The sequence below is a fragment of the Eleginops maclovinus genome, chromosome 4 (genome assembly GCF_036324505.1).
Source record: "Eleginops maclovinus isolate JMC-PN-2008 ecotype Puerto Natales chromosome 4, JC_Emac_rtc_rv5, whole genome shotgun sequence".
NCBI classification, from domain to species: Eukaryota; Metazoa; Chordata; class Actinopteri; order Perciformes; family Eleginopidae; genus Eleginops; species Eleginops maclovinus.
The window spans coordinates 11195276-11267364 of NC_086352.1; the positions used below are offsets into that span (position 1 = coordinate 11195276).

General features: G+C 40.6%; 1 protein-coding gene and 1 long non-coding RNA gene across 3 annotated transcripts in view; both read right to left on the reverse strand.

The window, feature by feature from the left end:
• Positions 1-4834: 4834 nt before the first annotated feature.
• Positions 4835-56822, reverse strand: sema4bb (sema domain, immunoglobulin domain (Ig), transmembrane domain (TM) and short cytoplasmic domain, (semaphorin) 4Bb). Of its 2 annotated transcripts, none has more exons than XM_063881968.1 (15): positions 56629-56822; positions 35505-35943; positions 23163-23323; positions 22384-22446; positions 21660-21758; positions 19193-19304; positions 18631-18747; positions 18189-18346; positions 13545-13726; positions 12986-13136; positions 12223-12433; positions 11901-12016; positions 10901-11058; positions 10115-10206; positions 4835-9559 (listed from the first exon to the last, which is right to left on the reverse strand). In XM_063881968.1, exons 2-15 carry the CDS (start codon positions 35623-35625, stop codon positions 8784-8786), a joined length of 2517 nt encoding a protein of 838 aa, XP_063738038.1. In that variant the 5' UTR covers positions 35626-35943; positions 56629-56822; the 3' UTR covers positions 4835-8783. The 2 variants fall into 2 exon arrangements, with proteins under 2 accessions (XP_063738038.1, XP_063738037.1); XM_063881967.1 differs by lacking the exon at positions 56629-56822 and adding an exon at positions 48489-48643.
• An 11499-nt stretch (positions 56823-68321) lies between these two features.
• The window catches only part of LOC134863711 (uncharacterized), an 11966-nt gene continuing 8198 nt past the window's right edge, over positions 68322-72089 (reverse strand). The window contains exons 2-3 of the long non-coding RNA XR_010165711.1: positions 69994-70050; positions 68322-68739 (exon numbers count right to left, since the gene is read on the reverse strand). This is a non-coding gene — a long non-coding RNA (uncharacterized LOC134863711). The remainder of the gene's footprint in view (positions 68740-69993; positions 70051-72089) is intronic.

Sequence of the window (72089 nt, forward strand, 5' to 3'; positions counted from 1 at the left end):
TCAAATCAAGATTTAAAGGCCTTTGAAGTGAAAAAGCTTTCATACTATTGAAACGAAGCACACATTTTTATCATGTTCTAAGCACAATGTCTATATTGCAAATGTTTTAGAACATTTTTAAGCTACAGCTCAGCCTATTTTTAGTCAATAAGCTGTGTGTCTACTTACTAAATCCAGTGAGTTTGTCCTCAGTTCTCAGATTACAGGGCGTATAATTAAGTCACCAGTTGAGCCTTTTTCCATCTCAGATACCAGGGGAAGAAGCTGAAAAGCTGAATAGTAATGAAGAACAAATGCAGAATCAGCAAGATACTTGAATTGGAGAAAGTTCATACCTTATCCGCTGTCATCCATGATACTCTGCTCACAGCTTTGACTAGATCTCCCTTAAATTCCAGCATAAGGCCCAACAGACTGACTGTGGGTTCTGGCAAGTTTTTTATTACATCGGACCAAGAGAGGAGCTCAGTGGTAATGAGAGACGCAGAATGCAAAGAAAAGACGAGTCAGCTCGTCTAATTAAATTCATACAAGAGGCCTCGTCTCTTTATGCCTTCACTGCTGGATCTGTTGAGATAGGGGAGCAGCGCTGCATGAAAATGCATTGTTGTAGCAGAGCTGATGCTACGCTATTTATGATGTTGAATAGTCAAGTGTTAAAGTGCAAATTGAGGAGAAGATGGACAACAATGCACTGTAGCTGCTTGGCTTTACATATGTTAAATATGGCTTAAAATGACTCCACACAGCAACCAGAAGTGTGGTTATTTAATACAAGAAAAGTCAAATCCATTTGCACACATTATAAATCCAGTCAGCTTCTGCTGTGTGTGGTACAGACATATAGGTCAAATAGAAGCTGTCACGGTATCTTCAAAATGATCTCGAAGTAAAAACTCAAGTCAAAGAACACAAAACGATCGGGTCAAATATGGTACATCCTGAATGCCAAAGAGTTGCTGATTTAATCCATTCCCATTGTTAAAAGGATGGATAGCATAACTTGTTTGAGGGTCAACATCCACAGGTTAGATGTCCCGCCAGCAGGCTTTCAATACTCACGCAGCTCTGACTGAAACACATAGGACTCACAGCTCAGTACGACAGACTTGGGTTAGGATTTTTTTTTTTTTGACCTTGGTGGTCTCTTTAAGATCCACCACATCCCCACACAAACCACCCAACGTTGCTACCCCCTTATTACGAGGTCAGTCCCCAACAGTGTAACTCTATGGTTGTACACTGCAGCTCAGGTGTGAGTCTGCATGTCCACTGCTTTAAAACAAGGTTAGAAAAACTACATTTTGACCCCAGGGTGATGATAAAATAGTCTCTGAGAATGTCAAGAAACCTATTTCCCCAGATTGTACCACCTCCAGACTCCTGCTGTGATAAGGATTTAGTTCCTTTGGGAATCATAAATCCACATACAATAACACTATCGTCCTGCATTTGGGCCTTTTCTCACTTCATCCTCACAGTTCCCCATCAGAATCACACTTTGAAAATGTAATACAGCCAGGCTTGCCAATCGTATTCATCATGTGGTCGATGAACACAACTATAGGCAGGTACTCTTCTTATTTTCATCACGCTGAAGGTGAAGACAGTACAGTGTTTTAGTTATGACTGTTTCTGAAAAGCATAAATCTTTGACACTGCTCTGATGCGACCACTTAGATAATAGAGCAGACTGCTGGATGTTATAAAGCATGAAACCAGCTCCCAGCGTGTACACAATGTTTATCACAGAGCCGTCTCTTCATACTTAAACCTTGATGGAGCAGGAGGTACATACATCAACTATAACAAATGAGATTGCTGTAATTCCCCTAAGGTATGTCGCACTCTGCTGCATTTTAAATCAGCTTTACCAAATGCTAATTAAATTTCATGTATTCGTAAATATTTAGTAGCACAATCGTAATTCTAATACCATATGTCCATATAATCCTATATTGACACTAAAATGTTAATAGAACAGAAGAGAACATCATTAAATGCTCTCAAGAGGTACAGTACAGTATGCTTCTTCATCATTTTTCTTTTCCTGCCCTGCTTCATTTCTGTATGACTGCTTCTTGTGTACAAGTTCACATGTATGCATATGAGTCTACATGAAAAGAGTAATAGATTACTGATCTTTTCAGCTAAATAATTAGCCTCTGATTGGCTGAGATATGAGGGTAAATAATTACCCCAAAACACATTTTACAAAGAATGCTAGGCAGCACGATTGCTTCATGCAATATTTTGTAACCTTCCTCCAAAACAAGAGCATGCAAAAGCTGCTGAATTAGCGCTCCATTATAAGTATATATTATAGAATAGTTACATTTCAAGAGCAAGAAAGATTAAAAAGGTAGGAATAGTTTGACATTAAGGGACTTTTTTTTGCCTTCTGCAGGTTCTGTTGAATGTCTGGAGCTCCCATGAAGTTACCAAGAAATAGTACCACACTTTAAATGGATAATTGCAGTTTTCTACACTTTTTTTCGATGCAACATGTTAATCAAGAGCACTCATATTGGAATTGTTACCTTTGGACAGAGCCAGGTTTGCCGTTTCCCTCATTTCCAATCGTATGCTAAGCTAAGCTAAGCTAAGCTACTAGCTAAATGCCTGCTGGCTGTAATTTAATTCATATCATATAGATATGAGAGAATATGAATTAGCATATTTCCCAAGGTATTAAACAATTTCCCAAGTTTGGCAAATATCAAAATGAGCTTAAAAGAAGTTTGCCTTTTAATTATAGTACGCCCTCTCATTCTTACATAACAGAAATACTTGTCATTTCTATTTCTAGATGAAGATTTTCCTTAATTAGGAGATGTTTTGGGTTATTACCAGATGAGGGAAGCATAATCATCCGTTCAACAAGATTAACTATCACATGAATAGACAATTCTGAAGAGATGAGATGGTGAGTGACCCGGGAAGTTGGGTTTGGCCTGATTTAGAAGATCTTCCAGCTCCTTTCACTGACTGTGAAAGCTAAATCTGCTTTTCAATTTCACTATCAACGAAGCGTCGCCATGAAATATGCAATGAAATGCAGGCTGACTGTAATTGTTTTCAAGGCTGATGCAAACAAAGGGCACTTTTCACAGCGCAGTGATTTGTTCATAATGAATAGCAAATTACCATCTTTGCTCTTCATTAAATGCTCGGTGACAGTAGATGAGCGGCTGGTGTCGAAAGTAAATGGGATCTGTCACAGAGCGTTAAAAGAGAGAGGATACTGCAAGATTTAGCCAGATCCAGAAGAACAGAAAGACATAGAATGAGTTTGTGAAAAAAGAGAAAGCTTTTGTTTTAATTAAAATCTGTCTCTGGGTCTCCACTGTATGCTAAGACTATGAGGGATTTCACACAAGAGCAGTGCGTGAGGGAAGAGGCCTGTTGTTCCTGCTGGCAGCTGATCTCTGTCTCAGCAGGGTTCTTAGGACATCAATAAGGTCAGATTTATTCACAGTGCACTGTCCTGTCTCAGCAGAGTTCCCTGCAGAACATGTTGTCCATGTTTAGGCTGGTTAAGGGTCTGAGACTCAACAGATTACTGTGGGTTCATGCTGTCGTTAAGGTAGGTTGTAATTACATGTCCTGGTGCAAGCACATACAGTTGAGACAGAGGGCTCAGTGGAAATGTTTGTGTTGTCGTTATATAATTTTCCGAGCTTGTTTTGCTACTATTTCAGTAGATTATTGTGAATTCGTCATCAAAAACCACATGGAAATTGATCTTGATGTACAATTTGACAGTGCTGAGAAATATGCATATAAGGGTAAGGTTTCAAGGTTACAATTAATTGATGGCGAAAGTGGTTTCTACAAAATAGTTTAATACTTGGAGAATTTAGACTGATGTCAGGCTGAAAGTCAAACATCTCTGAACGGATCTTTATTAGACATAATTAGACCCCATATATGTTGTAAGGGCTTACTTTTTATGCAACAGCTTGATTTGGTTTCATAAAGTTGGACTAATGTGTATACATCTAAATCTGTGTGTATTAGTGTAACTTCTGACTGAAAGTAGTTCATGTTAACAAATTCAAAGGGCCACTCACCTCTGGAAAGACACCCAGTCTTTGCCTGTGCCGTACGGTGATCAAACAGAGGAGCCGCTCTGTCCCTACTGTGTAAACATCACCCACCACGGGATGCAGCTACACACGCCGTCTATAAATGGCTGTATGTATTGATTCACACAGCTCACGTTTATGACAGAGCTGCCCTCTGGATCAGCCTGCACCCAGTTACAAGGGAAGGCATCGTAACTGGGGTGTGAAGAGCTCAAGCCATCACTGTCCAATGTTATGTTGTGTGTCAAATAAATACATTGCCCTACTGTACACCTGCATGGATATGGTGGGACGTTTCAAGTCAGCTGGCAGCCAGGCAGCTTATAGATGAGCCACAGTTGGCAAAACAAAAATGAAGCAGCTGTAGCCGATTAGCCAATGTAAGCTCTACTTCACTATGGACATTTTTAGTTTTAAGAATCATTTAGATGTAGCTTACACACATACTTTACAAATAAAATATTAAGAGCAGAAAATGTATATGGCTAAATAGCGGATGACTATTCAGGCATGATTACATTTGATTAAAAAAAGAACTGCACAAAGGCAATTGAGGAAATGCTAATGCATAAGAAATTAGATATTCAAATAAATAAACCAATAGTGTATTTATTCATGTATAATGAATGTACGTTTTGATGCACTGTAAAGCTTGGGTTGTATACAATTGTTCAGATATATCTATATACTTGTTTCACTTATAAACACGCCTTATATAAAATGCAAGGATTAAAATATACTCACACTTTTTTCAAAACATGTATTTTATTCATTTATCTTAAAAAATTAAAATAAAGTGCTTTTTATGTACAATATAATAAAAACAACAGTCACAATCTCAATGATACAAAAAATACAGTTCACAATGTTATTTGTACACAACAAATAAAAAAGGAAATCATGCAGGCAAGACCACATTTGTCTAATAGTTATTCAGTCGACTAAGCTTATGTTGTTCAGTACGCTGAGGCAAAGCAGTCGCTGTGTCTCATGGCTGAGCCGATATGAAGGATTTGGAGCTGTGCTTGCATCTTAGAGCAGTACGACATCGAGCAGCACAAATGATTAATTACTTCTATTGTGCTGTTTCATTGTAGTATGACTGTTTGAACAAAATCCTAATATGATGTTGCAATGGATTGCCTACTTAAGCGGTCTTTCTAGGAAAATAGACCGCTGTAGATGCTCTACAAAACATGGTATAGTTGGCTACATTCATGTCCTGTACAGTATGTTGCATTACTGAGGAGCCACTCAAAATAAAGCATCATTCACCAGGTTATTATTCACTTTTTTGTGAAAAGCTAGTCGTTAATAAATATGCATTCCTGAAATATACTTTTATTGGCATTAGGTCAAATAGTATATTTCTTAAATATTGACCTCTACAGAAAGATGTTTCTATGTGCACAGTATTTCTGACACAATGCGCAGAATAGTACAAGATTTTGAGCAGCTCCAGGTCCTATTGTCTGCAGGTAATGGTGGCTTGTAAAATCTACTGTTGACCCGTGTAGTGTTGTTGAGTTAAGTGTGCCCACGGAGGGCTACAATCACGCCCTTCACCACATCTCCGGTGGTGAGGTCACTGCTGGGTAGAGCACGGTGTGGCACGTGGCTAAAGGCAGAACAACTTCATCTAAAGGCATTTTGAAAATATGCAGTGAGGTTATCACCAAGCATCTGAAAGCAGGGTTTTCTGTCTCCAGAGAGACGTTATATAGTTCAGAAAATCTGATTTAGCTGTGATGTCAAACAATGCTCGGGGCCAAGGCTTTTAGAGGCTGATATTTTTGTTACGCATCTGCTGGAAAAGGCTTGACTCTTGTTTATTTGGTTAGCCTCAGCAAAAAAGATTAAAGGAGAAGGTAGACTGTTTGAGAAATGTGCGCATTTGTTTTCCATGCAAAGAGTAAGATGAGAAGATAACTGATGTCTTCATGGTGAACACAAGCCAACAACCACTTCGCTTAGCACAAACAATAGAAAATTGAGGAGACAGTCTAGCCTTATGTGATCCAAAACGTGTCAAAATATTCCTACCAGCCCCTGTAATGTTCACAAAAGAACATACTATTTGGTTTTCTGGCAACCTAAACACAACGTCAGGGTGTTACTGCACGAGCCATGGTAGCCCTTGTCCTCATTTTAGGTCTAAGCTAAGCTAAGCAACCATCTTCTCATCTGACTCAGCAAGAAAGTTAATGCTTATAATTCCTACTCTATCACACTACACCTCTAATTGAGTTTGACAAATATAAACAGAAACTCCTCCTGCTTTGACATGCTTGATGAAAACCAGCCCGTGTGCTGATCTAACAGCATGGTAAGAAATGTACTGTCTTCTGTGCAAGATTGGAAATGTTTGCTGAAGTCGGCAGCAAAGCACTATGAAAACAAAATATCAGCAGTGTTCACTCTCTAGTTTAAAGACTATCTCTACAACACATCTTGCACAAGGTCCCTTGAAAAACACACAATATTAAGCACAGATACTGTATATACACAACAAAAACTAACGTAAAGGAAACACTGACCACTGTTGCGCAGTATGCTGTGCAATTACTTTGTCAACTTGGAGCAGTTACATAACACTTCGTCATCTGCTCAGTGTTGTTCATAGCAAAAATGTTTATTCTGTTTGATACTGGAATATATACTGTAGGCTTATTTGTTCAATACAGTGAGATGGTGATGTATTCTAAGACATGTGTTGCCATATTGTCTCTGTGGCTGTGTAAATGCTTCTCTTTCAGATTTACACAACACAGTCAGCATCCTACATCTTTGGGAAATTCTGCTTGTTAAGTCTCAAAAGTCCAAGCTTTGTGGGTGCAATGTGTTCGTCATGGCTGCACTGGTCCCTGTAATTTCTACAAATCGTTTTCCTCAGCAGCTACACCTCATGTCTCTCAGTAGTTGCATTTCTTAAGAGTACGCTCTGATTTTTACTGACGTGCAAACCTGTAGGTATTCAAGACCCTGATTACTTGTGCTTTCACATTACCGTCGCAATGACATCTGACTGAGTGGAGGGAACGCCACGTATGTTAGAAATGTATCCTGCTGGGGAGGCGGGGGAGTTATATTGAGCTTGTACAGCGCTCTATGCAACTACATCACTACATAGTGCAGCTGCATTGTGGGAAAGATAAGATATTATCCATTCACTACAGTGACAGTTATTAATGGTTGTTCTGTTGGAGTTATTGGTGCTTAGATGAACAGTTTGTGTTTGTAGCGCTCGTCAAGCTTGTTGTACCTGTATGTTTCAGTGTATAGTAAGAAGGCAAATATCTCCCTTAAGGGTAGCTAAAGGAAAAACTGGAATATTTTCTCAACTGACTAACGCGAGTCAAGCGTTCACATGAAGAAACCTTCATCCTTTGGCCCAATTTTCCATGAACGTAAATTATTTTTGCTCAACACAGTCTGAAAAGTTCGTTGTGAGCTAACAGTCTTAGAGAAATGTCCAACTGTGCACTTCACATTTGTTTATTATTAGTGCCACTTTTGTGAAACCCACGTCTGGTTCCTCCACCATGTGCTCTTCGACAGTGATCAATGCAAACACAAAGCATGGGAGTGGTCATAACAGAATGGCACTATTGCATTTAAGATGAGACAATCAAGTTGTTTTTTTGGCACAGTGCACATGATGATTTTGGTGCTGCCCTGACGATGGTGGGGATGCGGACGTCTCCTTATTTTTTTTCTTGGCTCTGTGCTTGTAATGTCCGCCTTGACTGACGTAACAATGTCAGGTCTCTTTTCCATACTTAATTTCTGAGCCCATCGTGGTACCTGCAGGTTAATACTGAAGAAAAGGGCTGACTCTGAGATGAAGAGCAACGGGGTCCCTATTGTCCATGGTGCGGTGATGTGTGAATGATCCTTTGAACAACAACATACATTCAGGAGGTAAATGTCAGTATTTAGGCCCTGGAGCATATCTTTCTTTTAGTGATAGTCCTTTTAAATGTTTTTTTCCAAGAGCATGTGGCCTCTTCCCCTGATCAGCCTCATCTCTCGTCATCCTTATCCTCATACACTCGTGGCATTTATTCAGCAAAAAGGGAACAAATGTGCTCTTGACTTCCATAACGATGCAAAAAATGTAGTATATTCTCCCAAATCTGAACTCTTGGTCACCGTGTAGCTGTCGCTTGGTTTTAGTGTGCATAATAATAGAAGCTCTTCTGCAGAGCATGTGTTAGGTTACATGTACTTAAATAAGGCCGGGAAACCTATCAATATTCATAAGTTATTTTATAATATCATTTAATGGACATTAACTAGACAATTTAATGTTGGATCTTGCATACCTTAAGTAATAGGGTGATGGATATTGATATCAGAAGAAGATCTTCTAGTTACTGTGGTGTTTTTTCTTCCTCATATTGCCCAGCCTCACACACATCAGTGGCCGTGAGAATGACAAAGAGTTATATTCTGAGCAGCTGCCAGGACTGTTGATCCTGGTCCTGCACTATGCATCGCACCAGACCAACCTCTGGCTTCGGAGTGGAAATGGTTAAAGAAATGACCTCTGCATTGATCACAGAACAAAAGATGACTAAAATAAAGGATGTGCTGTGATGTAGAGGGATGTCAGGGTCTCCTCTCCTTTGCTCGGTGGCCTGTATCCCTCATGGAGATACGGGGTGGCAGCTTTTGAGCGAACACTGTGCGCTCTCATACGATGGAGTCTTTGATCTCTGAGCCTAGCCTCACTCTGGGTCGGGGGCAGGTCGGGGAATATTCCACGTGGCTCTCCTTCACATTAAGCGGCCGCCTGTCTGAGGCCTCGGAGAAGCTCTTGCTGTTGTCTGGCGAGGACTCGTGTGTGGGCGTGCTGCAGATGTAGTTGTCGTTTAACGTCTGGTAGCCCTTGTGATCAGAAGTGGAAACGGGGATGGTGTTACCGTTTAAGGGTAAGCTCTCAGCAGGCTTTCCCACAATCCTCGGCTTCTTCTGCTGCATGTTAGGGCACTCCCCTTGCTTCAGCATGGACTTCATGTGATCTCGGTTCCTGTAGATGACGAACAAGGAGAACACCACGAGGGAAAAGGCCAGCAGGGCGCAAACCACGATCAGCTCATTCCAGTACGTCTTGGTGTGGAGGACCTGCTCCGAGCGAGACTCGCCCGGCAGGATGATGGTCTCCTCTCTCTTAATGTGTGGTGTGCGCGAGTGACCAATCAGAGTGGTGCTCTCCTGACGAGGCTCCGCCTTCACACAGTAGTTGGCCAGCAGCTGGCGGAAACCCTCCTCTTCCGACCAGCACTCGTAGGTCTCCATCTTGTCTGCATGAGCCACCACCACCAGGTTTCCCTCTGGAGTAGCGTAGAGGAACTGGCTGGCCGTGTCACTGTAACGCCACCTCCTCTGGGCCAGGTTGGATCGCCGCTTACAGGGCAGGACTTTGAAGGTGTTGATTGGGAGTGTGATGAGCTTGCATTGGGAGCCACCTATAAATATGTATAAAAAAGGAGAACAATGTAGCTTTAAAAGACCTAAAGATTCAGTTCAAAATTGACCATTTTAACATTTGCCTGTTAAAAAGCAAGAGGCAAAGCAACTTTACAAGTCTTGCTCTGTCCAGAGTTAACACAATCTGCCTACCAGCACCTCTAAAGCTCACAAATAAACATGTTGTACTTTATTTGTTTAACCTCAAATCGTACCACCTGGAGTACTGGAAGTTTTAAAAGATGGAACTATGTATTGAGTTTATATTTCCCATAGGTGCTAATTAAAAATATCACACTATCAGGGGAGGTAGAGCTCTCTGTCAGTCATTTTAAAGGATGCCAAATACACAGATTTCCTCACGTGCCTGGCCTTTTTTTGCTTTACAGAAAGCAAATTAAACAACTCTCCCAATCTATGTGTTTTTGTTTAGACGAGAGAGAAAGAGATTTCTGTGGATGAGTAATGTTTTACTGTATAAACTGGATATATATATAGATATAGAAGTAAACACACTTTAATTACGCAGCACTACACAAAGAGCGCACACTCACGAGAAGCTGCTGGTCTGACAGCTCTGGTGCTGGGGATCGTCCTGTTACAGATCGCTGATGTGTCGGCCTCCTCCACATCCTGCTGCCAGTGACTGAAACAACACATACCACACAAAACAACAGTGTGAGGGATCGCAGCTGTAATGAGAGGAACCTGCAGTCATTTAACCCTCTGTCAGTCTGTCATTGTTTCACCTGAAGTACAGCTCCATCAGTATGACTAAGAGTACAATTTTCTTTAAAAGCTTGTTAGTCAACAAAATGAAAAGGAACTTGGCGTGCATATTTTACGACTTTGTTTTGGTGCAAAAACACATTTTTTAAAAGTCTCTAAAGAAGCCTTAAAAATATTTTGTAATACTCGTACTTAAAGTTGTGTCAATGTGAACGTTGACAGGTGAAAAGCAAGAAAGTTTAATTTAAAACTGGCAACTACATTTCCTGAAGAAGCTCAGAGCTAGAATACCTTTCTAGAAAAGCTGGAAGTTGAATTGAATTGTCTGCAGAGCAGTGATGAGTACTAACAATCTTTACTTTAAGTAAAATGCTCCCAGAAAAAGTTCAAATTCAAAGACAAAGCACCTGGTAAAGATACTTTGGGTTTTAATACTGAGGACCAGACACATTTAGAAGACCTTTCAGGCAAGCTAAAGTCAAGTCTGGAGAATTTGGTCAAGGTTTGAGTCTAAATCCAAGCTATTACAGTGGCCTCATGGAGAGAAATACAGACCATGAGCAAAGGAAGATGATTTTTTTTATTTTGGGCATCTGTGTGTGACCTCTTACCTGTCAGGTGGAGCCATCCTGACGTCCCGGCACAGCTGCCCGGTCCAGGCGCAGTACGGGTCTCGGGACAGCACACACTCCCCACAGCTCAGGTAGTTGGAGCAGTTTGCCACGGGAACCTCCACCAGCCCAGAGTTGGACGACACAAACAACAGACCCTGCAGATGAGACAAACACATGTGATATTAATTCCTCATCAAAAAGGTTAAAGGGCTGAACAGAACGTCTGCTTTTGGTTACTTATCCTGATTTCTAAAAGGAGAAACCATGCCAAAATAATTACTCAAGACAAACAGAAGAATAAAACCTAAACAAAGTACTAACTCTGGCCAGCTGTTCTCTTAGTCGATGCCAGCCAAGTCATTTGATTGTGATCAGCAACACATGGCAGCGCTGCTCAAGTGGTCTCCACAGAGCATTGTCATTTATGTCTTTATATTAACCTCACTTTCACGCAGTTTGTATCATTGTGCTGAAATGCTTTTATCTGGAAATGCATTTGCACCATGAACGTAATGCTGATGTACAGCAGGCCACCGCGTTCCCAAAACTGCAGTCTATATTTGGGCCATGTTATCTGCCAGTATATTAGATATACATCATGTGGATTACATCTGTCCCTCATATCCCTATTTGGAACTAAGAATCTACTCACATAAGAGTCTTGGACTATATTAGAATTACATAAGCTTAGATAACATTGCTGTTTGGCTGCCCCGGGAGAGGCCATTATGTAATAAAAAGGTAATGAAATTTAGCTCCGGGGAAAATGCCAAGGAGGATCAGAAACTCAGATCTAGACTGCGCTATAACTTCCAGGAAAACTCAATGGATCGTCAGCTGTGGAAAAGAAATTCATGTAGCCAGCGCCGGTAAATCCAGCTCCTCCACATTTTTATTACTTGAGAGTTTACATGTAGAAAAGGTAAACATAACATTAACTGACACAAACAAGGATGACAAGGGTGATTATAGATGAGTATTAGGCGGTGAGATTTACCCTCTGAGGATCGAGTTCGATGTGTTGCACCGGCTGAGGCTCGGGAAACAGAATCATCTCCTCTATGATGTGCATTTTATCATTGGCATTGATGGCTTTATGGAGCTTTCCATCATCTGGGAGACACAGGGGACAAGTAGAAGTGACTTATACAGTAGGCAGGGGAAAGCTTGTAGGGGATAGAAGCCATTTCTACTGTTGTAAAAGATTAAAAGCACAGTTTAAGTTTGAGAATACTGGGAGAATACCATGTAATCTTATTTAGCTTTAAAGGAAAGACCCGCACATAACAAATAAGTAACTGTTGTGTAATGAGCCTTACCTGTTCCGATGAAGAGCACGTCGTAGGCCCTCTCCATGCCTTGGATCTTGTGCACGGCGATCTGTGTGTAGCGGACGCTGCGTTTCAGCAGCAGGGGAGCGCTGCGGATCACACTGTCCATCAGGAAATGGTCCTTGACGAAGTTTAATACTTTGTCGGGCATGTGCAAGGACGATTGGATACCCATTTGCCTGGCGTGGTTGGTCACGCACTGTGAGGGAGTAAATTAGAAATGAAATATGACTTATGAATTCCGGTTTTACTGCTTATCCCAGTAGACCTAAACGTATAAATCATGAGACAAGATATTGTTGACCTGTATTCAGCTGGCTTTACTTGCGAGTGGGGTATCATTGGAAACAAATAATAAATACATAGTTTTGTACGATAGTAGACCTTCACACGGATCGACTGACTGATATAGAAATTTGTAAATATGCTTTTTAATTGACTAGTTTTAAGCTTTTAAGGCATTTGTTTTGCCCCAGAGACTTATGAAGAGTTAATTGTCAGCAGAAAGCACATTGGGAAAATAAAAAGAGAACATCTGCTTTAAATCAACTTGTTGAACAGCCAAAAAACAGTCCTCAGTTACAGCCAGGAATGTTTTGTTGGAGGCTGTCACATACATAGTTTGTAAATGTGATACAAAATAGATATTTGAGATGGTAAACATGTGACTCTGATGTTTGTTGAAAGATCAAATGCACAGACTGAACCAAAAGAGGCTGAATTATCACGGGATATTTCCTGCAGCACTCACCGCCCCGGGCCGTGGTTCTGGCACTGGATGGTTGTAGGTGTACCACTGCTGTGTCTCCCGGTTGACCTCTCGGTAGCGCCCGCTGAAGGCTCTTTCCACCTGTGCCATGGTGAAAGCACACACTGCCGAGCTGCCAGATGCTCCTTTATACCTGTGACCACATGAGACATTTATTTTACCCCTGTTTCAATCTTTTTATTTACCAAATCCATCCTTTCTGCAGTTGTCATTTTATTCAGAAACTGGCAGCTTCTGTGTGGAGAACAGTTGTAGAATGGGTCCTTGAATGATTCCCGAATTACAACCTTTATTTTGTTGATACATTAATTAGACATGGGGTTGCATGAGCTTGTGTTTGAGCTTATTACAGCTGCTCGAAATTCAGAAGAGCCAAGTCGTTAAAGGCAACTAGCCAAGTTTCTGTGCAGATATTAAATAAACATTGGCTCAAGATGGTGTGTGTGAGCTGAATCTATGTGTTTGTGTATAAACATCAAATGTGACAGCTCCATAAATCACATTTATGTCAACGTTAAGGGATGCTCCTCTCGTTCCTTACCACTGGGAGGTGAAGACGCCGTAGAAGACGGTGCTCTCCCAGCTGTCTCCCATGGGCTTCAGGACAAACATATCCTGGATGATGTTGAAGGGGAAGCCGTCGTCCGGGAGGGAGCAGAGGAGCTGGGCCTTCAGGAAGGTCGTCCATTTCTTCTGCAGCACGCGCTCGCCGCCTCGATCACCCTGAAAACAGACCCAGTGATTTATAGTATGTAATAGAAGACTCAATGTCTCAGAAAACAAGGCCAAGGACACAAAACTTCTTAGTTTTAAGGGTGAGCACAGAAACACTTTCACCATTCAGCAGATGATTATGAAACATGTATAGTGTCAAACTCTTCTCATGCGTACTTATGCCAGACATAAACATCCCCAAAAAATCTAATCAGGATTGGATATGGTGTCCTTTTTTTGCAGATAGAAGGGTTAGAAAAGACTTGCATCTGCAATCCCTCATCTGTGCTTTAGATGGTAGTGTTGTGATCAAACATTGAAATCAGAACGTGATACTGGGACACTAATGACCTTTTTTTGAGGAAATAAACTGGACAAATAAAAACAGCCAACCCGGACTTTTACTGTTTTAGCACAACTTTAAGTATTTAAATCCTTTCCTGTGGTGTGGTGCATTTATACCAAACTACAAAAGGATATTTCCCCTTTAAAATGTGGGGAAAAAAGAGCTTAAATAAAAAAAGATGCTTCAGCACACCACATCGGTTGCTCTTTGAAGTAGAGGAGACGGTGAAATGGAAAACAAACAATGGTTAGTTATTAATTACAGCTTTGAAATCAGCATCAGTGGTTCTCTCCTCTCTTCTCCTCTGAGATACAGAGGAGGCATTCACTCCTTTTAAGCTGTCACTAAAGATAAAGATAAACAGTTATCAGACTGCTCTGCTAGGACTGGCAATTATCAAAGTTCCTGTAAACACACACCAAAAAAAACTCCTCCCCAGTACAGCTTGCAAGCTGAAAAACACGGGAGGAGCACGAGGAGGAAGAGGAGGAGGAGGAAGAGCATGACCAAAACAAGTGGTCTCACCCAATCTCAAGACAGTCTCCTGCCTCAGATCCAAAATATAATCAGAAGGAGATTCAAAAACAACTCCTTCATAACAGCACAGTATCATAACAGTGAATGACCCGAGAGGATAAAAACATCAGTGGTATAATGTAGTGAAGTACATTTACTCAAGTACTTATTTTCTATTTGATTATACTTTAAACTTCTACTCGACTACAATTTGGGAGCCAATATTGTACATTTTACTATTTACTTTACAGATTCAGCTTATTGGCTCAAACAAACTATAAGACAAACTAGTAGATAACCTATGATATACAGATTAATTATAGGTTAAGATATCGAGCAGCAGTATATAAAGTAGTTCAATTAGCTCCACCTTTACAAGCTGTGACAAACTCATAAAAGGCATCGAAAAAAGTAATCACATTTTTTGTATAAATTATTCTAAAAATGGGACATCTCGTAAAATCACGTTGAGTATATTTCCATGCAAATACTTTCGTACTTTTACCCAAGTAAGATTTGAAATGCAGGACTTTTAACAGAGTATTTTACACTATAGTATTACTAGTTTTACTATACATAACAAAGTACTTCTTACACCATTAAAAACTAAAACTACGAGAGCCATTTTCCTGCCTAAGATCCAAAATATCATGAGCACTCCTTCCTAACAGCACAGGAGTGAATGACAAAATGATAAAATGCAAAAACTATAACTGTCCCTGTTTTCTCTTCTGTTGTTACACATAAACAATCATGTTGCTCCACGTTGAGGTGAAAGCTTGTGGGGCAGATGCACGGTCTGAGAGTCAATTACTCGTCTGTGGTAGTAGCCTGTCCACATAATGAGGAGACCACATTCCTGCTCTCTCAGCTGTCCACTGCCGCTGTTGCTGTGCTCCACTGCGCAGCTACTCTCAATCACATCGACCACACCCCCCGATAGCTTCCCTACAAAAACAAACCCGCTATTTTGTTCTGGACTACACCTCTCTCTTACATTTTATCTGCATTTTAGCAGATTCCTTATAGATGAAAAGGAAGTAAAGAAAGTAGTGCCACACTGCGTTCATAATGTGCCTGCTTTCCACAGTCAGTGTGCACACCTGAATAAACAAAAGAAAGAGGGAGCAGAAGAAGGGAGGGGGACAGATAGGAAAGAGGGGGGAAAAAAACAACTTTGGAAGCAGAATTACTTGGAAAACCTAAGTTAAACAGTAGTTAGGCCAGCAGGAGAAAACTGAAGTTCCTTTAATATCTGAAGAGAAACGCAGCTTCTTTAAAATGTCTGGCAAGATGAACAAATTCAAAATATTACAGACGTCAAAATAAAAGCACATTAACATTTTCGGCCTTGGGCATGAACTCAGAGGGAAAACAGAGAGCATGCTTCCTGTCAGTCTGCAGGAATGTGTTATACTAAACAGGGAGGGGCCTTCATAACTCACTTATCTACACAGGGTGTGTGTTCAGATATGAGACACTATTCTGAGAAAAATAATAAGATGAATATGATAATAGGTTGGGATGTGAGCCTGCAGCAATAAGGGTGGTTTCTCAAAAACATTTTTGGCTCTAATGTCTGATGGGAGGAAAAGACAGTGTGAGATGTGGCAGGTGCATGCTGCTGTTCTGAAAACAACAGGAAGGGAGTTACTGTAGCTGGTCGCTAATTCGGCTCGCTCACCAATAAGATCAGCAGCAGAAACTCTTAGAGGCAATTACGGTGCTTTAAAACCCTTGGAGCCTGATTGGAGCAATTTGCATCTCCTTCTCCGAGTCATATATCTCAGTGAAATCTAAACACACAGACATGATATGCATATTTTTGGATTCAGTGTGACTTACGTATTCAGAGGAAGTCATTATCGCTGATGGCCATTATACATAAACATCTATAAATCTGCCTATGAATCATTAGGAGATGCCTACCCCAGAAAGTTTTCTAGAATATCAAATCAATCCAGTTAGTTTTTTCTGCTGATGCTTTACTTTCAGCATATATTAAATGACACCAAAATGGTAACGAATTCTACACATGGAGCTAAGTTGTAGCCCATAGCATAAAATCTGTTAACATCCCGAAAAGCATTATGGGAAATGTAGTTCCAGGTTGATCGTGAGTTATAGTGACTTTTGGCTGAGGGGGGTGGCACAGTGTCAGACCTTAAAAATATCTAGTTTGATGCGAGTTTCACAAAAATATAGACTGACTTATTATAAGCCTAAGAAGTTATCCAACCCTCCAAGGCTATATTTAAATTAAAAGCAATGTTTCCATGGTGACAATTTGTGACACTTAGTCTTAATTTACCCCAAATCCCTGGAAAATGAATCCTTCTTCGGTCTATCTTTATAAAAACCAGCTGCAGTTCTATGATATTGGTTGAATGGAAAAGGGTGTTGGAGAACAACATTCGCAGGGTGTTAATTTGCACAAAATGTAAAACCTACAAGAGCTTTTAATTAGTAGAAACTGGACAGTGGTAGGAAGTCCTAAGCCTCATCGTTGTACATAGCTTTGTTCATGTTCTTAAGAATCAACCCAGTAAATTGGCGAACAAACCACCTGCATCCTCTACTGTACTGCCACAGAACAGCGTCTGAAAAGATTCTGTCAGGGGAACGAGTGCTGCTGCATTCCAGAGAAATAAAGGCGCTTTATATCGCAGAGAAAGCCATTCTTCTGTCTCCATTGCACAGTTCATCTGAAGCAAGTTGCCACAGTTCTGGGGGCTTTTTCCTGTCAATGATTTCCATATATAGAACCCAGGAGGTGCTCTGCCGGTTGAGAGAGGTGTTGCAGCACCGAGTGCCAGAGTCTTGCAGGACTAAGTCATTAAGCTGTCACTTAAGATTACATGCTGCCCCCGTGATTACTCACATTACTGCTTCCATGAACAAGAGGCATCAGTCAGGGAGGGATGCTGAGTGCATTTATAGCGGGCAGCCGTTTAATTGATCTGATCTCAGGTGAAAAAGGATAAAGTATGCCGTTGATTATTCAGGATGATCTACCAAGCTAAACTCTTGTAGAGGAGGAGGAGGAAGGGGATAACGTCAGCAGTTTAAATGATGTGAGTTAATTCTGCAGGTACAGTTTGCATGCCTTTCCTGCAACAAAAACAGGCCATATAGTAGAGAGGTAAAAGCATTTCATATTGCTGCGAAGCACCCTTGAATACTAATAATGCCTGCAAAGCTCAAAGCGCTGGTGGAGAAAGGCAAAGAGCTGGAGGAGTGGACGAATGCAGCTGACATTGTGAGGGAGATGGAAGGAGAGGGGGGGATGACATTGCAGAGGAAAAGGGAGGGAGGGTGGCGTGTTGAGGAGGAGAGGATGATTCAGGCAAGGGGAAATCTGTTGAAAACATGTTTGCACAGTCAAATAGAAAAGGATTTAGCGCACCCGTGACATATTTTCCATTGCATCTATACAGGCATGACGTACGGTGAAATGTGACCAAACATGCTTCAACATGGGAGCGTCCCTTCTTGTTTTGAGGTAATTGTACCAGGATTACAGAGAGGAAGCAGGAGGCCCATACGGGGCCTGTTATTTTTGCGTGAACCTCTTGTTTAATAGCCTTAACCCATCCCCGGGTGTCTTACCTTACACACGCGAGCAATCCGCGACACAATGGTGTTGTCAAAGAAGTCAAATTCTTTCCCCGCCTCGCTGAAGAAGAAGTAAATCTTGTCGTCGTCTCCTACGGGGTTGCCTACCGGCTGACTCTCCTCGATGTAAGCTGACCCGACAAAGACGGGATCTGTTCAAAATAGATAAACAAAGAAGAAAACTTGTTATCATCACGCTAGGAAAACAATCCTTCTACGCTTTAGTATCGCTGAACATTTGATTCAGAGAGCTGAGAACACTATGGCTGTTTTGAAGTACATGTGCTGAGACTGATAGGACCGGGCTCTCAGTCTGCACGCATTAGCGACTGTGCCTCGCTAATGATCTCTACTTTTTGGAGCTTATCTGCTCTGTTGGGTACATAATGAAAGATGAGCACAGGGGGAAGCAGTCTGCCATCTGATGGGTGCTTACCTTGCAGCCATTTTAAAGAGTTCTCCGTCTTCAGAGCGGTTCCCTGACCCAAACTCTTGTAAATTACTGGCTCGTTCCCTTGGAAGTTGCTGACAGTACCGGTGTACAGTTCACCATCTGGAAAAGAAAAAAGGAAACGATCCCAAGATCTTAAATTAAGAACTTGATGTTGGTTTTAATTAAACATAATGAATTACAAAGAATTGGTGCGCTGGGGGCTTTCTCAACGGTAACAGATGAAGTCAGTTATAGCTTGGAGCAAAGTGAGAGCGGTCTAAGGGAGGAATTAGAGAAATAATTTCTTCCACTCATATGCAGCTCAATTATTCACTAATTGCTTGTCAAAGAACTTGAACACCATAGCCTGATGGTGTCCGGCTATTTATCTGAAGGACCAGCGCAGAAAAACAACATTAGCCGGCACTGAATGACTCATTACTGCTTCACAGTGGTAGTTAACATCAAAGTAGCTTAGCAAACAGCTGGTAATAATACCTTGTTCCTCGCACGATGATAGTTTGAAGTGACATGAATGTAGAGAAATGAGTGTGTGACGACATACCAACGATGATGGCAGTGGATTTGTACTCTGGATTAAAGGGGCAGCGGCTACGCCCGTCTTCCATCACGACCTCGCCCACTTCGTCTCTCTCCAGCGTGAACGTTGACGTGTTCTGGAGACAAGACACAAACAGCAAATGTCCCTCAGGCACAGTCCAATTAAATTCTACTTACAGTAAAAAGCTAGCTCCAGCTCTTTCTCTCCACTGCTTCATTACAATATACACAGCACACTGACTTTTAGGGACTTTACGTCACAAATATGTTATTTATATAGTAACAAGAGGGTATGGCCTATTCATCAAAGCTTTAGAGCTGATGTAATAAAAAAAAACATCATTAAGCTTCACCGTTTACTACGACTTTGAACACAGCTACTGTCATTTTTTGTGAACCAACAACACACAATCCATCCTGGTTCAATAAATGCTAACTCATGTGTGCTCAAATAAACTCCAAAAACTCCTCCTGCATAAAATCTGTAATGCTTCCAACCAGCTGTTGCAGGAATTTTACTAAGCCTTTTATTCTAAGCCTAAAAAACAGTTATTATATAATTTGTGACCCGTTTTTAAATATTTATGACATAAAATAGGACAAATAGAGTTTGGGCTGAGTGGAAAAGCAGATCATCATTAAAGGGAGGGATTTAAATTCAGTTAGCTTTAGTATTTTAATTTGTTGAGATTAAACAAATATATAATTACACTAACGTTATCCTAGGAAATAGGAAATAAAAGATATTGTTATTTACAACACAGAACATTATTTGAGGGGCCTGTGATTGGTTAATATAGATCACATAGTGTTTGTTCATGTGTATATGGCATTATATAGGTCATTTTTCAGCCTCTGAGGACAGCTGTATAATGTCTTCTTTGGCTCTGGGGAGCTTTAAGAAAGTCTGAATGTAACTTGCGTAATGTCAGGGTTTGGTTTTTTAACGGAGTGTGAGTAACAAACAGTGGGCAGGGAGTTTGAACTTGTTGCTTTTACCGGGTAGGGCAGGGAGAGTCGATTAAAACATGTCATCATGTTGCTTTATGTGTGGGTGACGTCTTAGTAATACTCTATTTGTCCGACCAACAGTCCCAAACCCAAAGACAACTTCGATGACATAAATAAAGAATAGCAGCACATTGAGAATCATGACATTTTACTATAAAAATGAATCTATTATCAAAATTGTTACTAATATTTCCCTTTGTTCGACTAATCAGCCAACAGGTTTAACACTGTTTTAGAGTTTAAAATCTAATACTATGTGTCATGTCTTCAATCGATGTTTAATCGATCTTTAAAACAAACCTGATGTGTCGATATGTACAAAAAAAGAGTGGGGATTTGGTATTCAACAGACCATCATTTATAAGACTTGTCTGTAAGATATTATCTTCAGCTAGGTTAAATGCATTTTTGCACACAATTAGGACAGTAGATATTGTTCCCCATCACTTAAATTGAAATTGCTTACAGAAGGTGTCTACTTACAGCCAGAATAGAGAGTAGGAACAATTACAGTGAGCAATAAAGCATTCAACGTCCATATGAGAAGGTGACTATTGCATTTACATAGAAAAGAGTATGTGTGCAATTTGCAGTAATAGCAATACCTTGTTCCATTAAATCAAATCAAATAGGACAATGTGGAGGGCCTCTGTTTCCTGGAAAATCTTCCCATGCTTAATCATTATGGAGTTGTTTTTATAGCCAGCGTTTGTTTTAAGACATGTCTGTCATCCGATTGTTTAATGTATCTTCTTGGCTTCAGTTCAGTGTCTTGTTACTCGGCCCGTAAAACCCTCCCGAGACTGTTTTGAGAAAAGCTATCAAAATAAAACATTTATTAATGTTAATATTATGAATCTGAGAGATTGCTGGCTGTGTCGGTTGATGTTGATACACACACACACACACACACACACACACACACACACGCGGTCTCCGTCAACATGACGCGTGTTCAACCAGACTAGCCGGGCTCAGATTGGCTTGGAATCTGAGTTCGGGGCATGAAGTCCAGCCAAGTGATCTCCAGTCTGAGACGTCCGGTGTTTGTCTTTCCCTCTGACGTCAAAGCGGAGAGTTTAAACCCCATTTTAAGAGCCGGGTTGTCACCAAGCTGGCTATCACTGAAATCAATGTCATCCTCCTGCTGCTCACCATCACTCCAGATGTACTCCTCTGCTAGATAAACATATCTTCTGCTTCCCTCTTGCTGGAAACCACACAGCCCGTGTACCCCCTGTTGACTTGTCTGGCTAAAGTGCCTCAGTAGCATTTGGTTACGCTCGGATAACCGCAAATCCAATACTGACACGGTGGATGAAAAGAGCTTGATTCAACCAGAACCCACAAACAATAAATCTAAATTCAGAAATGAGAGGAGAGAAATTGAAGGACTGATAACAGGGGGGAAATTAAATCCTGTAAATGAACAAAAGGTAGATTGAGAGGTTGTTACTTACAATGTAGGCGCAGATAGGGCTGAAGGCGTAAGTGCCACACACATAGAGATGAGTGCTGTTCAGCCGCAGGAGGATTTTGATGTAATTGAAGCAATCAGTCTGGATGGGGAACAAATGGACAGAGTGTGAGGTCCATGAGTCCACAAGATATTCTAAACATTTAATGTGTTTTTATTAGAGCCCCTTCAAACCTGAGCCTGAGATACTAAGTAAATCTATCAGAGCAAAAAGAAAACAACACAAATGCTTCAAAAACTGGAGAGAAATAGTTAGAAACATATTCTCTTTTCCTCACACGCTGTAGGGAAGACTTCACATGCAGTAGCCTGGTGGGCTTTTTCTCTGTTATACACAGACTAGAGTTGTATACTGCAGTATAAAGATTTCCAAGGTTTGTCGCCTAGGGATACAGCAGCTGGCATGACAACAAGGTAACAGGCAGACAGAGGGAAAGTAGCAGTGCACTGAAAAAGAGCAATTCCCCGGCGAGCATGCACACTTGATGAATCTATTTGTAACTGGTGGAAAGGTTTGTCGACACATAACTCAATGCTCATTTTATCTTCTCACGACTTCAGTGAAAGGATTCACACACAACTGCAAGAGGAGAACAAACACTCTGCATAAGGAGACCCGTGCTCTAGTTATTGTCATTATACAGCTATCTTCCCGAGGTGTTTCCATTATTGAGCATTTTTCTGGAGTAGTAAGAGATGCCTCTCACCTCCAGGTCCTTCCCTTTGAAGCTGCACTCCTCTCTTTTTCCAGCAGGAGTGCCCCACGTCAGCTGAAGATGAAAAAGTAGAAAACACTGAATAAGTAATGATAAAACACAAGGAGCCATGCTGTTTCTACCAAGGAGGATTGTTTCTCTAATATTAAATGTATACAGAGAACTTTTGTGAAGTAGAGAAATAAACAAAAATCACTTCTTATAATGCAAAAAATGACATATGAAGTCAAGGAAGCTGCTATTTAACTTAAATATTTACATGGCTAAGTTGAACATTCGTGACAATTTCTTCTTAGCGGAGTCAATCCAATAATTCTCGAGTCAATTAAATAACTTTCAATTCATATTGGGAGATAAGTCCTTTGTGTATTGAGTATGTGGTTGTGTAATAAGCAGGATTATGTCAAACGTTACACATTATCCCTTACGGCAGCGGTTTTCAAACTGTGGTGAGCTGAGGTACTGCAGGGGGGGGCGCTTGAAGCTTGGGAGGAAGTTGAAAACAAACATTGGTTGCTCTTTGTTATTTGCCAAGACAAGCACTTTTGTTCATGTTCTATCCATAAGAATAATAGCCTTCACAAAATAAATAGGTTCATAAAGTGGGAGATAGAGGTGATGACATATGTAGAGGGACTACAAACCAGATTTGAAAGACTAGCTCTCACCTCTGAGCTGTGCAGTAGCACATGAAATGCCATTTTAACCATGAGAGTAAATGATCTACCAGCCCACTTCATCATTGAAACTTTCCCTCACGATGTACTCACGTTCTTCTGCAGCTTGGCTTTACTGATGTCCGACAGGCTGAGGGCGAACAGCGCCTCCCTGGCTCCGACGTAGAGCATGTCGTCCTCCTGGCTGAGCAGCAGGGAGGTGTAATTGAAAACGCCGTCCACGGAGAATCTCTTGGCCGACCTCTCCTTTGCATCTGTAAACAGCAGGAAGAAACACACAGCGGAGATTATCATCACAAATCAGGACAGAACGGAGAGGAACAGACTGGTACAGAACATCTTCCGCTGCTTAAGAACAAGAACACACTAAAACAGGTCCCCCGTTACAACACTCACAAATCTGCTCACAATGTTAAGTTGTTTTTGCTTTCTGCACGGAGATAAGCAATTATTTCCATATCACAGTGCCAGAGATTTCAAATGCATGTTGGGGGGAAAACATTTTATTGCTGTTATGAAAAACAAAATACCTGACACATATCGTATAACCAGAGAAAATGCAATTCAAAAATAATTGAATCAGCTTAGTCTGGCCTATATTCATTTTAAAGCTAGAAGAAGAGCACCTTATTTAAATAAAGTACACATAATTAAAAACATCTACAGAAAAGTATACCATTTTGTCCATTGCCGTGATTTAAACACCAAAAGGAGACCATTGTATATTAATATGTTCGTCTATGGATCTGATGATGGATTAGCCATTTAATCATTGAAAACCCATTAGTCTCTTTGTAATAAGGCCACAAATGGATTAAAATGAATATATCAATGTAGAAAATAACAAGATATGCGCTAAAGTTGTGGCCTGTGTTGAATTTAGATTAAAAAAGGACTTACAAATAGTACTATAATACAAGTTTTACTACTATCAGTGCTCCAAGAAAATCATCTTCGAAGCCTCACAGAGCCACAGATCTCGCAAAAACAAGTGGACAAGACATCCCATTAAGTCCAACTGCAGCACAACACAAAGTGGTGAGCCTCAGTCAAACCCATTTGAATACAAAGGGGGAAACTCACTAAGCATGTTGTCATTTCCGCACCCCTCACTCCTGTCCTCTCCGTTTATCGCACAGCGGCAGCTACAGTAGCCCCATGAGAACCTGTCACACCAGTGAGCCACATTTACACTTTCCTGTGCAGGCCGGCTCGCTCTTTAAAGCGCTCAGACCTGGCAGCAGAGTAAAAAGCATCTTCCACTTAACACCAATCTAAATCTCCTTCATTCTGCTGCTCGCCAACCCTCTTCAAATGGATCCATTTAGCAGCGGGCCACGAGTCAAATCAGTAACCTTTTTCCCACGTCGCTCCCTTACCTTTAGCTTTAAATAGACATTCAATGTACACTTTTTATAGAGCATTTCTCTTGGATTCACTGCCATGTCAGGATCCTCTACAGTGGCTTCAGCAGCATGTTTTTTGTTTACAGCTCTTCACTGTAAAAGTGGAGTTTGGATTGATTTTGTAACAGGCAATAGCTCTGACAATTGGCCACTTTTCAGTTCAACTTAATGTGCTGAAATGAAACCAAAATAAAAGCAACAAAGTGTCCAGGAAGTAGCAGATTGTATTTTTGAAGACCTTGAAGCATTGAGATCCTGTTAGTGACCATGTGGATCAGGATGTTATCACTTGATATCCATCAACAAGACAACAATCTTTCAGAGGTCATCAAAGGCATCGGACATGTGCAATCAGATATTGGAGAGTCCGTTGCTTACAAACTTCTTATCCTTTGCAGTTTCTTTGACCATCTTTGTAAATGTTTATCTATTGCCTCTCATTCCTAGAAAATTAAACAGACTGGATGTACTCCCCAAGCCAAAACGTTGAGGGTCACAGACTCCATTTGCTTGTCCAAATAAGATTACTGGCTCGTATCTGGAGTCGTCAACACTAATATTTGCTGCTGTTAAACCATTTACAGCATTTTCCTCGTGTCAAACGAGCGCACTGCATTCAAATTGAGACACTTTTGAGTGTAAGAAAAAGTCACCAGTGGTACGTTTATCTCCAACACTCCAGGTGGTGCATAATGCAAATGGAGGCAGTACACTGCAATAAACATTTACAACCCACGACTTAAACTTTACAATATGCTCGCAAACAAATGGTTCTTATAGCGCTGCAGGCACTTTGGCACATGATTGTTTTCCCCTTATGGGAGTGAAAGCCAGCTGCATAGCCCCCTTCCTGTCCAAAATCAAATCTAAGGCCCTTTCCAGATCAACAGCCCTCATTCTGTTTAAAACGTTGTGACATCTGGAGTCAATGAAGAGAGGACATTAAAATCCAGGGAGTGGATACACAATTTAAAAAGACTTTCTATTGTCATGCAGGACAGGAAAACATACACACTTTCTTATGGGGGGAAGCTGGTTTTATTTCAAGGTAAATTAAGTCTGTTACAAATGCCCTAAATGCTCATAAAGAGAACTCTTCTCAGTCCCAGAGGACCCCGCCGATGGCAGACAAAGGAGAGCCATCCCTCCTCTCAACAGGGGGACATATCATAGCTCGACTGTCACGGCTCCCCTGAGTTTTAGCCATTCATCGGGACCAAAAACAGCCTTCCCTCCGCATATTAAAACTCTCTGACATAAATCACAGTGACATCCTCTTAGACAGACAATAGAATAACGAGCAGAGGAGAGCAAACTTATGAAACTTTTAGTCAGAGAGCCGTCTGGGGCTACTTAGCGGGAGGGTGTATGTGTGTGTGTGAGGGGATGGGAATTAAGGTTGGGGTATGGAGGGGGAGTTGTTGTATCCAGGAAGATTGGATTGAGATGTTGACCTATGAAAAAACATGCAGACAAGGGAAGAACATTTTATTTTTCAAAGAACTCTTTGACGGATTTCTCAATAAGAAGCAGAAGGTCAAGCCAGTAACACACTTGGGTTGTGTAAAGCTGCACGATTTTGAACAGAAACTCTTTATCTCTTTTCCGTCTTCCATGTTTTTTTGTGGAGAGTTTTAGCACTTCCAATGTAGTAGATCCGTTGTGTGTGTTTTGACATGCTTGCAGCAGAATGCCGGGCATCTGCAGGCCATTTCACAGCCAGGCACCAGGGCCATTCATCACTCACATGTTTAATCAGTTGGCTGTCACCAAAGCAGGGCCCTTAACCTCTGCTAACGCTCATCACATGAGACGTCAAAATGACTGCTTTATTGCCAGTGTTAACATGTTGAATTAGTTAGTCCAGCAGGTTCTTTTAAGTCCAACTGTGTATTTATCCCTCTTTGTGGCTTTAAAATTGTTAAAGCTGCAAAGAAATTGGTCCAAAGTGGAGCGCAGTGGCACAGATGAGAAGACTCGTTGTTGGAGGACAAATTTCCAGCTGGAGGAGAAACGCATGCATGCAACACTAACAGAACATTTAGAAAGGGGAATATCTTTTCTCTACTAGCTCATAAAATCCTCTCAGGATTTAATTAGGTGAAAATCATTTGTGGCAGTGCGTTCATTCATTCAGAAGTTCTTAACACAATTCAATTTGAGGTAAGACTGGCAGGATCAAATAGTATCACGGAGGATTTCAGTGAGCAAATGCTCTGTGATCAGACGAATGTTTGTAAGAGAATCAAATCAAATCTCTGCACACACAAGAAACAGATACACACTTGTTGAATTAAAATGGAGATACATCAAGACAAATCCATGCTTTTTCTTCCATATGTACAGTATATTATATTCACCACCTAAAGATGTTAATGCAACTCAAACAGGTGCATGGAGAGAAATTAGAATGAAATAGATTAGCATATAGCTGCCAAAAATCTACAAAGTTACACCTAAATTGGATATCTTGATTGGGGAGCTTTAGGGATTTAGTATCCAAACTTTGTTACATTTTGGACGGAGCAAGGCTAGTATTTATCCCCAACCTCCACCTGTTTCCAGTCTTAACGCTAAGCTAAGCTAACTGGTTGCAGCTCATGAGTTGTATACATTTTTCTCATCTAGATTTCCACAGAAAAAAGGATAAGCAAAAGCTCAGAATGTTGTACTATACCTTTAACAGAAGCTTAAAGACTTTGACACAAATATACGTCAATTGTAATGATATGAAACGAGAGCTCTTCAGGGAAAACACTCATGAATCATTAAAATAATTCATGACACATTAATAAAACTCTCTCCAAATAGCACCATTTTTTGACTTAAAGATTAAAATAGCTAACTCCTTCAGTGACCGGACCTCCAAAATAGCACAGAGACATCAATTAAGATTTCCTGTGAATCGCTTCATTCACATCACAGTGTTCAGTGTGTGCTTGCTCCCCATTGAGGTAACTAAGATATCATCACAGGGTGCCAGCCTGCAGACGTGAAGTGTCTCTGAGAAATAAAATACATGCCCGCACTTTGGCAGGCGTCATATTTCAGAGGAAACTGAGCAGCATCATCCTATTTTTCTAAAGTTGAGTAGTACTCCAACGGCGGGGCGATTGATTGGCTGCCTGGTAGGTATACAGTTCGCCTGCCAAGACACTCCTGAAAGCCCCGACTGTAAACATGCCCCAGATTTACTCAAGCAGCATGAGCCAAGTCACAAGGCAAGGGAGCAACAGGGACAAAGGGGTTTGCTTGCAGTCAAGCAGAGAAAACCCAAAGGAGAAGAGAGTCGAGCTGATATTCATCGCACACCAAGCTCTGCTTATCTTACATTCACGACACACATTTATCCAAATAGGAAAAAAACAAAACACTATCCACCTCTGCCCTCTGCAAGCCGAAGCGACACAACAGCGCACAGCTTCAAGGCTCTCTGTTTGACGTGATTTGACAATAGAGCTGATAGCGGCGCAGGAGCTCCTGACAGGAGTCGCCTCAAGGTCATCGCAGTACTGATCCTCGTGATATTTGGGCAGACTGATGGTTTTTCAATCGCCGGTGACTACTGGCAAAAGGAGCTGCTATAGTATGCAAGCCAAGTCAGCAGAGAAACACTGTTTGTCTGCAGTTAGAGGACACACCCCTGATGAGCAGACAAACTGGGTTAGAGGAGTTGGGGTTAACTTTGAATAGTTCCTTTCCTTCCTAAAAAAGGACACTAAACCCTCAATGTATCACAGGTTAGTGAGTTGTTGTAGTTTGGTAGAAAATGTCCTACCTACAACAAGGAGTATTTTAAAGGACAGGTTCATGATGTCTGGAAAGAGACACGGCTGTTAAGATAGTGAATCTGCTGCCAATATTTCTTTCTGTGCCGTTTTAATCACCAAAAGCAAGTAACATCTACTTCCATTATATTTAAGCAAAGGCAGACATCTCTACAGCCAATATCTCCAACACACGGCTATTCAAGCCAAAACAAATCAGATTTTTTTCAAATGTTCTAGAAAAACAAGAGGAAAAATATGTATTTTTGATTTAGGGGTGAACCGTTACTTTAACTTCTGTTATTCAAGCCTCTTATTGAACTTTCAAAAAAGCTATAATTTTGGCTACATGAGTAGATTATTGTACATTTGAAAGAGTAAACATGCAAAGAATATTACAGAGTGTACACATCTATGAAACTTCAAAGATGTGGAGAAAGCAGAGCAGAGAACATCGCACTTTACTGGACTGTAAATAAAAGCTGACAGCCCAGAATCAGTCTGAGAGAGAGTGTGCTGTATCTGTAGAGCCAGGCAATAAGGCTCACAGATGTGTTGTTTGTCATCACCGGGAATGATGATGCGGCTGTGCTGCGATTTTGTGTGTACTCTATATGCTGTGTACTAGGTTTGTACTTGGGTGTGAGTGTGTTCCCATCGTGCTGAGAGGCAGCTGCACCTTGCAGATAATAACCAGACCCTGACAGTGTGTAAGTCCAGTGTTTGCTGTGTGGAGAGGATTATGCAGCAAAAAGGTGTAAATGGTGCCACATGTGCAGGCTCAAAATCAGGGCCATGAAATGACCGAATATTTCATGGTAATGTGTGCTGTACAACCCTGGAAAAACCTGGGAAAAAAAACCCTACCCTCTGAAGAAAGGGTGTACAGAGGATGATGTTGGTCTATTAAATGCTGCATACCTCTAAAAGCAAAGAACAATGAGCGCTGACATAATGCCCTGCTCTACAATTATTGGCTCTTAAGTGTCATCCTGATGCACTCTGGATTGGCAGGCACCCACCCAACGCTCAGAACAGCGGAGCGATGGCGCACAGTGGTATATCACGGCTGAGAGCTCAGAAAATCCTGGCTATTAGCTTGGTGAGACAGCGAGAGACACTCACTATGTGGTTATTCAAACACAAGCTGAAACACAGAGAGGGAGACTGAGTTGTTATAATTTTCTCACACCAAATAGACATGCCTGTGCTTGTCATGTGTGGGATGCTTCTTCAACCTCTCGTTCTCTCCATCCTCCCACTACCCTCTCCCTAAAGACAGTGGATGTCACAGGATTATGATAGAGAGAGATTTTGAAAATGCATTTTCTGACTCTTAGAAAGTATAAAAAAAACATGAATTTAACATTTCTTAACACTATAAATATCAATAGAGGTAAAGTGTTAATAGGGTTTAGGTTAGAAATCCATCCCATGAACGTAAACCCTTTTTTCTAAGTCATTCAATACCTCTATATTGTTTTCATTGTTGGTGGCAGGGCCAGCCTTTCCCACATTGGATTCAAATTGCAATCACACGGATGAGGGATTCATAGGAAATGCATGTGCGTAATCCAGGATTGGTATTTGCATCACTGACATGACAAAGCTGTATTAAGTTACTGCTAAACTCAACATATCCTACACAGTGTTTTTATTGTGAAGCAACTGCAGGAGAGCCACGCATTTCCCTGACTACGATGATTTGTCGGAAACTGTATAAGGGGGTTGTGTTTCTGTCAGTAGCTGCAGAGTGTTTGCTCCTGCATTAACCAAATCTAACACATTGTCTCATTTAAGGAGCGTTTGGGAAGCTTATGATATTTTTAACATCCTAATCGGCCTCTTACTACTTCAAGGGTTTTCTTTATCTTGTTGCTTACATGCTTACACACACAAACACAGACAAAAAAACTCAAGACAGCTTTGCTTGATGAACAACATGATATGACTCAGCCAAGAAGAATTTAAGAAAAAGTAAAATTCTGTTGGTGCTGCAAACACTCCCATCCAGCTGGCCTGCACATGCCTGCGAACCACTCTGCTGTTTTCTAGTTTGCACAAATGTCAATTTTTAAGGCACCGCTTGAGCTGTGAGCAGTTTACCAAGTGCACTCACTCTGGACCTGCATGTGTTGGAGGCCTTTAAGTGCTACCAGAGCATGCAGACACATCCCACTATCCTGTGTGTGTGTGTGTGTGTGTGTGTGTGTGTGTGTGTGTGTGTGTGTGTGTGTGTGGAGAGACCGTTGATGAGAAGAGCAGGCAGGAGTCTCCTGCTCTCCACTCCTCTACCTTGAAGTTAAGTAATAAAGTGTAGAAATGGTCAAGCATATTTGTTACACACACGCACACGCACACACACACACACACACACACACACACACACACACACACACACACACACACACACACACACACACACACACACACACACACACACACACACACACACACACACACACACACACACACACACACACACACACACACACACACACACACACACACACACATTCTGTTGTATCTGTTTCCTGTAGTCGTGCCGATATCAGAAGCCTGGTGGGATCCGGACCTTCACACCTGCACAGATTTTGTCTCTCAGGGGTCATTCTGCTCTCACACAGTTTGAAAACAATTCAACTGTATCCCTGCAACAGGTGTCTTTCATATCGATAAGGGCAACGCTCCCTGTCAGGAATATATTATTGCTACACCTGCATGCATTGTGAACTGTACAGTTATAACTGAACAAGTCAAATAAAAAAGGAAGTCATTTAAATGAAGAAAATCTGACGGGTAGGATTTCAATAAACTGGGACAGTGTAACAGGATCCTTCAGCTGGGTCTATATAACCTACAGTATATTCAGCCGGGCCTCACAGGGACACGTACCTCTCTCTCTCTCTTTTTACATACAGCCACAAGTAGGAATAAGAGGCATGTGGAGTGCATTAACATACTGGAACTGAATCAGGAAAGTTCTGACTTTTAATGAAAGATACACGAGACGACTGCTTTTAACCATTTAGGTTCTGCCTCAACTCAAACCTGAAGTGTTTCCTGAGCACAGGATTATTTTTAAAGGGTATTGGCGTGTCTAAGGGTGTCATATATTGGCAATAGCAATACAATATTTTGTTCTCTTTTGATCCAAATTCGTTTTATAAACAATTGTCATATAGTAACATTTTACGTTGTGTGACTTGTCGAGAAAGCTTTACAGCCAGCAGCACAGAATCCCTATATAAATCATACAGTATGCTTTATCTCACCATGAAAAGTTAAATGGTAAAAAGGGGAGTTTTTGTGTGTAAAATGACAATCAGTGATGCAGAGGTGAGTGATAAAGCAAACCAGTCTTGCAAAAAATCTATACTGCACCAGAGCAATCCAAAAAACACCTAATGACTCTTTTAACCTCACATTCCTCTCTGTCTATCCTAATTAACGGTACACTGTTACTCCTCGCTGCTCGCCATTGTCTTCAAATGAAATGCTTCTGATGGAAATCTGCGAAGACTGAACTTTTCTGTACATTCCCTGGAGCGTGCAAGTGATGAAGCCATTAAAGCTTCTGAAACAGATGGAATTGATGTGTTGTAATTATGCTCCATTGTTGCGCCTGTTATGGCATTACATGCGGGCACTTGTGAGTGCCACCTCTGCTGGAAGCCACAGGCCGCCTTTCTTTCAGGATCAGTGGGCGTGTCCTCTGCAGGGTTTTAGGTGGGCATCGGAGCATGTCACGAGCATTTTGACTGAACCCCCCCTCTCGCTACCCCTCCTCTGTTTCTGTAAACCCACACACTGCCAAGGTCACCGGATTAGCATGCATGAGAGAAGGCGCACAATATTCTCCAAACATGAACCAAACGTAAACGAGAAAGGACACAGGGTCCACGGAGCATACTCAGCATGCTGGGTAGCTATGCCTAAAACAGGGGCAGGTGGGGTTTTTCTTTACTAGCATCCCGTAATAAAGTACTGAGACTTCTTCTCTGGATATTTCCTTTGTTATACATTCAGTACATAACATACCATGTTTATAGAAAAGTGACTGACGGGACGGCTATTGTAATCCTGTAGGTTTGAAATCATGCTGATGTGAGCTTTTCTCTTCCAGTTAACCATATAAATTATTATACAACTGTTCATTAAATATGATTGAAATCAGAGCAAATAAGGAACCTCAGGGATTATCAATTGTTCCAAATCCCCCCGTTTTGAGGGAAGAAAAAAGGGCATGCAGCGAATAAAGGATATTCAAAAGGTTATCTATAACCCGCATTACACAAAGACACCTGATCAGAGGAATACATAAAATAGGATTTACTGATTACTAATTTAATTGGAATCCCCCAGTCAGAGCTGGTTGATGTGGCCAGGGAAAGGAAAGTTTGGGGCTCTCTGCTGGTGCTGTTACCTCCGCGACCCTGACAGAAAAGCGGGAGAAGATGGATGGATGGATGGATGGATTACTAATTTATCAGAGGAAATCTAAACAACACTGGGGTATGTTGATTATTAAGGGAATACTTAAAGGAAAACGCTCTCATGTCTGTATGGGAAATCTAAATCTTAGTCTTAATGCAAAGCTAAGCTGCTGTCTGTGGTCTCATATTTAACAAACAGACTTCAGAGCGGTATCCATCATCTCTTCTTAATTTTGGCAAAAAAGCAAATAATCATATTTCCCAAAATGTCAAACCGTTGATTTAAGAGGAAGCAGAAACAGAGAGACACACAATACACTTCATGTGTTAAAGAAAAAAAAAGAAATCAAGGAGGCTGCCGAACGCCCAACCAGCTCATTAATGTAAACTGTTCTTATTAAGTGCAGAGCTTGAATTTCTCCCTCTTGTTCCAAGGGAAAGAAAAAGAAAAGAGGACAAATAAATCATATCTAGAGTAAGACAGTAAAATCCTGCCTGAAAAGTTTTTGATAACCAACAGCGATACATGCCGCATGCCTAACCGATGCTTGCTGCTTTAAGTCCCATGATCCTTTGTGCCGTCTCTGCACAAGAGCCATAATGAAAAACAGACAAGGCTCTCCCACTGCAGCAACCACAAAAACCTCCACTCACTACACATGAGGGATTAGCCTGCTCATTAGGAGAGAAGGAAGGAGCAGGAGGAGAGGGAAGGAGGACAAAAGAATAAGGACGCCTTTCCAGGAAAAGGGCCATGTTGAGGCAAGGGTCCTCTCGAGAGAAAACAGCCAGGTCGTCCTTTTCTTACAGACTATACAAACCAGGCTGGATGTTTAAAACAGTGACCTGCTTTACATTGAATTGAGGCTGGTTTTATATTCGAAACGTTAAGCATGTCAGTGATTCTGCAGACCCGGTTTATGCAAAGCTGTACCCTTACTGAATAGGTGACAATCAGCGTCAGTGGCGTTTAAATACGATTTTTTTTACCTTGTTTTCAGCTGAGAAAGCAAGTCTCTCACTACCACTTATCCTCTCCAGTTGAGAGAATCTCGATCACCAACTGATGCCGTCAAAATATATGAAATTTAGATTATGACTGCTGAGTGGAGCAAAGCAAAGCATTGGAAAAAAGAAACATCAGTGGTTTGCAAAACACTCAGTTGCAAGGAACCAGCCTTGGGCCAATTTAATCCATTTAGCTCTTTGAGAGACAAGTTAAAAGGCTCAAGTATTTGAAAGGTTGTTTTTGGGTATGAGTGATGCCAATTTAAGATGTGTATTACTGCATGATGTCTCACTGAGTTAGCTGAGGAGGGGAAAAAAACATGCATCAGATTGTTGTTTTCAGTGGGAGGAACTTCAAATTCAGACAGGTAGTGTTTACAGGAGCTGACGCACGCCTTCATCCATATAAACCTGTACTTTGGTTGCTGCTGGATTGGCACATTCGCTTGTATGAGCTGTGTAGCAAACACAAAGTCGAGACAGGATAAAAATACATTGTAGGAGCAACGGAACTCATTTAAAAATCAATTTGTGAACTGTCCTTTTCTAAAAGCTGCAATGAAGGATGGTAAAAAAATAGGTGTTAAGCGGTCCCAGTCAATTTTCCACTGTGAGCCGCATCCAAACCTTTTTCTTTTCCCCCTCATTTGTCATAAGCTCTCCTAATGCATCAATCAATTATGAAAAAAGCTGTTAGCTGAGCAAACAGAGAAAACAGCACAATGTTTTATCTTATAAAAGCCTAATCCACAGTCATAATAAAAGGAGTGCTGCAGTGAGTAATTACATCCAATGATGAAATCAGGTGCAAAAACAGGTCTTCCAGTCAATCAGTGGAGGTGCCAGGAGAGACATTAGGTTTGTATTTGTGGGATAAGTTGTTGCATATAGTTGTCCAATACCAAATAGTTCAATTGCAAACATTTTGGAAAAATAAATGCTTTTGAAAGCATGAAGGCATTTCAATAATACCTATAGGGCCCCAAATTGTTTCCTTCACCCAGGCCATGCATATTTCACCCCAATAAAGTGTCACGGCTCGGGGTAAAAAAACAAACACACAGTGAATTCCATGCAAAGTGACAGCTACTGTAATATTTAAAGACACCTTCAGGGTAAGAACTTATAATTGCGTTGTAAGTTTGTTGCTTCTTCAAGTTGACACGTGTATGTGAGCCCGCAGGCATTTGTGGTCAGAGGGTGCTTCAGTGCACATTTGTTGAAGCTGTGTTTGTTGTCTTGGCCTAAATGTTGTTATTTATGTGGAGTGACAGATTGTTAAATTTCAACACCCCAAGATAATGCTGCACAAATAAGGCTACTTATTTTTACCAGCAAGCTTATAAGGCTAACATTAGCTTCAAGAGTTGGCTGGAAGTGCACATTTAGCTGACTTGTGTGTAAAGGAGGATCCCAACCCATTGATTATCCAGGTCGAAGACATGGAAGTATAGAAACAGACTTTTTGTGTTACAGTGTGGAACTTATTTCTTGTATATTAAACAGAACTGGGAGTTCAGAACGGTATTTTAAACAAGCTAGCTCGTTAGCTGGAAATGCTAAGTGTAAATCTTACAAGAGAGCAGATTAACCCAAACCTAATTGCATTCCCCAACATTTTTGCTCTAATATATATGTATTTTTTTAAATGATAAATAAAGAAACCTTCATCCAAGCTAAATAAAAAGCATGAATCTTTCTACTTCTCAACGAAATTCTCTTGACAAACCTACAATCCCTAAAAGCTAAAAATGGGATTTTTTTCAGGGAATATGCTTTTCAATAATAAAAAAATATACAATTATTATTTCAACTTACTGTAGGAGAAACTGATGCGCGGTGTGACGTCGTCCTCAGTGGCCATCAGCGATTGGAGGCAGCTAGCTAGTAGCATCGCAGCAGCCAGGAGACAGTGGACAGTCGCAGCTAATGTCCACATGGTTGCCTGATCCTCTCAAACAGACATACACAGATGCAGTTTGTTTTAAGATTCCTTAGAACTCATTAAGCTCCTCTTGACTCCACAGAGCTTTATTTTCTCACTCCCATCTTCCTGCAGGCTGAGGGGGAGGAAGCGTGTCCTTGACTTGATTCTTGTACTCCCAGTTGCCCTTAAACACAGTTAGTAGACTCTTAGCACAGAGATGAGGAATCCTTTCTGGATTAGATCCTGCTTGTTGTCATCTACTCATAGTGCTCTCCGACGGATCAGCACTAAGCTCCGACCAGTGGCCATTTAGTAAAAGTCATTTTGGATCTGCGGAGAGAAGAGAGAGAGGTTGTTTCTTTATGTATGATCCAAGAACATGTAAAAACATGAAATAGAGCTCGAGTAACAGATCCATATCCAACTTCTGACGCTATAACCTACAAATGCACAAGAACTGATACTGCTGGCTGAGCTTCATTCTGTGGGATGGTTTGAATTTTACTGCAAAACAAATCAAGAACACAAAAGTTAAGGATTTTATCAAAGGTTTGATCTCTGTCCTTCGACTTCAATATTCAACTTTGGCACACTGATGACTTCATCTACAGCCTTGATGACAAAAACAAATATTTAGTCTTACACTGTTTACTCTTTAACCAAACTGCCAAAGAAAACGTAACTACAGAGATAATTCAGAACACCAGCCGGCCAATTCGAACACACGCATCATGTGGTAACCAAACAGGCTTTGACAAACTTTCAAAACTACGTGAACGTCCAACTTGCACAGCAGCCCATGAAAATTTTCTGTGAGATAAAACACATGTCAGAATCCTTTTTAATCCCTGTATTTAATTACTCTGTCATCAACAATCATGAGAGAGATCCCTAAGAAGATAATATGGCGGCTTGGCTCTAATTGTGTGGCTATGTGGGGAAATAAATGAAAGAACAGTGACTCCCAAGACATCTTTGTAATTTGTCTCAAAGAGGCACAATGAACACATCTGCTCTCTGACTTTTATTGGCCTCAATGTGAGTGTGCAGATAAGGTCCCGGTTATGTAGATGTATGCTCGGATTTGATTTTATTAAGTAGGGGATTTGCTTTCTTGGAAAACACTTGAAAAAGGTACGACTCCCATCTCATTGAATCACTCTTTGCTAAAAACACAGGACATAAGCTGCATTGCTCCATAATAAAAATAAACTGGAGAATTGTGTTTTGGTAAAGTTCTTAAACCGGCAGTGACACTTTTTGGCCACATGAAGAAAGCACAAACCAACTGTCAAAATATGGGTATATATGGTATGGGGAACTGGTTAGTGAACAGTTATTTATCAACACATGCTGGCGATACGAAGAGACATTAACATTTATTTGGAGTCATGTTTACGGCCACAATTTGTGCTCCATTTCTGGTCCTTAGAGAAATGTTCAAAGCCGCATATTTGGCAAGATGTAAGTCAGTAAACACAGCACAGCCTGTTCCTGTGATAGTACTCAACTACTCCTTATTGCCCGACAGCGCAGGATGTCTCCCCTGAGCTCCCATATAGGTGCTGACGTTTAGAAAGTAAACACCAGAGAGCACATGATGGCTCTGGTTGAGAGCTTGCATCACTGCAACAACTCCCACAGGACCTCATTCAAATATTTACGGTAGCTAATAAATCCAAGACTAAAAAGGGGGCTCAGTTAGTGGCCCCAGGTTGTCTGCTCAGACAATGCCCTGCTGGGAAACACCATTTCTGCACTACATGGTCATACAACAACAAAATGCTGAGTCACAAATTTACAACTCTGTCTCCCCACTACATTCCACGGCAAAGACTACAAACTGTCTCCATCTCCACAGATTGTATTTCACTACCAAGCTGTCCTTGTTGCATAATGACTGGGTAACTGGAATTGTTGTAGGTAGATGCAGGGTCATCTGTTTCACCTTTGAAATGGCGAAACAGAGTAGACTAGTTTGACTGACTTTTCCCTTTATCTCTGCATCTGTGCCTTATTGTCACAACCTTGTCCACCCCCTGGGTCTCAGCCAGCTGACCAATGTGTCCGTGTCAATCTTCCCTTCCCGACAAGCCTGCTTTGGTTCATGCTGCTACTCTTGCTGAGTGGGAGGCTGAAACACCCGTTGATGATCGTGTAACATCTCCTTCCTTCTCGGCTGTTCAGTTTTACGCCTGCTGAGACTGCAACAACAAGCACGGCAGCCCAGCGTGTGTCACACCCCCCAGGTCTCCACGTTCCCAGGGCTTATCCTTCTGCAACTGTAGAGGTTTTTTTTATGTTTAATCAAAAGATAGAGGGGTGCTTTTAGGGGGCTTTGCTAGCACTCTGATACATTAGGACATTTAATGGCTAATTCTGTGGGACAGTATTGCATGCATAAATATCTCAACACTGCATTGAACTTTCAGTGCCCCAGTGATGGTGGTCGCCATGCACACAGTCATATTGTCTGGACAAGAGGCTATAAATGGTCACTATGGTCACCCGATAACAAATGAGATGTGGATAAGTTCACAGAAAGTGTTAAGGCCTTAAATGACCCTTCACTTGCCATAAGAGCAAACACAGTCAATCCTATGGAATATTCTGTAATATATTTTCTTATACTAGTCAACATAACACTTCAATAAATGTAATCGTTAAACCGTAAATATATTCATTCGATTGCAAAAAGTACATTGACTCAAGTCTTTCTATTGCAAAATGACATTGAGGTTTATATATCTTTCTTATGGTAACATTTTAAAACCAGTGATTGTCAACTTGTTGGTGTTTGTTTGATGATGAAAAGTAAAAACACCACAGAAACAAAACAATTTCAGCAAACTGCACTGACTAAGAGTAGCATTTTCTAGTTGGGTTGTATTCTGTACAATGGTAAACAAATATAACGCTTGTTGTTTTATTCTAAAGACTCGAACAAATGGCAAACGTATAATATTGATATGGTCCGAATTGTAAGAAAAATATATTGCCATTTTAAATATTCTATCAAAATAAGATCTGATCATTATGAAAAGGAGTGTGAAGTAACTGTTACAAACCAAATCAACCTTTTTTTCATACAACATCCTATACTTGCACACGTCTCTCAGGTGCCTCCTCACATAGTACTTTCAAGCAAACAAAAACGTTGGCGTACTCAGTCATACGACTTATGTCAATACAAAGAGGCCCCTGAAGCACTAAAGTATCTGGGGAATCCAAAATACAGGATGAGTCATGGGATTTGAAGCCCGCAATGTTCGTATAACTGAGGCCAGCACCTGAAAGCACAAGATGGATGTTCCTCAACCCCAGAGACAGATCTGAGGCTTAGCAAGGGCATAAACTGCTGTAATGACGCACTTATCCCGTTTTCTTTACTTTTCCCCCTGAATACCATGTACCAAGTGCATACATTTTTGTGAAATTAATCATGAAGTGTGCTAATCCATCCTGAAGAATAACGAAGAATAGATCTGAAGAGAAAGTATGAAATATTACTAAGCATTAAATCATAATTTGACAGCAAGAAACCGACTGAAGAAAGTGATCTTGTGAGAAGCAAATATATAGGATAAGAGCTCCATTCATCTGGAGCTGTAACGGTTCAGATGACCTACTACACACAGTGCCACAGGACCCATCTGCTTGTCTAGGAGAGGGTCTGCAGCAACTTGTATCATTGAAGGGTGAATCTGGTGCCATATTGCTTAAGGCTACAGATTCATTAACCTTTCGAACCTCCCTCGAGGCTCCCTATTAATACCTGCATCTGTTTAGTGAGAGAGACGTGACAGACACATTGGACCATACACACGGCCAGGTCAAGGCAAGTTCACTGTATAGGGAGCAGCATGAATGCTGACAATTTGGCTAGCTTTGTGTAAACGATGGGGCTTTATGATCCTCAACCAGCTACCAATAACTCATCCCTGCAAAGTGACTTGTCTCTCATTTGGTCTTTGGCACAGATTGAGGCACTTATGGAGATAATCAGCAGCAGGACCTTGTGATGAGAGCTCCATCACAGAGCTCGACATGAGGCTAGATAAGGGCCGACGTCCAATCCATTAACAATATCATGAGTACATCTAAATCCAACGTGAAGAACTTTAAAAGCTTATTTAATTGAGTAACTGCAATCATATTTGAAACTTCTGTGTGTTTGCCAAGTTTAAGGGTGACTTTGAAAGACTGCAACTGAAAATATATCCCTAACTGCCCCCAACCAATTTATAAAAAGAAAACACCGGGTTTGTTTTTGTAGGGTCTCATATTTGTCCTTGTCTGAGTTGATTTTTCTTCCACGTCTGACCCTAAAAACAACATGGGTGTAGGTTACTATTCAGGAAGATTTATGGAGCCATTATGTGAAGCAGAAAAGACCTCAGTAGGTGACTGACGAGGCAGAGACTCCTTGCTGTGCCGGCCATTATAACTCTCACTTATAGCAGGCTGCTCAGCTGAGTGCGCAGCGCATGATTGGTTTGAATTCAAACAAGGGGATGGCAGGGGGGGAAGGTAAACCATTTTATCTCAAAAGATCAATGTTTACAATGTTTAGCTATTAAATGGCGCTTAGATGCTTGTTCATTTTAGAAAAAGGCTAAAAAGCAATTATCGTTTATGTTAAGTATAGTTATAATAGAACAACTTTAGCTTGTTAATGTCCCTCTCCTTTCACTTCAGTTCCATTCTAGTGCTGAATTTGTATTGAGGCACTACACAGATGTTATGAGTTATTACATACAACTCTGCTGAACTTTACAAATTAGTAGTTAGTTACTAATTACATTACTTTTGTTAACTAGCAGAGACGAGTTTGGATGTACTCAACAAGCTAATCATCAACACCTTAGCTAGCTAGAAGTCAAGTCAGTTCCCACATGAGTGACAGCCACATCTCCACAAACACGGTACTAAAAGTGGGTTCACATGTGGATAGCATAAGCAAGAAACCAGGGATGACAAAACATGCAATTGAATAACTTTCCTCCTCTTATTGGAGATGCTAACCAACTTCTTATACCTTCAGCCCTGGTGCCAAGCTAGCTAGCTAACTGTAGCGCAACCTGGGCTGGTCTCTCCACTGAATGAATAGAAAATGAATGACGCCTTGCGTGTATATCTGTACTCTGTACGTATAAGACAATTTATACAATATTTACAACCAAAACAGGTGCTCAACTTTTTGAATCCTTAACCTCTTGAAGGACTCCTTAGTCAGGGGTTGAACGTTGTATTTTACACCGTCTATAAAATACAGCGCTGTACAGTACTTTGTGTCAAAATGGGTAGGTCTACAGAATTACCTCTCATCCAGTCCACAAGAAAATGGGACAGGGGGGAATAAAAAGGAAGGGTTCAGTTGAGCAGACTGCTCCCAGCACCCAAAAAAGCAGACTCCTAAATAAATCACGACAGGGTTATAAATAAAATGTAAAACCTTCAGTATGTCTATACTGGTGCTAAAATGGACCATTGCTTTCTTAGGAATGTACAGTGGCTTACAGGTAATACGTCTATCAGAAACAAATCTCCAGGATATCCTCTCACAGAGGCCTTCCAGGAGTTTTAATATGGACAGCATCAGCATAACAAGCCAAACACAATACAGGCCTAACATAAACATCTTTCCAGCCAGTTCTGTTTTTAAAGCACATCCATATAAAGCAGGAAATTAATTACTGAAAGTAAGTATTTTATAAAAGGACCTTAATGGTTTAATGTGAGGAAAAGCAGCCTGACTTCACACACACACACACACACACACACACACACACACACACACACACACACACACACACACACACACACACACACACACACACACACACACACACACACACACACACACACACACACACACACACACACACACACACACACACACACACACACACACACACACACACACACACACACACACAAAATGTTTCTTATATTGTTTCTCCAATATCATTTCTACCCCGCAGGTATAACCAACCGAGAACTCTATGTCAGTACACAACTGAAGACACTTTAACCAGGGATAAAATAAAAAGCTTTATGCACGTTCCAACATTTACCTCTATAATATGGGACAGATGTGCACCAAGGATTCAGGATCATGATGCCTGAAGGCAAACTGCCTGTGAAAAGAGGCAAATTTGTACAAATGGCACTAAAAAAACCAGATCTGATTGCTGTGATATAATAGCAAGCCGCTGATAATATATACATTGCAACATGGTACATCAATTTGGAATTTTTCCAATTTTGGCAATATGTAGGTTGCAATAATGATGAATCCAGATATCTATAAAATATCTATAAAACTGCTTGACTGATTCAAATAAAAATGACATTTCTCCACTCTTGAATGCGCTTCATAATGCATTTTATTTTATTGTCAGGAAAGTTGAAAATCTTAAAATAGTGGGCATTATTTTCTGGAACAGCATCATCTAGATCCTGACAGGAATACGACACTCTCTGAGAATTGAAACCAACAGCGTTTCCTGAATTATTGATTAACATGTGTGATCCCAGAGTGATAATATGAGGATACTGACATTTCCTGCATGAATTATTAATAATTCATTGAATCATCTGTCTATTGATGACTTGCTGTAATGCATCCTGCTGTGGTATGTCCCGGACGCATTCAAATACCCAATGATGATGACTTTCAAAGAACTAATTAAAGGAAAATACTTTATGACAAATAGGGAATTTACTCAAGAGGCATCAAACTTCCTACGAAGCTAAAGGCAATTCAGGTCATAAGCCAGTCACTTCCCATGACCCAAAAACGACTCACTCACTGGTGGTTCAAACAGCTTTTGGGTGAATGTGGATCAAAGTTTTCTTCTAGCATAAAAGACAAAAAAGTGTACTTATTGAACTAGAAATAACTCAGTGATGGCATTGTTCTGCCAGGGCTGCACTTTATTCCAAAAGTGTTATTTATAACAGATAACAGAATGTGTTGATCTGCTTCCGGATTCAAATCTTCATCAATGTCCAGAAACATGTTTTATCGGTAACAGGAAATACCAAAATGAAAAGGGAAGTGAACTATGTTGTTTTGCTGGATTTTGTTGAATATAAAGAGCATCTTTGTGAAAAGTTCTACTAGAGGAAGTTTCGCTGTACTTTATTGTTATGTATGTTAAAAATACAATGTAACGCTTGGGCTCAGTGGCACTCTGCGTCACATGGGAGCACTCACCCACAGACAACAACCAAAAAAGGAAGCATTGCTCACAAAAGACTGTGATACATAACAACAATGCACGGTGCATACGGATGCACTGTTTATACCTGACTGCCTGAAGACAGACGCTGTTACTGAGATGGGTGGTGTGTGTGATTTCATTTAAATCATTTTACCGATTCAAACTTATTCTGCTAATCCTGATTTAATATAATAATAAGTTAATCAAGGTAAGCTTAGAAATCAATCTCAATGTGAAATTGAAAAGCAGATTTCTTACTCTGCTCATAATCACGGTATTAGAATGGATAATACCACATTGACTGACTGTTCCACCTCTGTGCATTGAGCAGCCTTTTCCCAGGATAATCAGGTACAAGGCTGGACATTGAATATGCCTTAATTGGCTTTGCATGACCCTGACCCCGCAGGCAGGTTTGTGTTAATTGTTTAACTAGACTATGTGCACCGTTTCCATGATCCCATCACGCCCGTGTCTGTGAGTCAAAGGCAGTCATTAAAATGTAGAGATGAACTCCGACTCTCCATCCCTCTGTGTTACCTACCAAGGCCAAGAGACTTGTGTGGCTTTGACATCCATCTCAACATGCTATATAATCACACTCACATCACTAAAGTGTGAGATACGACCACTTCAAGAGTGATCCCAAGCTCACATAGGAATATTCATACTCCCTTTTACATTTGTGCAAATACTTCTCAGCTTTGCCACGCAGGAAGGAGCAATTATCATTTCAAACGAGTGAGTGAAGCAGAACTGGCAGAGGAGATAAGTGCTTAAAGGAGAGTAGGGGTCACCTTATTCCCTCTGATACAGAGTTGCCCTTGCCTCAGATTATTCAAGCCTGACGGGGAACAGTGGGGGATCGGTTCTTGAAAAACTTGCAAAGCGTCAATAATGAGCAGTGCATGTCAGTCAGGATGCAGAGTGATCGGAGAGATAATATCACACATAGTTGCTCTTGATCACCGCCCGGTTATATAAACAATGGGCACCTCTGGAAATGTTCAAGCCACTCTACTGCATTTTAAAATGATTGCTTTGGGATTACAAACTAACTGGAACATAGATAATGCTTCTAGGTTAAAAAAAAAGCTCTTTAAACCTGATGACCGTCACAGACTAATGAAGTATTCTGTCCAATCAGATAATCTTTACATTAAAGCTGTGGGAAACATAACAATATTGAGACAAAACTTTCCATTTGCTTAAGGCTATACAGCATAGCTAATTTAATGACTGTCTGAAGACGTCAGGAGTGAGAAGGAAAAAAAAAAGTTTCATTTATTTCCACGGCGCTCTGCTGTCCTTGTGACTTCCCAGATAAGATGTATAGGGAACACTGTTGCTATCAAAGCTGCAAATGGCCACAACATCTCATTCATCTGCTGGGTTGATGAGGATGTCAGTCAAGTCTGTGAACAAACTCTGTGGCGTGACAAAGAAGACTTGAAGATTTACAGTCATGCAATCACACAATAGAGGCCTTTGTGAGGTCTGGACCACGCTGTGTTGGCATCACAGTTCATCTGCTAATTACACCATCAAACCCAAAGTCTTGGCGATCCATAGTAGGCTGTTCATCTCATGCCTTAAACATCGAGTTGGGGGGGCACGATTAATCCCTTCAGTTAAACCGATGTGAGGACTCATTTCTTTACTCGATTTGACAAGCAGGGCAATGGGATTTAAAAGCGTATCAGATGACAACACTCTGTTTCTGGCCCCTGCTTCACCTTGTCGGACCCACGCGGCTGCACGTTCAGGTACGTCCACGATCGTAGGTACAAGCCTTGACCACAAAACCGTTCTCACATTACTCATCCCAGGTGGAAACATGACACAGTTTGTCTGAGTCGTTTGTCAAGTTGGCCGCCTCAAGGCTGTTGGCTGTTTACTCTCTACCAACATGTCGACATCAAAAGGAACAGCTGAAGTACTTCTGCTTTGTTTACTGTCAGGGGCTCTGTCTTTGTCTTACCCAGCAGTCGCCGCCAATAAAGGAAGTAATAAGTCAACAGCGTGGTCTCTCCTGGCAACAGTCCCACTGATAATGGCTGATACATGGGACAGATAAGTAATGGTATCATAATGTATTTATTCACCTTATCGTGTAAAGACAATAATTAGGAACGATAAGAAAGATGGATGGCATTATGATGCAATGACTTACAATGAAAATGCAGGGAAGGGACTGCTCATGTCCCCTAATTTAAACATTAATATCCCTGAGACAAGGGAAACCTGAAACAAAATAAATCCAAAGTAGAAAATACACCTTCCACTGCTCTCCTTATAAAAGTCAGATCATTTTCTGGTCAACAAAAGGACAAATAGCAAACCCCTACCCCATGAATGACCCCTTTCTCCCCTAATCATTTTCATACAAGTCCTTTTTATCAATACCTGCTTGTAGCTTTATATCACAATACTAAAAATTACTCCATAACTGAAACTCAACAAGTGGGAAATTAAGTAGATGGGCACACTGCAGTATGCTGTTGACGTGGTTTGTTTACTTTGGAAAACAAGCATTGAATAGGATGTTTACATTGAAATAAAATGACAGTGTTCCTTCCAAATGACCAGCTTATCTCTTCTCAGCAATAAAGGCCACTTTTTCTTTCCATGCAGATAACTCTCCCCTCTGCCACATGTGGTAATACAACTTCTTTGTTTGTCTTGTAAAATAATATGGTCTTATTTTGTAATTTCACTTGTAAAAAACAAATCTCAATTATATCTTGGATGAGAAATATAAACTCAATAATTGTATCCATATCACTCTAACTGAAAACTAAAAGCTATGGTTATCGGCCAATCAACAAGGAAAAACATTCCAGGCACACAGAGTCTGTTTTACATTTACAAAAGTCACAGTTTATCCTTTTCCCTATATTTCTTTCAAAACAAGGGAAGGAGAATGGGACAGACATTAATTTCTCTCTGGAGAGGAACATGTTATATAATATATTTCCATCTAAAAGACAGCCACCTCACCACTGAGGCCTTGAGTTAAAGCAGAGGGCTCTCCAGAAAAACCTCACCACGTGTCAGACAGTCAGTGAATGGATATAAACCTGGCTTTGGATATAAACCTGTCTTTATAATAAACCTGATTGTGTAAACCAACCTGGTTTTGCAGGTTACTCCCAACCATAGCCTCTGTCCAGGCTCAACTTTAATGCAAGTATGGACATGATTTTGTCATTATCCATTGTAACAATACTATGTGGTTACTATTGAGACATTATAAAACCAAATGGACTTTTAAGTTTATATTTTTGTCCACTTAACATGTTTTCTCTGCTAAATCTTGACATACATGACATGTTGGGTCTCCAGAGTAAACACAGCAGAAATGAACTTTTAATGAAAGTATACTCTATCATACTTTTTTAATCTGGTAACCAGCATTAGGCAAATATTAAGTATGCTTATTGCCTGCTGAGCAGTGTTATGTAAAGTGCAGTTCAGATTCAGGTCCTGTGTGAGCGGAATTCACAATGCATCCCAGTAGTCTCATACAGACAGGTCAAACTCAAATGGAGCACATGTTTCACTATCAAAAACAGATTTGTTTGTGAGAGTAGTGCCAGAACGGGCAAAGTGCAAGCAACAGTGAAACGGTAGAGCAATCGAATTAGGGAAATACATTTCAGTTTATTTATTTCACAGCCCCAGAGGCACATCACCTGCTTTCAGAGCCCTCCTCTGGCACCAACATCTAAACCCCTGCAGGGCCTGGCCAGCCTTTCTAAAGGACCTGCAGGTCATACTGAATATGAATGGCTTTGCAACTGGCAGACAAAGCTATGCATGGACACAACAGGGACAGGGTTTGAGCCAAGTTTTAGTGGATGCAAATGTGAATCGCCTGTGTGTAAAAGCAAGGTGTGACTTTTCACAGATAAGGTTGCATTACGGCTGCAGAAATTCTTACAGATTCCTCCAAATGATGTGCCAAATGTTCTAACTGCAGGAAAACAAAACCCACATGGGATTTTCTTTTATTGTGCATGGGAAACAAAGCCTATTTGAACTCATCTGCACTAACTCAACTCAGCTGATGGAGAGACAGTGTTGTTGGCGTCATGCCTGCCCCGTCCTGGGTGCAATCTGGCTTCAGCCCAGGGAAATGAGTGTTTTCCCATATCTCTGCACTGAATTGGACGCTGCACAGGGACCCTGAACGCGCGAGTTCCCATCAGATTGTACTGAGCACTTCCAGCGGCCCTCTGGACACTACGTGGGATATCACTAACCTTTTGGGGGTTAAAAGCAACCAGAGTGTGCTGCTCCCCTCCCCGGTTTCCACTTCCCTTCCAGCTCTTTTACCACAACCTCTCCACATGCTGACCATTCCTCTGAAGTTGTTACAGTGGGTGGGGTGTTGGGTGGAGTCAGCCCGTTTGTTTTGAGTGTTTGAATGTGTTAGTGATTGTGTGGGCGGGGGTCTGTGTGCTTGTGTGTGTTTTTTTCTGAGAAATAGAGGGAGGATTGGGGGAAAGCATGCAAGATGCTTTTGCAAGTGCTGCCAGAGAAAAGGTTTGTTTGCAGTAAAAGCGCCAGAGACTTTGAGTGTTATTAGAGTTACTGATACAGTATCACACTCTGGTAAGGGGAGCAGGAGAACAGCAGAGGCCCGAAGGGGAGCGACTGCTCTGCCGGTCATTTACAGTCAGATTCCAGCAAAGCATATCAGCACCATCTAAACACTGAACCAGGCTGCAGCGCTCTCATGCATCATAACCTCCAGATTTGGCCCATCAGTTCAGGATAAAGCACACAGTAAGCAAGAAAAAGGAATAATGAGTTGCTTAATTATCCAAGGTGGGAGTGTGTTTGTTTAAAATAAATGCAGAATGATACCGGAGGCATGTCAACACATTTTTAAGTATGCAAGCAAAGATAAGAGGACTGTTTGGAAGGAAAAACAAGATGTTTTCTTTAAAGAAAGTGTAAAATTGTCCATCCCAAAATGGTGTTCACAGACCTCCATGATTTAACATGGCTCACAAATGTTGCCATAACTCTTCTGAAAATAAGATCTTGTATATTTGGACTGGATGCAAATAGCAGCTGTTTAAGCACATGGGTAAAAAAAAAACAGCTACCCACCTACATACTGCTTTTAACAGGACTGAAAATGTTGCACTTTATTTAGAATTAATTCAGATTTACACATCCTGTTTTGGGGATGTTGCTCAGAAGCAAGCAGACAATATGTGCAGGAGACCCACATCAACAACAGCAATGATGGAAATGTCATGAAAGAAGCTCTGAGGTGAGAATTTCCCTCGGGATAAATAAAGCTTCTTGAATCTTGAATCTTGAATCTTGAATCTTGAAAAACCAAACTGTTTGTGGGAATACTTTCAAGGTGAGGCTTACACATCGACATTAATGAGGAGAAACCATTACAACAACAACAAAAATTCTCCTTTATTTACACTTTAAAGCTCCCATCGTAGAATACTTTAAATGTACTTTTAAATGCCAGGCTAAAGATAGCAAATTATTCCCCCACATTAAATACATAAATATACTGGCTTTAGAGGCGAATCGGGTTTACTACGCCTCATCTTTCCCCGTTGTAAAGGTGTTTAACCTGAAACCCGAGAACACGGAGCATAAAGACCTTACCAGCTGCAGGATAGGGAAAAAGTCGGTCACACCTCAAGTCTTCAAAATGGTTGGAAAAGCGATCAAAAAAAGCATCGAAATACCCTTTAAATCCACAGTGTCCCTAAGATTGAGCAGGTTTTAGTCCGATAGTGTGTCGGCGAACTGAAGTCCATCCACGGTGCGTTTAAAGACGAGCCTCCTCCTCTCTACTACACACTGGAGAGGCTGCTAAACTTTAGCTCCTCCCATTGCACGCTGCCTGCTGCAGCACACACTGCACATAACGAGCCTGCAACACACATGGCCTCTCATTTCCTCAATAAATCACTTATAAATAATGCAATAAAATATCGTCTACATCTCAGATACGATGAGCAGTTGTTTTTGTACAGTTGCATGTTTCCTTAATTAGTGGGTGGTTGAATAAACTACATTCAAAATGTCGCTTCTCCCAGAAAGAGAAAATAAAACATTAACAAACCTAAGAATAAATATGAAACCCTGATTATAAATGTACTGCATTTAATTAGAAACACAAAGTCGACAGTGTGCATTTGTCTTTGTAGAAAAGGCTTAAGGACTCACAAATGAGTGTGAACTACACAAAAGCACAACAAAACCTCAAATGAAATTATAGAAAAAAATGTATATACTGTGTAATGTAACATGTCATTCCTGGAAACGCTTGCATGATTTGTTGCAAGGTCTGTTTTTGGATATTTACCCAAAGTCGTTTAGTTTTTTTGTTTATTAATAATTGCATAGTTGTTTGACACTATAGCCTATCATAGAGTGGAACAACACATGGCACAGATCTATATGTCTCACGACAATGCAAGCCCAAGTAGCTTAAGTGTTTAATAAACGATGCAAAGGCCAGCAAAAAGAGAGGAAATTAATTTTCATGGAGAAAAAAAAAGCAGATGTTTTGACATATATGGCCTATCAGAAAGTGAGAGACTCAAATTTTAAAGCACACTCTCTCAGATTGTGACAATTCTTCTTGGCTGAGAAAGTCTTCCTCTCTTGGGCATCAGTATTCCTCTTTCTCTCTCTTCTTAAAGCGCCCTGCAGCTGTCAAACAATGAATGACAACTGAGAGCGTCCACCACAAAGAGAATTACATGGGATTATGTACGAGGGCACAGACCTAAACATAACCGGACTCAGTCATTCAAGTAATCTCTTTTTATCCCCAAATGTAGTTAAATGAACTGTGTGTATGTATTTTTTTCTTCTTCTTTAAACGCTCATAAACAACAGCCTGGCTGCACCGTCTGCTCTGCTGCTGACGTCCAATAAAATGTATCTTTCCTTGACAAGGAGAGACATGAAACAAATTTGTATGCATAACACAGAACCACTTTTCACACCCACTGGGAGTAGAAACATTAATAATTAGTATCCAGCTCCTTGCTTTCAGTGACATGCGACAATGTGAGAATTCGTCAGATATTTTGACTGTTAACACCAAGAGATGTGATGGCAGTAACCAAGCCAGTCGCAGAATGCTCGAGGCTGCATCCTGATTCAACACCCTGACTCTTTATTGTGGAAATGTTGTCACTCTCTGACTTCTTATGCATGACTGTGACACAGATGAAGCAAAGGCTGACCCTCCCCCACTGGAAAAATATGTGACAGGTGGGGGTTAAATTTATGACACTTCGTTTTCTCTGTCCCTGTCTTTCTATCTCTCTGACTGTAGGCATGTCTCTCTCTCCCTCTCTCGATTATTCTTCTTCTAAAATAAAAGACAGCGACAAATCAAAGTTCTTCTCCTTTATCTGCCAGGCACCGAGTAATCCCTCAAATTCAATTGAGGATTACTCCGATTAAAATCATCCAACTTGTGCAAAAGTCAGGTTGTGACAACAGGGCTCAGATAGGCCACTCAGCAGTTTGAATTCCTCTATTGCTTTTCTGTATGTTCTGCAGTGATATATGATGCAATAAGTTATGAATCCATCAAGCCACCGAGTCAACCAAAGTTATTAAGTTCACCCCAAACAAATGGAAAAAAAATTATGAGAGTAAATTAGACTTTATCTCACACTGAAAAGGGAAAAAAATAAGTGGCAAACAGTCAGATGTTGGCTCTCCCAAACTGAAGATGCAAAAGCAAGATGCTGAGCACTTTGCTGTTTTGGGTGAAGCCCTTTGATAAGAATTAAGTGGCCTCCTGGTAATGAGCATGGCGGGGTTTATCTGTAGCATTTCTTACTTTGAATTCATCAAAGTGTAAAAATCCTCAATTACGGCTGTTTTTTAAGTCGTGAGGGTTGCATTTCACAAACGCTCAGTGGTTGTTGATCAAATCACCCTTAATCTGCCGCCGTATTAAAATAATATCCGCTTGTCCTGGCACGCACAGGGAACACCAGCAGCCATTCATAATGAGGTCATGGTAACCCGTCGGGATTTTATTGGGGTTAAGCTTATGACAGACTCTTTCAGTAAATAATACTAAACATCAGATTATCAGATTCGCCAAAATAATTTGTGAATTTACCCAATAAGCTTGTGTCAAGGAGAGCAAGTCATGCTTTCTAGGTGTAGAGGACCTTATATTGTGTGTTTATTGGTAAGTGTTATCTGAATAGGCAACAACAATAAGAACTTGCAAAATGTAAAGAAAATGTGAATTTTTACTTTCCATGCTAGCCACGTACATGGTCATAAGTAAAGGCAAAAAGTGCCAACGGAGGGGCTGTTTGGTTTTAGTTGGGTTTATCAATAACTGGCTTTGTAGTAAAGTGAGGTAGAGAATTATGATGCGTCTAAAACTTGCATTATTTCTAAAGGCCAACAAAGTCTAGGTTGAAAAGTAGCCTGATTCTATAGAAGTCTATGAGAAAATGACTAGTCTCTTCATTGAATATTTTCCTCATGTCTTCCTTAATTCAGCATGATGTTCATTTAGTCAATTATGCCTCCATTTAGAGTAAAGTTGATAATAATAAAATAATGGATATGCTTTAGGGCGTGGCAACCTTTTGATTTACACATAACTACCACTGTGTTTTCTGGTTTGGGTGTTTTTTGTCTGAACTTTAAAGTAAATCGTAACTTCATGGTTGTGAAAAAATGCCTTGTTCAGCATTCTGAGATGGCAAGGTCAAATAGTTCCAAAAGTCAAGGCTTTAAAACAGTAGCCCACAAACAGATAGGGGACTTCATGCTGACTACTTCCACTTCTTGTTTACAGTCCGTGAGTCAGAGCAGCAGGTGTCTCCTGCGGAGCTAACAGCACTATGACTCATCGCCGTGTTCACACCTTGTTCTGCACTAACAGTCCCAAAAATGTCCTCAAATGTCACTCACCCTCTCTCTCTCTCTCTGCGCAGGAGGCATTTCTCCTCACACTGATGATTCATGAACTGTTGCGGCATGCACCTGAGTCTGAAAGTGTCCCATTTGCCTCCTCTATAAATGATCATGGGCTGAGTTGTTTTGACGGGTGAGTCATTTATCATTGGTAGGAATGACTTGCTGTTTTGATAACTTCAAATCTAAGTGCAAGTGTTGTTGGATGTGAACATGTGTTTTATGCATATTTGGAAACAGACGTGAACTCATATTTCTTGAGAGGATCACCATATGTGTGTTACGTTTTTGCGCCACATGAAACCATCATGATCCATTTAAATGAGTGTCTAATGCAACAAAACTCAGCCAATTAACTACATCGGACCCTGATTCAGTTCAAATCAAAGCTGCAAATAATCACATTTTGTCATTGACCTCTACTGTAGAAAGTTTTTCTGACATCAACTAAATAAATTATTTCAAGGTTGTACAGCAGAGCTGCTAACGTGCTCACAATGATAACTCTGGCTGTTTAGCAGATGTTATGTTTACCATGTGTACCATATGAGTTTAGCATTAAAGTATGCTAATAGGCATTAAACACAAACGCTGTGTCCCAAATCCATTCCACATGACTCTAAGCTAAACTAAAAACTGACAATGAATTCAACAACCAGACAGACTAAATGTGGTCAATGCTTTAGTGTGATGTTAATGCACAACATTTGTATAAGATGGAGAGAGAACGGAGGAGGTGACTGGAAATAAAACAGCTTCAAAATGTATATTTAAATCAGAAAATAAGCAGGCATTTATTCTATGATTGAAAGGCATGTTGTTGTGAGCTTTGCTATATTTCATGCAGGCTGCTCCACAACCCACAATTCCTTTTCAATTGTATTGGGGTCCATGCAGAAATCTTTATATCTGAAGGTGTTTAACACATGTCCAGGTAGATTTGCTGTTCAGCTAATCAGCCTTCAGTTAGAAAATAAATAACCACACTGTTACAAAAGATGGCAGCTCATGTCCAAATCAAAGACATCCTCTCCTTGCAGCCCCCCCTGCCCCCTCTCTCTCTCGATGTCCGATGCACACACACGTCAGAAGTCAGCTTGTGTTTATAGTGACAGGTAAAATAATTAAACAGGAGGTGCAAATCATGTCCTCTGCATAAATTGGCTCTTACTTTCATTCCTGACATGTTCAATCATCTCAGAGTGAGTTTCAAGGTTTTTGGTTTCAACAGATAATTAATGCTCAGAGGTTTACAGAATGTCTTGTACATGTAGCTCCTCATATAAAAAAGGATCAGATGAAGACTGAAGGCTTGATTTTACCATCAACACTCTGCAATGGTCGAATTTTCTTTAGGGTATCCTGTTTGTTAAAAACCTTTGATAAGAAAGAATTGACTGAATCTTAGAGCCACAACAAAACAACCAGACCAAGAAAGGGTCTGGCATGGTGCAAAATATAGCAAAAGGTCTTGAAATCCTTAAACGCCATGAGAACGTACTAGAGCTGAACTGCTTGTATGCCCCTTTCATTTTATAATAATGACTGAGAACACATATCTTCTGTCCGACAGCTTCTATGCACACACCGGGGGAAGGGCTGACATGTGGCTCTAATACAAACACAATAGGATGTTATTAGATTAATGCACGTTAATATGGTCCAGTTTTCCCATGAGAGCTAGGGGGAAGTGACGTCAGTGATGGACAATTCAGTCTAAAGGAAGTCTTCGGTGTGTGTGTTTGTTTAATGCATGGATTTTCTTTGTCTGGCTCATTCTTGGTGGTTTTTGAAGCTGGGAGGCGGTGGATGCTGCAGTAAGAGGGCATAGGTGAAGGTCTTGCACAGCTGCACAGCGTGTGGAAGGAAGCCTCCAGGCACGGGGAATGAATGAATGAGTTTCTGATTTTTTATGAATTTATCAGCACAAAGAACATTATTAATCTTGACTTTAAACATAGTCCAGCGTTCAAGGAAAATATCATTAAATGTACGAAATTGCTTTGGTGGTTCTCAGGTCTAATGGCAGGTTTTTTCCATTAAGTGTGTTTTTGTTCTTTTCCTGAAATTAAGAGCCAGAAAATCACAACTTGGACCTGCTCCTCTGTCAGTAATGCTGTGTTGAGGTTTGGGAATATGACCAAAAAAACAGCTCATTCAAATACAATTAAACTTCAGCTGTTTGGATAGCAATGCAACATTTAAGCACATTATTTTAGTACTTTTAGATTAGATCACATTCAGAGGAACGAACGAACTAAATAGATTTTCGCCTATTAAACAAGAATCAAATGTTTATTTTATCTCAGTTTTGTTCTGTGTTTAGCCTCTGTTAAAACACTGTACCATATGTTCTTGGGCTCGGGATTGTGTATTTTCAGACAAACAGCTTTTGATTTGGAAGTATGTTTTGTTGTTTAAACCCATAATTAGGTTAGACTGAAAACATTTATATTTCCAAATTAAAAATATGATTTAAAGTTGCTCTTTTAAATCAGTATGCATGAGTTAGTGTGAAAAAGGTCTGAACCAGAGCAGCTGTCCTGGGTGTGGATTTTTCTACAAGTAAGCCCACATTGTCACATGTTTTATCCACAGTAATACACTAGGTGTTCTGTCGAGTGAATGGGGAAAACTGCACTCACAATTTATTGATTCAAATAACAGCTGACAGTGTTCATGTACAATCAAGCAGCACACACACATGCACGGTGAATACGATGAAATAGTGATTGAAAGCTATGTGAATCCTTTTCTTTGATGTATTCTGAATCAAATTGGTTTCAAAGTTGGCAGAGGTGATGAAATATTGATTGAATTGACACTCCCTAGTCTTCAACTACTCTAATATTCATTTTCACGTCAATGATGTGTTTGACGTCAGCACATCCTGTGATGGCAGGTACAAAATGAACAGGTTTCAAAAGCACAACTTGTGCATCCTCAAATTCACTTCACAGGAAGCTGAAAAGTCAGAAATTGTGACGAAACAGATAAAGAAGATGCTTTCAGAGGGACTGACAGAGGAACTGCTTCAGGGAGAATATTAACTTTCAGATTTTCTGACAGGGTCACAAAGTGCAGAGTATGAGTGCAATATTAGCTCCAGGTTTTACTTTGAAAGGTCTTTGGGGCGGTGGGGAACACAATCACGGCTGTAAAGGGATTCAAACAGTAAGAAATCAATATACTATCTCAGTATGACCACACACTAACCTTTTAAGCACCTAAATAATGCTCGAACAGCCAATGGGAACTTACTATGCACTGCTCATCCTCAATGCCGCCTGTTGGTTTATTGTCTTGTTTTTGGACCACCAACCTAATTACTTTCTATTTATGCCTACAGAGAGTATATGTCAGAGTTAAACAGCCTCGGGGAAGAGCTGTTTCATGTGCTAATCATTGATTAAAAAATCCACCAACATATTTGCACACACTGTTCGATGAGGGACTGCAGAGAATCTGAACAAGGCCAGCTGACTTCCATCTCATTGTGGGTTTCATCCTTAATTTGCAGCACTCATTGATAGTAATGACCAAGTTGAAAGGCATTGCAAAGCTAATTTGTTTGTTGGTTAATTGAAGAATGGCATGCACATCTAGCGTATAAAATATATTGTTTGGTTAGCGGCCAGTGATGTGGTGGCAATTGATGGATAACCCTTCCTTCCATATTTGTTTGAATTATGGATCTCTGTGATGCACTAATAAAGTAAAAAGTACTAAGATACAAGAAAATGAACTAAAATGTGGAATTTATATTGAAATGGAAAAGCGAAATATTTCCAAATACAAATGTCTGACTTCCTCTCAGCTCCTTGTGATAAAGAAATAGAAACAATCTGGATGAATTAGTAATGAAAGTGTTTACATGAGGAGTAAACCAACCATTATAAAATATTAACATGACAACACACTGGACCTAAAAGGTTAGGTTGCAGTGCATTGCTACACAAGATGCAATTTAGTCAACCTCTGGCCCAGACAGGAAAATGCACCAGTGACTTCACTCCTCCGTTCTGTTATCATTACTGTGTCATTTAGCAGTCCAAAGCTGTGGCAATAATAGAATTACTTTTCCTATTAGACTCAATGTCATTGAGCCTTACAGTAAAAGAGCCCAGTGCACATAATGGGTTAGGATAAGACAGAGAGAGCATTGCAAGTGTCCAAATGTCACAGCCACACGAGTGTACACCATATGCACACACCCTGTTTTGTCAGTGACAGACAACAGGCACAATCTATACGTACATAATGAGACTGTCAGGGCGTTATTGTAGCCAATTTATCCTTCCAGTGCAGCGGGCAGGAGAGGAGCAAACTAAACCATCACAGGAACTCAAGGCATTCACAGCTTTGCTTTGCATTCATGTGATCTTCTGTGTTATCTCAAAGCACAGTGACTGACAATTTTCAAAGAGGAAACCAGATAACACACAACACCCTGGAGCATGTTTAGTCTGCATAAGTCAGGCTGCACATATGCACACAAACAGATTCATCATATCACTGAAAACACACACACATGTGCACCTCACTTCTGATCCAGCACCTTACTAGGACACACACAGACAATAAGCCAAACTGAAAACAATCTATTGCCATGGCACCCAGCGCCTAGATGACCGGTATATGTAGTAACTGAGCAACCTCACACCACTTAATTTCTCCAAGCACAAACTCAGCTGCGAGCCTCTCCTTCCAGGCTGCAGCAATGCCTCCCGGCGTTTGTCCGCCACTCTCTGCAGGAAAAAAAAACCTCTCATCCTATTGTCTTATTGTGAAGCACCATCGCCTGCTGTCATAAAAGAAAAGAGGGACTCACCGTGCTTTCCCCCCACGGTGCAAGACAGGAGCCAGGTGGAGCGAGCAGAGGCTGCAGTGGTGGAGGAATCCCCCTGGTAGTGTATGTGTAAAAGTGTGTGAGAGGGAGCGTGGAAGTGTGCATGTGTGTGTGAATGTGTGTGTATGTGTGTGTGTGCAGGGAGTGAGAGCTGATCCAGCAGATGCAGGCGGGAGCCACCAATAGAATGAGGAGAGGAGAGAGAGAGGAGTGTGCGAGAGAGGGAGGGAGGGAGAGACAGCAGAGGAGGGGTCTGATAGCATTACATCATGGACCAGGGAATGGTAGGTTTGCAGGGGGTGGGATACGGGTGGGGGAAGGTGTGTGTGTGTGTGTTCTTGTTTTTGTGTTTTTGTCTGCATCCCCATCACTGTAAATTCTCCCTCTGCAGCGGACCACAGGATGATTAAATATTGTGTCCGTGCTGCATACAGTGCAGTGTCGTCATAGTGGCTGCACCTGTGTGTGTGTGTGTGTGTGTGTGTGTGTGTGTGTGTGTGTGTGTGTGTGTGTGTGTGTGTGTGTGTGTGTGTGTGTGTGTGTGTGTGTGTGTGTGTGTGTGTGTGTGTGTGTGTGTGTGTGTGTGTGTGTGTGTGTGTGTGTGTGTGTGTGTGTGTGTGTGTGTGTGTGTGTGTGTGTTGGTGAAACACACATAAACTACAGCTATAATCAAGAAGGTATAATAATTGAACCACATTTCATACATCATGCACCCAAACCTCCTGGTGACTATAAATAAGTCTTACAGTTTTCATGTACAGATATCTTCCAGATGCAGATTTTACTTGGCCAACAGTTTTCTGCAGATGGACATAAAAAAAAGAAAAAATCCCAACCCTCGCCCCTTTCCACCACACACCACCCCACCAGCTAATGGCTCCCTTGTCAGTTTGAAAAAGCACTGATGGACACCCTGTTAGGAAGTCACTGACATTTCAGGTGAGTGATTCCAAACACTTTCTGCTCTGACATAGTGGCTCTCTAAATGGAGAGAAAAAACACACACCATTTTTTACCCTATAGCAGCAGCAATCACCTGTCTTTGTGCAGCCTGCCGTCCCTAAAAAGAGACAGAGAGTCAGAAGAATGGAGAGGAGGAGGGAGTGAGAAAGAAGGGCGTGAGTAGGAAAACAATGACAGCTCAGGGTCATCCTTGAACCTCTGCACTGTCTGTACCAATCTGGCACCAGACAGGCAGAAAACGAGATAGCAGCAATGCAGGTGGCAGGAGCACTTAGATAAGGAAGTCTTTCCTCCCAGCTGTCTTCATTAATTTTCATAAGTTATGTGTGTTTAGCCCTGCAGGCTTTGTGTGACTTATCCTATGTTTTTATGCGCTCTCAGTCAGGATGCAGCTTTACCCACATCATGTCTCTTCTCTTGCAGCGCTCACACTTTAAAGTGGTGTTTTCTTGTCCACATAAATAGGGGCGGCTGGAAGTTTGACGACGTACTCTTAGGGCTAGTTGAACTGATGTTACTCACCAGCTAACTAGCTAGGTGGCAAAGAGGGCTAGCGCTAGTCAGTCATGAAGCTCCCAGAGCTCGTCTCAATTTTCTATTTAGTGTTCTGTTGGTCTCACTTTGGAAATTCACCATTACACAGCATTTTTTATGAATTTAATAAGGAAGAAGAGCTCTGCCAGCTAACAGGCATGCAATTGGTTGGCTAACAAATTCGCTAGCTCAGCTCGGTGGCAAATGCGACGCTACATTTATATCAAAAACAAATTGTTGTTTGAACTATGTACCCCTTTCTCATAATTGTCAGGATAGTTTTAACTCCAACAGAGGAGATTAAATAGGTAGTAAAACAGCGCTCATAGTAATAACTTCCTTTATTTGGACGTGGGCGGCATTCCCAAGATAGCTTGCTATTGGTCAATGGTGGGAAGTTTCTTTGTCAAACTTCACCCAAGTTGAACTCAACAGACCCTTTCACACACGCACTGTAACCTTGAAACCATCAAGACATTATCAGGAGGAGCTGTAGATTCATATGAGCACGTAAATGTCAGAATCACTCGGCCCTGACATCAGAACCACTTTACCCTGCCAGCAACCTAGTACAAAGTCTATATTGTGTGTAAATGAGCTCATGTGAATAGGTCTGCTTATGGTCAGGGACATTCACCGTTAGCGAGTGGGTGTGTTGATGACGTTATTTATGCAGCTGGTCCAAAACCAGAAGGAAATTGCTAAAGAAATTCAATTAAGGAAAATGTGTGGACATGCTTTTCAGACAATATTCAAACTTCACCTCCGAGGGCAGATACTTTAATCTTCTATTGGAATGAATGAATCCCCACAACATTACACCTTTATAATCTGTGTCCAGGCCTTTGGAGACGTCCGACCAAAGACAAGTTCTTTACGTGTGATACTACAGGAGTGATGGCAGGACTACAGTTGAAAGATCACAGGCATAGTGATTCATCTGTAGCACAGATTAATGCAAAACTAATACAGTTAGAATACTTTAAAGTACCATAAAAACTGAACAGGGAAACAAAAGAAAAAAGGTTATTTGAATTGATTAAAGATTGTTCTCTTTTCACCATATTCTGGATTGTTTGTTATTTTATCAGCTTTTAGAAGTGCTGCCATTCACGCACCAGCTGCCAATACAATTACATGAGATGCAGGATAATTTCACATACACAAACATTCCCCTAATTATCCCCGCTGCCGTTTCAAGTTAGAGCAGATTTTGGCCATAATCAGTAACTGGCTAAAGAATGGTCCCCCTTTATGTCTTTGTCCTCTCATCTCCCACATAGGAATAGCTGACTGTTAACGCTCCATCCATCTTTTGTGATGTAGTGTGTCAAAGATCAGAGAAATTGTGCCTCATTTGAATTAATTTCAAGGTATTTGACGGGCAATGCAGTTGGAATACAACCAATAAATGTAATTCACAGCAATGATTATTATCAAAGGAAACCATCATGTCAGAGGTAATGCTGCTTTTTCAATTCATCTCAACTCAACTGGATTCATTTTAAAGGTGAAGTGATAATGCAACAAGAGTTTCAGCTTTTTACATTGTCATGTGATAATTTTTTTAAAAGGGTTGACCTTTTATTTTCCACAAGCCATTAGAGATCCTCTCAACTCATTAAATTAAATCTGACAAAGGCTAATGGACCTGTGCCCACACACCGGAGGAAGTGACTCATTAAGGCTACATGTTGCACATAGCATGTACACGTCTTAAATTGAGACCTTTTTTGTTGAAAGCACTGTGACGGACTGGAAGTGACATTTATATATTACACACTTCACATTCATTCAATCCAGATAAATGCAGTGTGAAATCTGTATTTATTACAGTGTGAGGATTACGGTGCCAGAATATTGGATCAAACACACATGTAGGATTCATGATTATTCGATTTTTGGTAAAGTCTTAGAAGTGCATAACATTTACACTTCAATGGAAGATAAGACAGCACCCTGAAGCTGCTTACATTACTCTAAAGTATGGCCATATTTTGTCTGTTCTGGCAAGCTTGTTATGTGTGAGTTCCAGTGAAGCTGTATCTTCCTAGTGCTACAAAAACAAAAGCATGCCCGTTTGGGAGGGGGCCACATCTAAAGTCAACACGGTGGTAGGGTTCCCAGGCTCTGGAAACCAAGCAATGATTAAGACCGTTGACATGAGGATGGCAGGCCAAACCGTAGTGGGTCAAGTATGGCATGTGCACATACGTGTTTCAAGGATCATGAATTGTCAACAACATATAGTTGTAGCTTACGTATGCTGCACTAGAAAAACAAGCCAAACAATCAGATCAAAATCAGTGGTGCATTCCTTTTGTGATGTTTTTTTCCCCAATTTGCATCTGGAGGAATGTAAACAGAAGCAACAAAAACCATGGTGATTTCTGGCTGGTTGGCAGATGCTGTTAGCGGCAATCGTCTAAGTGTCCACTGCACTTTATCCTATCCAGACACTTGTTCAAGTCCTACCTGCTTCAGTATAAAAGTGGCAAGACTATTATTATAGTCTTGCCACTTTTACAATTTGTACAATAAAATGTTTTCCTTAGACACAGTCCTCCTTCTCCATCAATTTGCAGACATTTGGACGTTTGAGTTCAAGAAGAGAGCATCTCTTAGTCAAGGCAAAGCTGGATCTAGAAATGTCATTGAACATTTATTGCAAACACCTAGTAAAAATAAACCCCCTGGACAAAACAGTATATAGATGGTTTTGATTAAATAAAGCATCAACTGCTTCTTGAAATAGGAATGTCTGAAATGTAGTATGCAGTATGTCATATGTGTACCTTATTCCAATACGGTTGGACCACTTTCTTTCAAGTTTAAGGGGACATTTTGTGAATAAATAACATTTTCATTACGAGTGCCCATGCATTTGCGTATATCTGGATGCCTACCGACCCACATTATACAAAACAAGACAACTCAATCCGTTTTTATCAGAGCTGGTTAGTCAGGAAACATAGAATTGAACAAGCCATGCAGATCAGGCATCTCTTTCTATGTCACATTGATTTGTACAACTGCACATCATTTGAAGCGTGTTCATTTTCCTTCCACTGGAGACCACATATCCAACAAAGCAGACGTGAGAAATAGATCAAAGTACCCATTTACCACCCGTGAGGTACATTCCTTGATTTTGGGCTCTTCAATTTCAGACACAGCCTAAGCAGCACTATTTATGGTTTAATTTAGTTTGGTTTAAAAAAAAAAAAGGAGAACAAAAAGGACCTTCTCTTTTTTTCCCCTCAAAAGGGTGTGGAGTATCTTAATGCACAAAAGGTGTCCCCTGGCGTCTCCAGTTTAGCTATCAGTTCAGACCCTCTCTTCTTTCTCCACCATGCCTGCACTGTTCCCTGTTGCCGTGGCAACCCTACGGCCAGGCCTCCCTCTCTCTGGATACACTGGGACTTCTGTTGTTGCCCCCGAGCAGCTGAGGAGGGACTCACTAGGGCTTTGCAGAGGAAAAAGGTACATGCTTGTCCATTTCTTCTCTGCCCGATGAGACACTTGCGTGACTAAAAAACAAGAAGAATAAAAGCTCAACTCAAACTGAATGAAGCCTGAACAAGTTTATATTCTGGAGACCGCAGCGTAAAAGCCAAATGCTTTTAAAGATCATGAGTTTTTTGTAGGTCAAAAAGGTGCAATCTGTTCCGGGGAGTGCCGAACAGGAATACAATGATGTGTTGTGTCAGATTAGTGTCCATTACGATAATGCGTAAGCACAGACATTGTGTCTCTGTTGCTTTTATACACAGCCTAATCCATTCAGCTAAATCTCATTGTTCAGGACAAAAAAGGTCCAGCTTTTAATAGTTCAACATTCTTTTCTTTCAGAGAGTGAGATGAAAAGATGATACCCTTCGAGTGGTTTCAATTCCCTCATCCGTTTTGCAGAAAGAGAGTAAGCAACTGTTTCTCCCAAAGTGCTAAAGGATTACTCCTCGAAAGTTAATCAAACAAATGATAATCCAGACACCACAAAATAGTACTCATTTTGGTTAATAGTTATGGACAGCAGACACCCAATGTTGGTTTGCATTTAAGTTTCTTGTTTTCAAAATGTCTAATCTATATAATTCTAGAATTTACATTTATATCAAAGATATCTTAATATAATTTGTCTTTTCTTTCAATCACCATGTTGCTGGTCCAGGGGATATGAGACCTTTCTAAATTGATGATTAACAGCTTTAATGAACATTGTTCAATGCCTAGTACTCTTTAAAGGACCAATTTAGTTAATATTCACTTTTGCTTTTGCCTTTTCTCTTCTACTTACTTTTTCGTCTTAAGGATAATAAAGTAGAAACCCATTTTTTTAAAGATTTCATGAGTCAATATAGACACATTATGGTAGCCATCATCTACATTTTGAAACATAATTGGACTTTACATAGAGCTAAAGAGATGTAAGTGGACAAATGGATGGCAGTTTTTGTCATTTGTAGTCCCATTTTACCAGAACATCAACATCATACAATGCAATGTGTAGAGGCCGAGGGGCCTTTCCCATGCTCTGATTGGAGTGATTTAATAAAGTGTCAAGAGAGCAGTTATCACTCTGTCTCTTCAGCTGTAACTCATCAGCTTTAATTGCCTGGTTTGTCTTGAAGGAACTTGATGGTGTGTGTGTGTGTGTGTGTGTGTGTGTGTGTGTGTGTGTGTGTGTGTGTGTGTGTGTGTGTGTGTGTGTGTGTGTGTGTGTGTGTGTGTGTGTGTGTGTGTGTGTGTGTGTGTGTGTGTGTGTGTGTGTGTGTGTGTGGTTTGTTTCCCCTTTGGCGGAACAAATTGTTCTGTTCCTAACAAGATCTTCCAAGGTCTGGTCAAGGGCTTCTCAGGTTTAGAGGAACAAAGACTGGGAGGCAGGTGCAGCCTGAACTTCGTCCTGTATACCTTTTCAGAAACAATGCACAAACACTGAAGGGTTTATCCTAGCATATATTAAACCTGTTTTGATTTGGAGTATGCAAATACTTAAGTAGATGGAATTTACCAGCTATCCGATACAGCGAGAGTTGAAACAGATGCTTCCTTTTATGATTGAGTGCATGCAAGAGAGTGAAATTGATAGGAAGGGAGAGAGAAACAGGATGTCTCTCGACCCTAAACCATCACTTAACCCTGTTTCAAGAGGCAGCTGAGGAGGGAAAGAAAAGGGACAAATATGGAGTTTTCTGCGAGAGATCCCTGACTGTGACCGCGGGAGGTGAAAGGAAGATAGATCATCTGGAACAGCTCGTTTTGTTGACACTGGCAATGAGAGACACAAATCACTCAAGTAACCTATAATGAGATAATAACTCAATCATAAACACAAACAATGTCTGGAGCAAAGGCTGTAGGAGAACGAGATAATGTGTCCTTTCCTGACCTCTTTTCCTCACCTCCATCAGCTCGACGGATCTTTATCAACAACTGAGAACTCCCAGGCTTTGTTACCTAACCTTTTATGGGATTGTGATTCTTGTAGTAACATAATCTAGTTGATTTAAACCCAGATCGCTTATTGTTTCCTTTTTTAGCACAATCAAAAATGTAATGTCATAGGTTATACTAGTTCAAGACATCATGTTGTTTTTATCAAGTTATCTGAGCTACTTCATCAGGAATGTATGGACTTGTTTGGTTGAAAGTTTACCTACAGCACAACTGGTAAAATATTGCATATATGTAGGCTAATACCAATACGTTAATTGTAAAAAGGGGTTTTCATGGACTTTAAATCGTACGTCTTGTGTCTTTCTCTACATTTGTAATTGTCAGCAAATCTCAAGAATGAAAACTCAATTGAATTGACCCAAGCCTAATTAGTCCTATTTTTTCGGGCCATGAACTTCCATTTTGTTGCCTTTTATGACATCTGTTTTTAATCGTCTGCCTTTAAAACAAATGTTCATTCAATGGCTTTTATTGTTTGTGGTGGTTTTGCTATATATAATGGCTGAAAATTGGTCAAGCATTTCTAAATGTGCTTTTTTAATCAAATTGGAGTTGATTACCATGAACACACATCCTGTATTTTATTTTCAGTCAATCCCACATGCACTGCAAAAGTAATTACACACTTTTGCAGCTAATGCATATACATCTGAAAATAGCCCCGAAAAACAATGAAGGTATATATATATTCACGATCATTTTGCCAAATGTTTTTCGGGCTTAGTGCCACAAACAGCTGCTGGTTTCGTTTTTTAATGAGGAACAATAAAACATTTTGAGGCAAGCCTTACTAACTCATTTGTGGATGTTGAAATCAGGAGTGAAAGCAAATGATGAGAGTCAGCCAGGAAACCAGCCGGCCGGTCACCTTGGCGGTCAGTCAGCAAAAGAGCCAACTAATTGTACAGTCGGTCAATCATTCATTCTGTGCCTCTGCCAGTCACACAATCACAGTCGGATTGCAGAGCAGCCAGCCTGCCTATTAATCAGCTCGGCAGCCAGTCATCCACAAGACTCATGACACAGTGGGAATATAAGGGAAATGGGAAAAAGCTGACGACAGGTTTTCCTTCAATGAGGATAAATATTGTCATAGATCTGAAGCAATTTACTCAGTGCAGCAGGATTGCAGAGAGGAAGAAATAGTCTGGATGTAAATGTTTGAATTCATTAATGTGTAAATGAGTTCCTGTGTGAGTGCGTTCAGTTTAAATCTCTGAACAACCTGAAGTCCCACTCTATTGGTACATGCTTTACACAAATCTCCTACTTACAACCATTAACAACAGAGATAATCTACAGTACATCTTTGAGTCCATTGGACAGGCACAATGAAGACCTCATTGTCCCCGGGCTGTGATTGGCTGGTTCAAATCTGTCAGGGTCATGTGCAAATGTCGGCTTAGCCACATTGGACCTAGTGAAATGTTAAGGGCATTAAACTTCCAAGAACCAAGAAGACCTGTCAAGCAGTGGCAGACGTCCATTCACTGCACCGTAGGGGAAGGCCAGGCAGTTGATTGTCTTATTGTGACCAATGTGACGTCAAGGGGAGTCTGAGGAGGACACCCGTGATGCATCTCAATAGCGTTTTCTGCAAGGGGCCATTCCAGGAAAGAATACACACATATATTGTGCACTAAACCCACTAACTAGGGGTAGAGGAAAGTCTTTGAGATGTGACAGTCGGACTATTAATGCGGTGGTTCGGTTCCCCCTGATGTCAACCATGTGACGGTTCTCATGTTGATGAGGTCAACTTCCTCCTGGCTAAATGGAAACAGATTCTGGCTGCATGTTTTTTTTTTTTTAAGCAATCTTTTGACTTTATACCAAGGGTGGAGAGTCATTTTAATCTGCTCTTGTGACTTCAGCTTTGTGGCAGCTGTACTTTTTCCTCAACTAAATATGTGGACATTAAGTGAGTTATTTTCATTTAACTTCAAATGCTTAATCAAATGTAAAATCCAGTCATAACATATTCAATACAATAGCATCAAGGTCAGAGACGTATCGTATTCCGACTCATATGATTGTTTTTTATTATAACAAGCAACACATTTTTAGAGGACCGGCAGCTTTATTAGTTACTCTAATGTTTGGTCAGTCAGTCTTTCGGCCGTCACAATATTCCCCCTCAATTGTGTGGGTGTGAAGATGTGCTTTTGTGTTAATGTCACTTTTCAAAAAGGGGGTGTGGCACTGAGAATGGACTATAATAAAAAGGCTCAACGCTTCTAAACAGATTAACATGCCATGGCCAAAGTCAGAAATCCTTTGTTGTAGTGGGAGGCTTCATTTATCTCAGCAGAGTTTGACTTTTATTGGTAAGGGGTAAGCCCGGCCCATGATACTTAAACCACGCCCTCTTTCTAAACTCATTAATCATTTCTATTAGACTCGGAGGGAGGCACCATTTGCAGAGATTTTTGAAGTTGTGTATGTGCGTGCGTGCGTGCGTGCGTGTGTGTGTGTGTGTGTGTGTGTGTGTGTGTGTGTGTGTGTGTGTGTGTGTGTGTGTGTGTGTGTGTGTGTGTTTGTGTGCGTTTGCATGAGGTTTCCTCTTCAGCACATACACCACTGCTGGATTTCCAAGAACTGCAAAAACATGGTGACATCAGAACACGATGACCCAACCGTCCAAAGAACACATTCAGAGTCAATAAGTAAGAATGATGTAAGCTTATGTAATATTTGTGACTACTATAAAATGATTGTATTGGATGCCTTTCTTGCAATTAAAAGAGACAACATGCCAAAACAGATGTGTATTTCCAAACCAGTTTGTTGAAGTTGGCAAGATGACGTCCTCGACTATGGTTTCTAATATCAACAATAAATTAAGTGACACAAGGATATCCGCAGCTTAGAGTGAATTTGCGGCTGGGAGCAAATCATTTTATTGTGTTATGTTTGATGTTCTGTTCTTATTTACAAATGTAATTGCAAAAGAAATGTGGTTTGAGGCAGTAGTCGACTTATTATTAAATTCCTTTGGTTTGGCTTTTATCATCATCTACATTAGGAACATGTACGAGAAAATAAAGTAATCTTTGTCATGTTTGGCAGCGGATGCTGGATGCTTCAAGTAAAAATCAAACCAAACATTATGTTTGAGATAACATCCCAAAGTAGCATAGCACAGATCAAAAAGGATACTAATGAGGGAGGAAAAAGCTCTCTTAGTCAACAAAAATTGGAAAAATCCATATTTTATGATATTATTTTTTTCTCATTTTCCTACCAAACATCTTAATTGGAAAAAAAAAAAAAATCCTTTGTACATTCAACAAAAAAAGGGATAGCATAAAGGAGGAAAATTAGTTTTGGACAAATACTAAGAGGACGTGTGAAGTGGAAATGTGAAGCAGTGTTTTATTTTTTTATGTAAATCCTCCAGGGACTAAGCACAGCAGTCAGAGCACACTGCTTCCCAGCTGGACTGAAGGACTGTGTCAGTTTTCTAGAAACAAATTGATTCAGGACCAGCCATGTAGAACAGTAATTCAATTCACATGTATTCCTGATGTTTGTTTGTCCAGTTCCAGTAAAGCAATCCTGAGTTGTTTTATTTTTTTTCCAAGGAAACGTGACTCTCCAAAAATTGGCTTGACTCTCCTTTCTTTGAACCTTGAATATTTCCAAACACAAGGAAAGCCAAATAGTGAAACCTTGGAATAAACAATGAGACTATTGGTGATCTGTTTCATGTCCTCTGATGTGAATACATGAATCATCCAGTCCATTTTGTAACAGCCAGGCATGTGTTTTGAGATTTTGAGATTTCTTTTTGGCCACATTAACAGGATGAATCTAGCATGAGTTCACCCTGGTACTCTACGTAATGAAAAGCAAACGACAATAGGGGATCAGTCAAAGGCTATCACATAATAAAGACTAATGTAGCTAGTGTTGTCTTGAAGCAGAGATAATGAGTAGCCTAAAGAGGGGTGGTCGACTCTTTCGATCTTCACATTCTGATATTTTATTCATTTACCAAATTTGTAGTCTTGAGACCTGAGTAAGGCTGACATCAATGACGTAACCCAGCCCATTGCCCTGGAGCCACAATAGCATTTTTTTAACATAATGTCTTAGTACAAAGACCTGTCAACAGACCCTGATTTGAACATTCGTTGGATTTCCCTTTAATGCAAAAACAACCAAACCATGTTACAAGTATCACCTTTGTGGAGTTTATACAAAATACTCGCTCTCAATAGTCTTTACATCTTCAAAAGACTCTTCAAATACTCTGCAGACCTCTTTACAAACTCAAGTTCTTCTGTCTGTTTATGGCAAGAATTTGTAACTTTGTCCAAGCATAATCTTTGCCCTAACCCAAAACCCAAGGCCAAACAAACTAAAATGATACCGTAGCTGAGTCAGTGTTGATAATGTGACCTGCTCATCATATTTGCATGAATATGTAACTGTAGGCGCTGTGGAGCTGAGCAGCAGCATATAAAGCTTTGAGGTCCATTGCCGGAGAGGATAAACATATTTATTCTGCCTTTCCTAACCTTTGACTTCAAGAAAACACTGACCCATATGTAGGGAAATGCAGTTACGCTAGTTTGTGAAGCAGTATAATTGTGCCCGAGGCGCCTGCCGCTCCCACACCATCAATAGACAATACGAGACAAGAGCAGATGCAGCTTCTGCAACACAATGGGCTCTGACAACATGGAATTATAGCCTCTGCAGCTGAAAAGTGGGTTTTTATTTCTGTGCTCTTGGGAATGGCAATAAAGGGTGGGACATACATTGAATAAAAGCATTGATTCTCATACAAAGAGGCAAAAAGGAAGCAAAGCAAGCATCTGGATGGATCTGTCACTCCTGAATCTCCTCCCAATCCATAAAGAAGTAGAACGACTACGCAGAGGAAGAAACTCAACAGAGAGAACGACACTGGGTGCGAGATGATTCATGAGGAGACAGAGCCATGTGATACATCAGCCCTCGGACTCTCCAAAACCCACAAAGCATCTGAGGAGCTTATATTATGGTGTGCAGAGCTGTGTGTTCATGCATGTGGGTCTGTGCTGAGCTCACTGAACAGCTGTGAGGCAGGCTGCAGGTGAAAGATGAGTCAAGTCCTAGGGGGAGACATCAATCATAGATGGAGTGACACATCTGAGAAGAAAGACAGAGAGACAGAAGGAGAGTCAGCGGAGAGCAGACAACAAAAACACTCTCTGACACGGTGGAGTTCTGACCTTGTTGAGAAGTGGGAGAATCATTGCTGTCCAGCCCGGCCAAGCCCATCCCAGCACACATGAATCCAGTCAGCCCAGAGGGGGAAGAGAGGATGTGATGCAATGCATGACATGGGCTCTGATAACAAACAGTCATTTTCCAGAAACATGCGTCATATCCTGTACTCTAGCACCCTAATGCCAATTAATCTCTGATTAGTGATGAAATTTAGATTTTTGCAGATCCCTGGGAGCTTTGTGGCGCACCCATTCACATGTTGCTTCCTCAATGTAGCATGGTAGTAAGCCAACATTATACTGCACTATCAAAATGATTGATGATTCGCAGCTTGGTTGCTCTATAATGACCACAACGTAGGTGATTGCTTATGTATTTTGAACTCATTAATAAGAGGTTTTATCCAAAGTTGTGATTCGGGCCACCTGAAAAATGTAAATCCAACTTTCCTTTTAGTTATGTTGTAGTTTGGATAAAGCTCTAAATATTCACTTTAGTTTAACATCAAGGCTAAAAAGTGTGACGTTTCTCTGAGGATCTAAACTTTGAGTATATTTTCATCACACATTGTCATTTGATTAATTACTAATGTTTATTTGAGAAGCTTTGAGATTAAATGTATAGAAAATGTAGTTTTTGCCTTGCAAAGTTTACATTGTACGACTTTAGGTATGAACATGCCTTTAGGTAAATTCATACCACCGTCAGCATGGAAAAATGTCTCATTAAGGGGATGTTTGCTATGGATTTTCTTTTGTACTCAAGGCCTGCATTTTTGTTTTAGAAAGATAGGGCCAATAACAAAAGAGTATGCTTTTGCTTTTTATACATGGACTTGATTTATGGCAAAACTGAACAGATTTATGGAAGAGCGCAGAGTGTTGCAATCTTAGTACAGTCTGTTGGTGTTATCAGCCCTCTGATATGTCCCCTGTCAGATATGAATTCAATTCTGGGTCCAGCGGCTGTACCGAAAAGTCAGAGTTATTGGTTTGGACCTTGGGAAATCTCTCGTAACATCAAAAGTTCCAAACAGTTTTCCCAGAAAGTCCAAACATTTCTTATTGAAAGCCACTCAACAACAAGCAGTTTTGCTTGAGACACAAAACAGTTATCTTGTTGTGCAGTTAAAAAACATTTCATCCAAAGTTTGACATTTACAGCGTTTCTCACCTCACACATGCCGACATCAAAAACTGAACAGTGGGAGACTTTAATGGCTTAATGCACCTTTAGGAGAGAAAGAGAAGAATGACCCATCATTCAGGGTCATGAAGATGAGAGCAACCAGACCAGTGGGACACTTTGCTTCTCTTTAATGAATACAATTGGTCCTTCATTGTTAAAGTGAGTCAGTGCTAACAGGATGTGCTGAGGTTTCATCCCAGGCTCATCCTTTGACCCGCTCCGTATTAGATAACCTTTGACTGATGGGATTTAATTGATGCATAAAAGCTTGTGTGAAGCTATCACACAGGACTGTGTCTCAGTGACATATGAGTCAATGTCCAGTGTCAGGCTTTAACGACTTCTAATGGATGTGCATTTTGCTGATGTGAGCTGGTAAGGTTAAAGACTACTCCTTTTTCTCTCCTTTCTATGAAACCTTAACTTTTGGTCTATTTAGAAGTTTATAAAAGGATTGCAGAATGGAATAAATAAAATAATGCAGAATAAAATCGAGGGAAGGCAATTGGAATGTGCAACATTTTTTTTGGGTGAAGAAAAGCGTTTTCAAAAAAGTTATTTTCACTACTAACAGCTGAATGATAGCATCGACAGGTTGTGCAAGCTCTTTCAGACACGTGAGATCTCCTGAGTATGAAGTACAGCTGTGTTTAGGCAGTCCAAAGACCCATCTCATATTTTTAGCCACGTGTTAAATGTGACCTCACTACATAGATGTAGTGAGTTATTTATGTAATAAATATATACATACAAGACAGCTTTATCAAAATCACACAATATAGATATTTTCCAACGTATTCTTGGGTATGCCATGTTGAAGGTTTCATGTTTTATGATGGATATTCACAGATAGATTGACAGCAAAGTTGTGTGGCAACCCCAAAACTATGAATAGTCAATTTATGAGTCCTGGTTAAGCATTAACAAACTACAGATGAAAAGCTTAATGACAGCAAGCTTGTGCCAGTCATCTCGAAAATCCAACGACATTGCGGTTGAATCCTTTTCTTTTGGACAAATAAATGCAGTAACATCTGGCTTTTGTCTTTAGTATGAAGGTTCCATTCGGCTTTAATTCCTGGGACAATTCTGCAGTACTCACAGGTATTTATCAGCTGTTGCTTGGACTGCTGAACATGAATTGGACACGTTCAATTTTGCATCTTTGTGAGTCCAAAAATCACATTACTGGTCACTTTTAAACAGAGACTGAATATGATACATATATATAAAGAGGAGGCAACCGTGGTAACTGCTTTCTACCGTGTACAGACCCAGTTTTCATGCAGGTCAGAATAATTTGACACACAGGCAAAAAAGAATAAAAAGGCATACTCATCCGCTGGCAATTGAAAAGAGTCTATCGCCCAGTTTAAGCGGGTTGACCCATGTTTAAAGAACCTGCATATACTCTAATGTCCAAGTATTTTGCTGTTTATTGAAAATGAAACCAAACCCCTTTATTATATTGAGTACAAAGTCCATGAACCTCTGCTAACCCTTACTTTCCATGGAAAAGAAACCCTCAGGATAACATCTCATCCCTGGTTCAAACTGCAATCTTACAGGTGGATGGATTTCCCCCAGTCTCAGTGTCTACATCAAACAGAGGCAGCACCTGTGCTCACTGCTCACCTAGGGCTACACAACACTCTCTTTTTGAAGGAGTAAGGGGAGAAACCCCGAACAGGTGCAAGGCTTACATCCTCCCATCCACCAAATCACAAGACTTGTATCAAAGCTTTGCACAGGAGCCAGATAGACACCAACAACCTCACTGAAATGTATTTTCTCCCAGATGAACGTTCCGTTCTGTTACATAAAAGTTGCTCTCTGCTTCTAGGGTGGTTTATATATCCTGCAAGAGTTCAGCTGGACAAGAAGCAATAGGTTTAGTTTTTTGATGCAATAAGAGAAATGTAATAGCATGTTGTTGAAACCCTCATAGTAATTACAGCCTTTTTATTATCTATACAGCAAAACCCCACCCATTTTAAACATCTAAGTCTGATTAAAGGTCTGTTCAAAGGCGAGCAATACACATGAACAAAGTTGAATAAAGACTCTTCTCCGGGGAGAGC

Coding starts and splice junctions, on each gene's coding strand:
- sema4bb (XM_063881968.1), bottom strand. CDS start 35,625: ATGTGGACATTAGCTGCGACTGTCCACTGTCTCCTGGCTGCTGCGATG. Junction 23,324..35,504: donor GCGCATCAGTTTCTCCTACA/GTAAGTTGAAAT, acceptor TGCTGTTTACAG/ATGCAAAGGAGAGGTCGGCC. Junction 12,017..12,222: donor CGTGCTCTTCATCGGAACAG/GTAAGGCTCATT, acceptor TGTGTCTCCCAG/ATGATGGAAAGCTCCATAAA.